Here is a 72089-nt window from a genome sequence, read left to right as displayed (position 1 = left end):
CATAAATACGAACATCATAAAAATGAAATTCTATATTTATAAGCATCCACATTTATGTAACAAAGTAATGTGACCTTTAAACATTTAATGTAGCATATTTAGTTTTGTTTTTGGTCTCTAGGGGTTTACAATGTGTAAATGTGGTCAATTGGGTCACCAAATTAAGTTTGAATAATCTAAGCATACCTCTTAAACTTAAATTACTATCTTAAGAGCCTCTTTATCATATTTGTGAAGAGGTTATGAAACTTTCAGGCAGTTAAACTTTTGAGATGTATATGATAAAGAATTAAGGTAAAACATTATTCAGTATCTATAAAAATAAAAGTATTCAATTAACAGAATTATTTTAATTAAGCCAGATCATAGGATAGTTTATAGGACTATAGATAAAATTTAAAGCACGGTTTAAAATAACTTCAAAACTTAAGTCCAAGCTAACTGTTATTGCCTATTTGAGATCAGTTAACCATTTATATTAATCTATAAAATGAATCTTTCCACCTTGTAGCAATCTTTTCCTTTTCCTAGAGAGGCAGCTGTCTATATGTAGGAGTCATGTAGGAGTTAACTCAACCCTGTATTTTGATAACACAAACTCTCAGAAAAGTATCTTCTTTGTAGGAATGGGAGAATGGGGAGGCGTAATACTCTCTTTATCCCCATCAGAGCTGTAGGTGGTTACTTCACAGAAATATCATTTCTTTACAGATACTTACAAAAATATGATAGCCTTTACTTAATGTGCTGATGTGGAAGCATACGAAATCAACATAATCTCCCATCCAGACTTATGGTTTATGGTTGCTCCTATTGATTCAATGAACGTGTTAAAGCAAAGTGTTATAATTTTGCTTTCTAAAAAGCTTTTTTCTTAGTCAGTAGTATGACATTATATAATTTTCCATGCCTGTTATCTCCTTGAGGAGCTTATATATATATATATATATATATATATATATATATTTTTTTTTTTAGATACATGGGGAAAATCTAACCAAAAAATCATTACCAATTTTATAGGTACTTTAATAAAAAACAATAAGGCACAAAAGAAGTGGTGAAGTCTTCACAGAAGGGGATTACACTTTTCTTTACATAAAGAAGTATTTAGACTGAGTCTTAGGATATAACTATTAAATGTTCAGAAAGGCACTTTCCCTATAAATATTTCACTGCTAAACAGTATAAAGTATTAGCACTTTTAAGTCCTAGCTGAATAAATATCTGTAGTGTTATGCATGAACCGGTAAGGCTTTTGAACAAACAAGTATTGTATTTCCATCTACTCATCAAAGTTCTTTTTGGGAAAAATGTAAGAAAAATATGTGTATTTTATTTATTATATTAGGCAAATATACTCTCTGTAATACAAGTAAAAAAATGACACATTTTTTAACCTGAATGATACAATGGCACATGTATCCAGAAGGTTTATTAAACTTTTCACTTCATTTTGATATTTTTGCTCATGAGACTAGTTGTTTTTATCAAATTGTGAATATGCAAGTGTAATATTGCTATGGTCTGAATATCTATGTCCTCCCAAAATTCATTTGTTGAGATCTTAAACCCCAAGGATGTTGATATTAGGAGGTGGGGCATTTGGGAAGTGCTTGGGTCCTGAGAGTAGAGGCTTCGTGCGTGGGATTAGTGTTCTTACAAGAGAAGCCCCAGAGATCCCTTGTCCCTTCCCCATTGTGAGGATACAGCAAAAAGACGCCATCGGTGAACAAGGAAGCAGGTCCTCACCAGAACACAGCCATAATGGTGCCTTGACCTTGGACTTTCCAGCCTCCAGAGTGTGAGAAATAAATGTTTCTTGTTTATAAGCCATTCAGTCTGTTCAAGTAGGTAGGAGCCTGAAGAGACAAAGATAAATGTATATATTGTTTCAACAATTTATTGAGTCACTTAGCTTTATTCTATTTTACAAACAAAAACTCTATTCCCAGGCTTTGCTGTGTATTCCATAAATATTTGTTACTGACCAAAATGAGACTAGACAGAATATGCGATGCTTACTGCAGTTCTTTCCCATCCTGCACAGACTGCGTTCTTCTTGTTTTAATTATTTCTTTGGCATGTCATTTGGATACCTTCCAATTTTCACTAGTAAAAATGATTTTTGGTTACATTAATGATCCATTCTATCCAAATGTGATATTTAAAATATTGAACAACTAGTATGACCTGGAAACAGTTCATTCAGAGCAAAGACCATCCAATCAGGAAAGACACAGTTTCTGTAACCACTATGGCCTCTCCGTGGGAAGCTGTGGCAAAGCAGGTCTGACTCTAACCTCGTGCTATAAGCTATAAAGAGATGTAAACAGTGACATCTCATTTGGAAGAAGGCTCAAAAAAATGATACACATCTTTTGTTTTTAGATACATTTTATTTTTAGATACAAGTTTTAAGAAGCCACCAGCTCAATTTTTGCCATTAACAGATACTCTATTTTCTGTTGGGATTCCTCTTTTTTGATATATATTAACTTACTTACCTTCTGCAAAATGGATCATTATCATAAGAATATCATCTGTGAGAATGCAATTAAAAGTCCATTTAAAGCTTGACCAAAAGCCTTCTGATGTCAGTTAAGCAGCTAACAATAGGCAACCTGCAGAAACAAGAGCTGTTAATACTGTTGTGAAAACAAACTTCCAACAACTATCTGCTAGAGAGCATGAGCTGGACCGCAGATTGTTTATTGTCAAAGACTTGACTGGCTAATAAATGCTGGCAATGGCTTGAGTGCGCTGGAATGCGGTGCAGCTGCTGCATTAGTCAGACTTTCCCTTTTCTGAATGCTATAATCCCTTCAATATTGCATTAAATATGTTTTCAATATTTAACTGGATAAAAATGTGCTGAATGTTGCAACGGTTTAATTCTGACGTTTGTCACACAGGAAATCTGGAAAACAGCAGAAGGTAACTGCATCTTGATTCTCAAGCCTAATGCAATTCCTGTCTCTCATACTGTATCAGAGCACTCAGCAAGACTGTGATCACTCCTAGGCAGGCAAATACCAGCAGCACTGCAGCCAAACACGAGGACTTAGCGCTTGGCTGAACTGACTTAACCGACCCCTTGCCATCCTCAAAGATCTGAGTTCGAATAGGGCCCCATAACTGAATGCCATATAGCAGAAGATAATAAACGGCTTTGGGGCTTGTTATATCCTATACAGTCCAAATCCCCCGAAATAGAAATCATTTATTACCATGTCACATGTTTTTATTAGGTTTCCTATATGATCCAGACTATTGTTAGCTAATCTATTGGATAGTATATAAGGAAAGTCACTGAACTTGAACTTAAGATGTTTGAACTGTATCCCAGGTTTGGCACTGAAATTGTAGTAAGCCCATGTGTCCCTCACAATCTTTCTTGGACTCAGTTTTATCTACAAAATGACAAGGGTGGATGTGGCAGTTAATATCTCTGATATAATTTTCAGTTCTATGACTATTTTTATTTAAAACACACACATAGCCATAAAAATACTTAAATAAATAATAAATCATATAATTATAATAAATTAATAACGATAACAATGCCACTATTAAAATGTAATATTTACATTTTGAAGCTAAATATTGAATTTATAAGACTAACTTTGGAAAGTATGTGACACTGAATCAGAGAAATTTATATTACGTGTTCTGCTAGGGTTGAATTTTCTTGCTGATATAGCAGGATAATATTACATTAGGTGACATTTCCGCAGTCATTTAAAATTAAAAAAATCCAAGCTTCTTGATTTGAATGTACAGAATTTTTACTTTTCCAAAAGCATGAATCTGATAGTAAGTAAAAATCTAGGAAGTGATCAAAATCTCTGAACTTCCTATAACATCACTTTATTTAATTTACTCTAGATAATTAAGATTTCCGAAAACCAACGGAGAATGCAAATAAATTTTAGTAGGGTATCATCTGCCAGTCTTCTCGCTGACCATGAAAGATGAACAACTTTGTCATATTTCAAAGTAGTATTTCTTGAGAATAAACAAATATAAGCCTTACAAACCAAGTCAGCCTTGAGAAATTGTATATCTCCAACAATCAAAATTCCTTAACAACCATCACTGAAAACTGAGAAATTTCCATTACCAAGAAACTGCAAACAACTGGTATAGTCATTTTTGACTACCCTACTTAAATCTTTGAAAAACTTTCTCAAGCTAGAGTATTGAACAAACTTTTTACCCTGACATCCAAGGCCTGCCATGATTTGAGTTCCTTCTCATGTTAGATGTTGCATTTTTCAAAGCCAATTCTCTGCTGTGCAATTTACCCCATTCCAGAAGATGCTATCTTTTCTATTTCTCATTCTTTTCTCACAGTGTACATTCAGTATCTATGGATATCACTCTGAAGCCCAAGTTCCACCTTTTACATTAATTCTAATCTAGTCCTCTAAAATTAAACAGCTCCACAACGCAGTTAGCAACACAGTGTTAGTTAGTTCATAAATATTTCATGGCCCTTATCAAATTTTTATTGTTCCTATAAATATATTTATTTTCTCAGTAGAGTGTAAACCTCTTGAGGTCTATGATGACACTTTTTAAAAATATAACGTCTTTAATGAGATTATGACGCACATATTTACATACCATATAATTCATACATTTCAAGTGTAAAATTCAATAGTCTTTAGTATGTTCTCAGAGTTGGACAACCATCACTAGAATTGATCTTAGACTCTTGTCAGCATCCAAAAACAAGTCTTGTAGACTTTCATAGTCACTCTTATTCCTTCCCCAATGCTCTCAGTCTTAGGCAACCACTAATCTACTTTGTGTCTCTAGATTTAATATTCTGGTCATTTTTTATAAACAGAACAATACAATATGTAGCCTTTACGACTAGATTCTTTCACCCAACATCATCTTTTTGAGGTTCACTCATGTTACAGCATGAATGAATGCTTCATTCTTTCTATTGTGAAGAAAACATTCCATTGTATGGATGTATGGTATTTTATTTTTCTGTTTATCAGTTGATGGACATTTGGGTTCTTTCCACTTTGGGGTTATTATAAATAATGTTGCTATGAACATCTGTTTACAAGTGTTTCTGTGGATATGTGTTTTCAAATCTCTTACTGTATACCTAAGAATGGAATTTCTGGGTCAGATGATAACTTCAAGTTTAAACTTTTAAGGAACTGTCAGAGTGTTTCCAACGTAATAATACCAGTTTACATTCCCAGTAGCAATGTGTGAAGTTTCCAAATTGTCCACATCCTTGCCAATGCTTATTTATCTTTTTGATTATAACCATCTTAGTGGATGTGAGATAGTTTCACGTTATAATTTTGTTTTGCATTTCCTGATGCTTAAGGATAATTGAACATTTTTCATGCGCTTAGTGACCGTTTGTCTATCTTCATCAGACTTGGCAAGTTTTCAGCCATTATTTCTCCAAATATTTTTTCTGTCTCTTTCTCTTTTTCCTTTTCTTTTGCTACTCCAATTGTGTGTATGTTGGTGTCCCATATTTCTCTGAAGATTTGTTTCTTTTTCTTAATTTTTTTCTCTTTGCTCTTCAGATTGCATAATCTCTATGGCTCTACCTTCAAGTTCACCAGCAATTTCATTTGACATTTTAAATCTACTGTTGTGCCCCTCTAGTGAAAGCTTTATTTCAGTTATGGTGCTTCTCAATTCCAGAGTTTCCATATGATTCTTTTTTTATTATTTCTATTTCTTTATTGATATTCTTTATTTGATGAGACATTGTCATTTTACCTTTATTATTTATTTAAATATCACTTCCTTTATTTCTTTGAATATATTTATAATGGTTCTTTTACATGTTTGTCTGTTAAGTCTAACATCTGAGCCCTCTCCCAGGAAGTTTCTGTTGCCTGCTTTTTTTCTATGTATGGGATCCACTTTCCTGTTTCTTTTCATGTTTTTCAAATTTCTGTTGAAAACTGAATTTTTGATAATATATTGTAGCACTCTGGATACTGGTCTGCCCTCTCCAGGGCTTCTTGTTGTTGTTTGTTTGCTTGTTGTCTGCTTATTTGTTTAGAGACTTGGCTGGGCTATTTTAATAAAGTATCATGTAAGGCCCCTACTGTCACTCCTCAGAGGGTGTAGCCAGCCTTAGACATGTGCACAAACACCCTGGTATGTCAGTGGCTTTAGCAGGGCCCTCTGACTTTCTCATGTTTCTCTCTTTTAGGCTGTCTGCCTCTGTTGGTATCACACACAGCAATTAGGCTCTACTAATTGTCAGTTGACTGCTTTATTGGTTTTGACCATGCTGTGGGGTGTAAATTTCTTCCCAGACTAATCCAACTAAGTCTGAGGCCCTGCAGCGATATTTTTGAGGTCAATCTTCAAAGTTTGTTCTGACTCCAATAAGGCTTTCTTATCTGTTTCTTTCCCTAGTTCTTTCTGATAGAGCAGCTGGCCCATAGATTAATTTGTGGGTCTCATGGTGCAATCAGCCTCCTCTAAATTGCCTACCACCAAAATCTCCACTGTTTCTCAGATTACCTTATGCATTAATTTCCCCACACTCTGTTCTAAATATAGTCAATTCCTTTGGGAAGAGCTTTGGAGCTCTGGGTTCTTATGGCCTTTCTTTGCCCTTTGGGCAAAATCTCTTAGCCACTGATTCTGAGCTGAGAACAGAGAGAGTAGCCCACTTCTCTCAGAGGGACACTCCTGCTTTATGAGCAAGGCTCCGTGTGGACCAGATGCCTCTGGCCTTCTCACCTTGCCTTTACCTAAACAGAACCTCTGCCCTACAAGCAGATTGGGGCAAGAATGCATAGGGCCCCAGTATTCTCAGTCTTCCTCTCCTGAGGAGGACCCGATACTGAACATCTTAATCTTAAATTCGTGTGCCTAAAGCACAACAAGCCAAACACTGAGACATCAGTGCTTGGACGAGGAGAAAGATTTATTCTAATTGGCTGAAATGAGAAGGCGAGAGCCTGGGTTCATTCAAATCTGCCTTCCCAAGAACAGAAATCAAGAGGATTTTATAGAGCTGAGGAGATTTGGAGGAGGAGCTTTGGGGAAACAAAGGGGTCACTCCCAATAAGCCCCTGGGCAATCTTACTTCTGAGCCTCAATGGCTGCTGAGGGCCAGCCATCTGATGATCACATTCTCCCCAAGGGCATTCTCTTTGTCCTGAAAAACAAACTCAGAAATCTTCAAGACTCCTGTTACCCCTCAAGTTAAACAAGAAAACAGCAAGACAAGATTCATCTCTGTCTGTGTTGGGAACAAGGTCAAAAGGCAATCATATTCTTGTTAAATAGCTACAGTAGCCATCAGGTTCCCAGCTCCAGAACTACCACCCTATGAGGGTGGGCTGGGTGGAAGAAGGAAAGTCAGACAGAGGAAAGAAGCCCCAACCTTTTGGCTACACTAGTTTGGAATTTAGACTCTGCAACATGGAGCTTGGGGGAATGATAAATGCTTGTCGTTTGCCTCCCTTAGGGAGATGCTGCAGCGCTTGACTGGTTACTGAAGGCAGAGAAAGCCTACCTTCTTCACAACATCTGCCAAGAGTAGAGGTGCTGTCATGCTCATCTCTGGAGTTGGGGGAGAGGGAGCAGATTAAGGCTCAAGGGCCACTGACTATTGCTCTTCTTACCAAAACGCAGACTTTCTTGAATAAACATTTCTTAATTTGTTGTATTCCCTTAGGAAAGTCTCCATAGACTTTAAATATTTTCTCTTTTAAAAATTTTCACCAGTTATGGTTGTTTTGCTGGAAAGCTAACCTGCAGCTCTCCTCATGCCTCCATTCTAGAAGTGGCTCTTCATGTTTATCTTTTAAATCTAAAGTATTCACTCGTAGATGGTGCTCAGGAAAAATTAATATCTTAAGAAAAACATGTTTCTTTAAAACCAATTTAAATCCAAATAGAAAGCAATTTAAGTTCAGAAAATGTTGCATTATGAAGTACTTAGAGTTAGCATTTTGATAGCTCATGCTTATTCCTCCCCCATGGAAATCTGGGTAATCCTCCCACCAAAGAGTGTGGTTCTCTCCACTCTTATCATGTTATTCAGTACATATAGGATCCAACAAAGTATCTTTTATTAAATCATACTGTAAATACTACCCAATAAAGTAGAATTGTGGTTCAATATCTTCTCACTCACCCATCATCCCAACACACTACACTTTGCAAAATGCTCCCAAATTATGTATCTGTCTAATGTGTTCAGTTTAGTGGTAAGGAAGCTGTTATTGTGTATTGGTCAAGATAACGTTAGCAACTTTAGCACATAAAATCCAAAATCTCAGTGATTTAACACATTTTTCACTCTCATAAACTTCAAAAGTAAATTGATTCAGAGACTCACTTTTTAAAATTTTTTGGTTCTTTTGTCTTCAAAACATGGCTTCAAAGACAACCACTGAAAGAAGAAAGGTCATGAACAATAATAAGTCAAAGGTTTTATGCCCAGGCTCAGGAGTGGTGTTTTTGCCCTTTATATCTACGTTGGAATAGCCAGAACTTGGATGCATGTCCCTACCAGAATACAAGGTAGACTGGAAAATGTAGTTTAAATGTGATCTTAGAAGTAAAAGGACACATATTGGGCATTCAATTAGCAGACTCTGCTCTTCCAATTTCCATACATCCGTTTCACCCTTCTCCTACATGCATTAGTTTGCTAGAGCTGCCATAACAAAGGACCACAAACCAAGTGACTTAGACAATAGAAATTTATTGCCTTGTAATCTGGAGGCTAGAAGTCTGAGATCACGTGTCAGTAAGTTTGTTCCTTCTGAAGGCTATGAGGAAGAATCAGTCCTATGCCTCTCTCCTTGTTTCTGGTAGTTTGCTGGAAATCTTGGGCATTTCTGGGCTTGGAGAAGTGTCACTCTCATACCTCCCTTCATCTTCACATGGCATTCTCTCTGTGTGAATGTTTTTGTGCCCAAATTTCCTCTTTTTATAAAGACATGAGTCACTGGATTAAGGCCCACCTGAATGACTTCATCTCAGGTGATTCCATATAAAACAATCCTATTGCCAAATAAGGTGACAGTATGAAGTACTGGGAGTTAGGACTTTAACATGTGAATTTGGTGGCGATAAACCTCACCTACTAACTCTACACAAACAGAACGTACTCACCTTTTATTTTTTTATTTTTTGGGTGAGGAACCTTGGCCCTAAGCTAACATCTGTGCCAATCTTCCTTTAATTCATATGTAGGATGCCTCCACAGCATGGCTTGATGAGCAGTGTGTAGGTCCACACCCAGAATCTGAACCATGAACCCAGGCGTCAAAGTGGAGTGCACAAACCTAGTCACTATGCCACTGGGCTGGCCCCCATACTCATCTTCTTACCAAAAGTAATAACACAAATTCTTGTCTGGTAACTGCATCTAGCATAAAGTCCAGCTTCGTCACCTGATCTGCAGTTCTTTGTATCCCATCCAATATAGCTTCTGGTGTTAAGGTGGCCCAAACATTGAAAATATAAGTTATTATCAAAAACTCTCTAGGGTCACAGATTTTACCCCACTTGTAAGCTAACAGTTATTCTGCTATAGTGTCTTTGATGATGAGAAAAATCGCAAGACTACTGGGTCAAAGACAAAGAACTGTTATCACTTATGGTACGGCATGTAACATGAACATCGTGTTTGCATCAGTTTCTATTGAAACCCCAAGTCGTATGACTAGAATGTCTCAGATTAATACTGTTCACTCAGTGGATCTGTATCACAGCTGAGGAATCTGAGCTTAGGAAACTCCCAATCTTAGAAAGACACTAATACCAATTCTGCTAACTTTTACCCTAGTGGGAGACATTCTTCTATTATTATAATACAATGACACAGTATATGATTATAATCCTGGATGAGAAAAAAATCTGTTTTCTGCCATGGAGAGAGACATTATCTCTATCTCCCAAGATGAAATTCTGCCTTCTGGGAAGAACTTGCTTTCTCAATATTTTCCGTGGTCCTTGGGTCTCTGGGAGATTTTTTTCTTAACCATTATTCTCAAGGACACATCTGAAGTGAGTTTTGTGAAGTGTACATTCCTTAGTGACTATATAGTTTTCATTGCCACTTTTGTTAGTATATCTTTGGAGGCCTGAAGTTTGTTTTAAGACTTGAACCATAAAAGGCTTTTTAATCCAGGCTTGTGCTTCTTTGGCATTATATGCACTTAAAAGTTTAGTAGGCTATGTTCCCTTTGCTTCATTTTATTTGCAAAATAAACAAGCCAGTCTAGCCCAGAAAATTCTGAAAATAAAAATAAAGTCATGGAGTAGCTCTACTAGGTATTAAAATATATGACAAAATGCAATAATTAAAACATTGTTGTGATGGTACATATATAGATATATCAAGGTAATTAGCTACGAAGTTTATAAATACATAGCAAAAATGATAATTTGAAATATAATAAAAATTTAATTTAAATCAGTAGAAATTCTATATTTTTTTAAAAATGTGATTGTGATGACTTGGTAGTCCTTTGGGAGATATCTCACTCACTTATGATTTTAAAATGTTTGGCAATAAATAAGAAGGGGAAATATCAAAATATAAGGATATTAATATTTCTTCTATTTGGAATATTTCTGTATTAGAGCCAAAACGGTCTTTGAGAGTACGACCAAAATCTTTAGACTTTCACAAAGAAAATACATTTGACTACAAAACCATCAAAAAAGATACAAGGTTAAAGTGCCATAAGTAAAATTAAAATACAAGCCAAGACACAGGAAAATAGTTATATGATTTTCAAGATATATATTTTAGGAAAAACCAAGTTACGGTGTAGCATATAATTTAGCAAAATCTGTATAAAAATTATAGATAGAAGTAGATGCTCATATGTGCATAGGTCACCTCCTGAAGACTACATAAAAGTGAGTGTAGCTAGCTCTCCAAAGGTAGCTCTGTGTGGTAAGGAACATGGAGTTGGACATATGAATATATGTGCCCATATGTTTGCTAATATTTAGTGTTAAAATTAATAATCACTTCTTTATGACATATTTAAATTAAACAAAACAAAAAAAAAATGAAGCCCAAAAGAATCCATCAGTAGGAAATTCATAATTGTATTTTTGTAAAGAGATATTCTAAACAACTTTAAATTTTAGTTCATGTAGCAGAATTTGACTGTCCAAATGGAAGCCAAGCACAGTCATAAAATGATTCATATATAATTTATTAACTATATGTGCAAATCTAAGAGTTCTGATCACTCTTGCTGTGTAACAAATCAACCTCATAATTTAGCATCTTAAAATAACTGTTATGACTCAGGGAATATATTATATCTGTGACAGAATAACCTGATAAAGGATTAATTTTTTTCTTCTGAGTGTGTCCAAGACGAAGGAGAAGTTTTTTTTCTATCTTGCTCTCCTAAAAGAGGGCAGGGAAGTCACTGTGATTGTTCTTGAATGTCTGAGATTCCCTACATTATGGAGAGTAAAAAGTGTTACATTTTTCAAAGAAAAGCTCTACCTTTTTAAATTCCAAGACCTTCTAAGGAGTTAGGAGTTGCCATACCCTAAGAAAACAAAGGACTCTTCTGTTTTGAAGAACTCAAGTGAGACAGGTACAGTGACTAAGTGTGAGCAAAGACTCAACGCCGGGTGCCCGGGTTGTCCCCACCCTGCGAGCACCAAAGAAGGTTGTGGCCCTTGAAGGTGTTCGGCCATGGCTAAGTGACCAGCCCCCAGTGAAAAGGCTGCCCACCAAGACTCAGGTGAGCTAACGTGGTCGGTGATACTTCGTACATTTTGTCACACATCATTGCCGGGAGGTTAAGCACTGTCTTTCAGATTCTACCAGGAGAAGACACATGGAAAAGACACATGGAAGTGGGTGCCTGTCCCTTTCAGGACTCTGCCCCATGTGCCTTTCCTTTGCTGATTTCAATCTGTATCCTTTTACTGTAATCAATTTTAACTGTAAACATAATGGTTTTCTGAATCCTGTGTGCCCTTCCAGCGAATCATTGAATTTGAAGGTGGTCTTGGGAATCTCTGACACATTAAAGTAAAATAATTCAGGGCCTCCTCATGGCCAAGCAGTTAAGTTCACGTGCTCCGCTGCGACAGCCCAGGGTTTTGCTGGTTTGGATCCTGGGCGCAGACATGGCACCGCTGGTCAGTCCACGTTGAGGCAGTGTCCCACATGCCACAACTAGAAGGACCTGCAACTAAGATATACAACTATATACCAGGGGGGATTTGGGAGACAGAGCAGAAAAAAAAAAAAAAAAAAAAAAAAAAGATTGACCACAGTTGTTAGCTAAGGTGCCAATCTTTAAAAAAAAAAAAAAAAAAAAAAAATTCAGCATTGCAGAAGATGGCTCGGCTCCGCTCAGGGAGGAGGGGATATATACACAATAGAAAGGCATAACCTTAGATGTGGTGGCCTCAGAAGCTTAAGTAGAAATATGGGTAGATGAATTTAGCAAATGTGAATGGATCAGGTTGGCGTAGATGACAGACACTGCAGTGGAGACCATAAAAAACTGAAGACCAACAACATTTACTCCAAATCACCACAGTGCATAAAACCACAGAAAGCCAGGAAGGAAGAAGGGCCTCAAAATAAAACGAGACTGAACTTTTCAGTAGCCAGGTAGATATAGGACCTCAAAACTTATGAAAAAACTACGTTGCCTTATTTAAATATATAAGTAAATTAAAATCAATTAGGATTGGTTACTCACTACCATTTGTTTTATGGTATATAAATATTCTAAATTATTGTGGAATTTAATAAGACCTAGTTGACAATATTATCAATATTTTGCTAACTATATAATGCTAAACTTGAGGGTAATTTAGCCATGCCTCTCAACTCATGTTGTTCAATACAGTAATTTTATTTTCAGAAATATCTCCAAAGGTAATAAATTAAAAGACAGGAAATCCAGAAATATAAATATATTCACCACAACATCATAGATAGCATCAAAAACTGAAGTATACCAAATGTTGAGGGGTTGTTTGTGATTAAATATATTATAACGATTTTCTTGATTTGATGCTATTGGGTCATGTTTATAAAGAAACATGGAAAATGATTAGTATTTTAACTCAAAAAGCAGAATATGGAGTAACACGTCTATTTCACAATTTCTGAATATTTTAAATTGTTAATATATTTAAAAATGACAGAGCCATACATGTTATGGAGCTTATAGAATTGTTTGCAGCAATGAAATTATTTTAAAATTTGAGATGCGGCAATATTAGTGAAAGCAAAAAGAACGTATTTCTCAGACACTTATTTAATCTCTGCCATTCCTTGTGAATTAAACACACATACACACACATATACTCATAACGCTAAGAAAATATTCAACAATAGAGTATAACATACTTTGCTGCAAGAGAGAAAGAAAGTTACTTGTCAGTGAGAAAGATGTTTCACTCCACCTCTTGCAATGGGAGCTTGGGTAGCAAGACGAGCCCAGGAGCAGATAGCGTTACCATTTACTTTTTCCCTCCTTGATCCATCTTAATGTCCTCTGGATGCAGTGATTGAATAACAGTAGTCGCTTTTCTCAAACTTTCCTGCCTCAATCATTAGATAGCATTCAGACTTAATGAAAACATTTCCCCAGAAGACAAAGAGTAACACAAACAATTTATCATCATTCCCACTGGTCAGACATAAATGTTTTTCTGAACTGAAGATGGAGTTTTGCCATGGTTTAGCGGAATTTACTATATGGCAAAGGCTTTGCAATTTTAAAGCTGAATAATTTGTTTTGTGGCACAGTAGAAATATTTATTTTGGATGGAGAGTAGTTTTTAGGAAGAGAGAAAAATGCTGACCAAGTGGAATAAGTGCTGGTTTGAGGATTGGATGTTAGCAGAAAAATCTGTAAACTAATTTTACTTCTAAGATTTATAAGTGTAACATAAAAGGGAAGGAGTCAGACCCTCTCAGTGTCCACTTTCCATCCATCCACCTGAGTTTGGTGATATTCTTCCAGGCAACTTTCTTACTGACATGCGTAAATTCATTTAGCTATTATTATCTAGAGGAAAATAGGATCACCTTCTACATACTATTCTTCATTTTATTTTTTCTCTTAATAATTGAGCATAGCATGTGCATTCAATATATATCTCCTCTTTCTTTTGCATGGCGGCTCTGTATCCACTTTTACAGATCTATCATATTTTAATTATTCCCTCATTGATGGAAAAGTAAGTGGTGTCCATTGCTAACGCAATGCCTCGGTGAACATCTGTACTATGATGTAATTTCTGTAAAAGAGCTTCCTGGGCACAGTTAAAATTTAATGTATACTGGCAAATTGTTCCCCAGAAGACTGTTACCAAATTTTACACCCACCATGAATGTGCGAATGCCTACCCTCCCTTGTCTCCTCAAAGAATGGTAGAAAGCTTTAAATTGCTTGCCAGTCTGATGAGTGAAAATCGTATCCGTGTGCTATAGTCATATGAAATTCCATACTGAAGGAACAGAAGTGTGTCAAAGATGCAACAATATCCAGATGATATTTAATTTTATTCACCCCAATACATGACAGAAAGAAAAGCAGATAGATTAAAAAATGATACAGATTATATATATAAGCACTTATATTTTGCCAACAAATGTCCTGTAAAATTAGCTGCATTTTTAAATTGATAATGCAAAATTTTTCTTATAAATTATGTCTCTCTGATGACAAGAGATCATGCATGATGAAATGAAAAAATGATGAAAAATGTTTTTAAATTTAAATTATTTTAATTTGACTATGTGACTGACATATTTGGTCGTATTGGTTACCTATGACTGAAGATTGCTCAAGGGATAGACATAGGGCTAAAATAATGCAGTTCAGCTTACCACTGTCGCTCATACTAAGCTGGAATACACACAAATACAAAATGGTGACGATATGAATTAAGCGGAGTCCGCAAGTAACTTGTTTTTCAACTAAATTCATTATTATTTTCCTAAGTATTGAACTGCTTGGCTTCAAGTTAACCAACACCCCATCTCTTAAGCCAATGTTATTTTATGGCAAACATCAAAATCTATGGATAAAAATGGCAAACAAAGTTTAATTATTTATTTATCGAGCATTTTCTTCTCCTTTTTAAAAATGTTTTTTGCCTTAATCCATGTTTTATTTCAAACCAGGATAATAACATGAGCCTTATTTCAAAATTCACATCTGGAGAAATTTCTCACAAAAATCAAATCTTTTGTTCAAATGTATTTATACTTGGAAAATAGGCCTGCGTTGAAGAGAAATACAGCTAAAATCATTACTGAAATTGTTGAAAATGATTTTGCATAGCTAATAGAGACCAAGAAAGCAACATTTTAATGACTTAAGTGCAAAATAACCAGAAACAGACAACGTCTATTTTCCTTTAAAAGTTTTTGTTGCTGTTGTTTTGTTTTAAATCAAGAAAGCAATGTTAGGCCAAATATATTTGAGCTTCTACTGAAATGTAGACGAGTATAAGACCTTTCCTCTATGTATCTTAAAGCAACTTTCCAGCACAAGAAATCTTGAGCTTTACTTTTCTGAAGTAAAAGGAAAGATACATAGATGTCCCTCCTTCCCAGTTGCAAGAAAGGAATATTTTTCCCTTTTTGCATCTACTATGTGAGGCCTCAAATCACAAGGTCTGCAATCTTGGCAGGATTCTTCATGGAGAATAGGCACACTGGATTATTTGCAATCTTTTGCTAGGATCTATATGGTAACATTACAGACATACATATCCCTTTCTCTCTCTCTGTCTTTCTTTGTTTCTTTTTAAATATTGCTACTTACTCTGTCCTTTGGTGGGTTGAAGTTTTCTCCCACCGAAAACAATAACTGTCAGTGGACACTTTCCTGGAAACTGGCCTCTAAGCAGTTTCATCTGAAGCAACTATCATTAATCATTAGGCTAAAACAGTCTGGATCATCAAAAACAAGTAATATGAAAATAATAGATACTTTTATAAAGATCGTAAAACTACAGTTCCTGGTTTATATTTCTTTTCTTGCTAAAAACAAAATAGGAAGCCACATTGTTCTTATGTTTTATGTTTCCCAAGATTTTCTTTTTTACGGAACTCTGTTTGTATGTTTGTTTTGTTCCTTATTTTTTGCTTTTATGGGTGGGAATTTTATACTAAACCGCTTATTCTTAAATAATATTTTTCATAGTTTTTAGAGTTTACTGAAGCATTAGAGAGAGGATATATTACGGAACAATTATACATAATTGTCTTCATTTGTTCATATCCTCAAAGAGACTCTATTTAAGAGGACAGTAAGCCCAGGATGTTTACCTAATTGTGAATATTACAGATTGCTGATAGGGAATGGAGGAGCCCCAAAACCATTCTTTCAAAAAATGCTTTATTTCATTAGACATTTCCTTTGAAAATAATATAAAAATTACACAAGCATGATTAAGATGAACCAGAGGACTAGAACGTATGTGATCATTCATTTGAATTATCAAAGTGATAATGATCTCAATGTTTAGAGCTTTCATCAATATAGTGCATGGAACAAATAACTGTTCATTTAATATCCCTAGATTTGAAAATATGAGCATCATTTTGAAACTCATAATTTTGTGTGAAACAAAGTATTTTTTCCTGAGATCGAAGAAGTTTTATTTATATGTGGTCAAAAACATTATCTTTTCCACTTATTTTCTTCTGTTTTGTTTTCCACAAAGAAATGGAAAAGCCAAAGAGAAAAAAGTGAGAAAGTATTTTGCCTTCGCATCAACTGATGAGGATACAGCTAGGACCCACATCCCGGGACAGTGCAGTTGCTCCTTTAAGCCTAGGTTCAGATGTTAATTTTAATTGACATTCTCTTTCAGTATTCCGTTTTACAGATGCCCATCTACTCTTAAGATAGCCCATTCTGGTCCATTATTCATTGTACCCTTGGAAATCTCAGCCATGCATTTTAATCTAAGCACAACAATTGACTCTGCACTGTGGGCCTTCCAAAATAAGCACAGCTGCAATCTCTATATCTTTAGCAGCCTCCCTCCCAATACTGCAAAGCAGTCGGGGATGTTCAGCTATTCCATATTTAAAGTCAGAAAGATCAGCTTTCTGAGAAGCCACAGGAATTGCTTCTCCAGTCTAAGAGTTATAACAAGCTATGCATTTCTGTATGGCGGAAGAGCTTCGTGGCTGAACAAGTTCTCGAAAGTATTTCACTAAAGCATACATACCAAGCTGGGCTGATTCCAGTGGTTTCACCTTAGGTTAGTCAACTAAAGTAGATAACATACATCTTCCTCTGAAGTGTTTAGCACTAATGCTTACAGTCGTGGGACACGGGGCTCCTCTGTCAGGATGTAAAATGTGCCATGCTAAATGACCTTATATACAATTGTCAGGACTGTAAAGTAATCCATGAGTGCTCAGAAATTTGTTAGAACATTATGTTCTAACACAGAACTTTATTCTATCAAAATAATTTAAAACATTGATGTAAACCATACATTGTTCTAATAGAAATTATTTTTGGCTAATCAGAGCACCCAGAATAACCCAAAATGATATACAAACCTATGCTTCTATTTTTCTGCGTCAAACTTGGTCAGCACACACTTCAGTATTAAATAGTCTATTGTGGAATTCTGAGAGAATCATGATGTTATATAAATAAGATATTGTTAACAACTTTGCTCTAATCTTTTAGTGCCCATTAAAAGATATTTTTTAACAAACATCATTTTTTCTCCCTTATCTATATTATTTCTCAAATTTCCCTGCCTTTAGCATTAGAACAAACAGTATATATAATCACTTAGAAAAAATAATCTATATCTATGTATTTATAAGGTGTTGATATATCTATGTGTCTATCTACACACATTTTTTAAATGTTACAGCTCTATGTCCCCACTGCCTCCACTGCTTGCCTGCAACTGATGTCAGGCAGATAATTAGGAAACATTATTCTTTGGGGGGCTTGACATCACCAATCAATGAATTAAAAACTCATTCTAAATCCTCTTCCTTTCTTCATTCTACCAGTTTCTGCAGCCTGTCATGACAGTCCAGGAAGCAGTGAGCGGAATATGGGAAGAGAAGTTATTTGCCCCTCTTTTGCTCTCCGCCCATCAAATATCAATGTAATGGTAAAATTGACTCTATGGAAAAAGTCAGCGCCTGTTTCGTTAATTGTGATTTTTATTGCATCCCTTACTATTATTGCATGGTTGCAATTGGCTTTTTTTTTTTCAAATTAATTTTGAGCTTGTGGAAAGATTTTATTTTCTTTCTTTAATGGCAGATGCTCCCTTTCTCAAGCTGGGGGGTGGAAAAAAAAGCTTTAGCTGGTAGCTGAAGCATTTGGGCAAAGTTCTTTATGGCATTTAAAAAACTACATTTACTTGAGAAAATAGCATCATGTGACAGGACCATAGCAATCATAACACCTCAGGTGCCAGAAAACACTCACTCTGGGTGGCTTGGATGACTCCAAATTCTTAAGAGCATTTTTTCTTGTGGTAGAAAGTCCCTACAGTGCATTAATTTCTACAGAGAGCTAATAGCAACCTTGTCTCGAAAGCAACTGGTTTGCACTTTATTAGCCTGCAAGGCAGAAGAATAACAGACACATCTCACTGACATTTAACAAAGCTATCTCTCATGATTTTCTTTTTTTGCCCTTTTACCATAAGTCTCATTTTGTAGAAAAACACTCTCCAAATGATGGCTTAAATTATTTCTGAAAAAGTATTTTCTTCCTCAAATTATTTAAAGTCTTAAAAATGCCACGATGTTATTTTAGCAATTCTTAAGGGCTTTCTTCTCTCTTTTATATGTACATACAAACTGCAAAATGATGTCTAAAATTTTTTTCCCTTCTTGCATCAGATATGTGAGGCTTTATAGCACAATTCTGTAATCTTGGCAGTATTCTTTATGGAGAATAGGCACGGTTGATTATTTGCAATCTTTTGCAAGTTTCTATATAGTAACAGTATCCGTGTATATTGTGATTCTGCCTCTGAAAAATAAGATGTTTAGTCATTTTTCCAGTTTATTTTCACTCTGAATTGTCACGTATGAAGACAAGAGCTGTCGTAGATGGTCATAATTGTCCACGTTCAAGAGTTTTACCAGATTGAAATACCACGGCTTGACCAAGCCTCTTTTCCTCTTGGCAGATGTATTTTATGGCTGGTACTACAGTTAGTCTGTACAGGCACTCTCCTTCTTCAGATATCTTGGCTTAACGTGGACAAACATTCCAAAGTAAGTTTATTAAGAAGGGAGAAATGAAGACAAATAAAACATGGAATCTAGACACAGATAAGTTTACATACAGATTCACTTTTCTGAAGGTAGCTGGAATCTGAACCACAGACTGACATGTCTGGCCAGCTTTTAAGGACTTAAAGGCGTTGGTTCCTTTCCCTTAATCCTGTCTGGCATTGTTTCTGACCAGAAAGGCCAACTTCATGCTGGTACCCTGTGTGGGTAGGTAAAGTTCCCAAGCAATTTCACAGAATTCTTCCGTCCTATCTTCTCTGTTGTATGGTGCCTCAGGGCAGACCAAGTCTTGATGTCTAATCCATAAAGGAAAGACACCCTCCACCCCTTACTTGGCCCAAAGTAACTCCTCTCTCTTGGGACTGACCTGCAATAACTTCCCAGAATTAACTCTCCTCTTTTGCACTCTCCCTCCTAGAATGACTACTTTCAACCCAAAGTAATTTTTCTCTATCCTGTTTCCATTACTTAAGTAAGCAGACAACAATTCAAATGCCGTCAGGAACCAAAAAAGTAACATGGATATAGGAAGTGGTGCTGGAGACAGAGACATAATAGCTGTTCTATCTCAGTGGCTTTCAGAGTGGATCCCCAGACCAGCAGCATCATCACCATTGCCTGGAGACTTGTTAGAAAAGCAAATCCTCAGCGCCGACCCAGGACTAATTAGAAACTCTGGGAGTTTGTTGCCCAACAATCGTGTTTTTAACAAGCTCTCCAGTAATGCTGATACACGCTAATTTCAGAAGCTCTGCTCAACCCTAGGGCGTTCAACTTCCATTTTGTTACATAGCTGTAGTTTTTTTTTTAAAATCTAAGTTTAGAGCATCTTCTCCAACAGAATGTTTAAGTTAGTTTTATGTTTTAGAACAAAATCTAGGTCTGGCCTTAGCACTAGTCATGTGACATCGATGGAGGGTATCGTATTTCTTCCATCCTCCTAATCTGTTAGCTTTACCCAGTCCAAGTCAAAACATTGGTTTTTCCTGTTTCAAAGCTTGTGCTCCCTGGTGGAACTTCCAGATTGATATTTCAAATCCGAAAGATGCTTCAAGTTCTCAGTTCATTTGGAGAGCTCAGATAATTAATATAATCACTAAAATGATAAAAGTAAAAGTATGCTTTATTTCAGATTACCAGTATCTGCCTTCTGTGCAATTTAAGTAAGGAGACAATACCTTTGAACTTCCTGTATGGTGTCCAGCTCAGAAATGATTGATCTTCGTGTTCATACTGTCTTTAACTATAATTGTCTTCCTTACTTGCTTTTTAAATATTAAAAACAAAAGCTCAAAGAATGTGGAGATTTTTTGTGGCCACCATATTTTTCTGCTTTATTTTCTCAATGCATAGTTTCATATTTAAAGTTAATTTAGTACAAGAGACTTTTAAACATGTAATTAAGTAGAAAGATTTTGAAAAGACCCTAACATATTTTTCCTAGATTGGGATGCTGTTTATATAATGTCAAATATTTCGGCTCAATTACTTTTAATAATGCCAATTGATATCCTGGTGAGGTGAATATACAGACTGAATGTGTGTTTAGGCTATAACTTTTTTTTAAATTACTATATTTCCAATGGAAATCCAAACTCCCTACAACATATGGTTTATTCATGTCTTATATAAGCTACACACATTCTTTAGTTCATGCGCATTACTTCTTTAATCATCTTATATCATTTAATATAACTGAAAAATGTTTCTTGGACTAATACTGCAAACTAATCTTTCAGTATAAATGACACGACCTTCAATTATCCAATTAGTAAACTGAGTTGACAAAATTTAAAACCAAACTAGTATAGAAATAAGCAAAATCAACCAAGATTTTAACCAGGAAAACATTACTCAAATAAAGCAGAAGCAAAATTTAAATATAGAATAAAATATCAGGGAAAACTGAACCATAAAAGATACCTGGAAATCTTATTACACTGTAAAAACTGACAAGAGGAAGTAGGAAGATGGGCACCAGAATAACATTGTCTGTATATTCCTCGACTTCCTTCTAAAGGAGAGTTCATAGTCTGGTTGCATAAAAGAAGACCATCTGGAAGGAAAGTGTGTCAAAGCAAATAACTTGGTCCTTTAATCACAGATCTCAGCTGATAGATGGATATTTTAGGACTATTTATGTATTAGCTAATTCCAACACAAAAGTCTTAAATATTTAGTTATTCATTCAAAAAATATTTATTGAAGCCCTACAAAATACATCCTTTCTTCCAGATAATACATTGAGAATGGTACAAAATTAAACTAACCTTGAATATTTTCATTAAAAAATGCTACAGTTTAATTAGCATGTGTGTGTACGCAGGTGTGCATCTCTGGTTACGTTTACTTGTATACTTATAAATATATAGGTTGGATTCTAGTCTAGGCAGAAAAGTAGAATTTAAGTAGCCCAAGAATCTGTCAGAAGGCCAAGAATTAGGCCTAGAAGCTATACTGCCAATAATAATATCTCAACTTCACTACAAGGGGTGTACTATCAGAAATACCAATTTTGCTATCACTATGGCACAACACATATCAATATATTAGTGTTATGGGTTGAATTGTGTCCCAAAATTCATATGCTGAAATGCTAAGCCCCAGGACTTCTGAAAGTGACGTGCAGATGTAATTAACTAAATTAAGGTGAGGCCATACTGGATTAGGGTTGCCCTTAATCCGATATGACTGGTGTCCTTAGAAAGAAGTGAAATTCGGACACAGAAAAGCACATAGGGAGAGTGATGTCATGTGAAGATGAAGGCAGAGATTGGAATAATGCATCAATAAGCCTAAGAAGGCCAGAGATTGCCAGAAGCTAGAAGGGCATAGAACAGAGTCTCCCTCACAGTCCTCAGAAGGAACCAACACTCCCGATCCCTTGATCTCGGACTGCTAGACTCTAGAATTGTGAGACAATAAATTTCTGTTGCTTAAGCCACTTCATTTGTGGTACTTTGTTATGGAAGCCTTAGCAACGAAACTAGCACTGAACACAGAATTCCTTAGAGTGTTACCATTCAAAAGCTGTATGCTTCTGCCTTCACCCTATCAAAAATATCTGTTTCACATAGCTGCCCCTTCCCGACAGTGCTCACTTCCACATTAGAGCCTCCTGCAGGGACATGTGAGAGGCAGATCCTGGGTCACGTCCTTGTGAATGTACAACAGAGACTGTAAGAGAAATTTTTCTTCTTCTTGGGGTGACTTATCCAAATTACCCAAATATGGGAAGAGTGTTTAAAAGATATCAAGCATCCATGAACAAAAAAAGTCAAAATAATAAATATACATGTATGTTTCAATATAACTGTTTTTCCATGACTCAATTTTTCCTCTACTCTTTTTTTTTGTGAGCCAGAATTGTTATCTTAGTAGTCTAGGATTTATTTCCTTCTTTTTAGGATTGCTATGAATTCTCGGGATTTTTGTATTATATTGGCCTCTTTGGGAGGAACAGAAGGCTGTTGAACCTTAATCTGCGGCCTGATCTGGTCTCCCTGATGCTGTCCCCACTCCATTTTTCCAAACTAATGGTCAAATAGTTCCTTGGGTCTCTGTAACTTATCCTTCCAGCTCAGAAAATAAAAAAAGTTGTACCCTTTTGCATCCTATACTAGGCCTATTTCATTCATGCCACATCTAGTACTTTTACTCTATTTAACTACTGGCCACAGGGATTCACGAAGCTCCTATTCAAGAAGCAAGACTCTTAACTGCCCTCAATGTGCATAAACCTCTCTTGGGCTTCTTCTCCTGCGCCACCCTTCCACCTTTACCCCAAGGTCATGCTCTATAGAGCAGGAAGCCCCAGCTTTTCTTATGGTCACATACAACATCTAACCATCTTGTTCCCATCAGTCTATGTCTCTTTCCTCTCCATGGCCAGAGGCTATGAAAACAGTCTAACTGGTCATCTGTTCTCTTAAAATTATTTTTAGAATAAACTTTATATTGTTTCTTTTGGGATTAGTCTTTGGAAACACAAGAGCTAAGAACTTACCCTAATTCTTTGTTTTTCTGCTAAAACACACCTTATCTGAAACACTGAAGGCACTTGTCCCAAATGTACAAGGACTGGTGCTTACAAATAGCATAAGATTTTGGGGGATAGGAGAGCAGCGCTTCTGACCTACTCCTGATGTTGTCTTCCATATGGAGAGAGATCTACTGGTGTGAAACCCCTGACCTCTCGTTGTCCCTCCTTGTTAATGCCCTCCACCATTAGAGGCTTGACACAATCAATTGGAAAGAGTAAACTGACAATGCTTCGCTCAATTCTTTCCTTCTTGTGAGAAAACCTGCCTGCTAAGAATATATGCTATTTTCTGCCTTCCCCTATGAAGCCAAATGATTTGTTTCCACAGGAGAGGCCTGGGATCAGTCAGCACAGTCTGGTAGAGGATGGGTGCATCTGCTGAAGTCTGTGGTTCATTACAAATAGTGTAAACATATGTCTCGGTTTGTCAGGATGGTCCCAATTTATGCTTAATATAATTATTAACATAGCTCCTTTTTCCTTTCAAAAGTGTCCTGGTTAGGAAACTGAATAATGTAGTTATCTTACTTATGAAGAAACTCGCTCTCCCACAGATAAAGACACATCTTTTAACGTCACATTTATCTTTTATTTAGGAATGAAGATGGTTTTTTGATCTCCTGTCTGTCTCATGCTTGTGTATCAAGCCACACAGGACACAGAACTCAAGGAAAGGGAGTGGGTTTGTAGTCCTTTTGATCCCAAAGTGAATTTGAAAACAATAACCACTATGAGAAAGTTATAATTATTGTTATTTGGCCAACAAGGAAAAGAACCAATTATTTTAGGATTAAGAAAGTCTTAATTAATTATGTGGATTGTAGTTGTTTTCTTTACTTGAGGTATAATCACTATTCCACCGATTTTTTGTGAAACCTAACAGATTATGTATAAACTTTCTGCAAGAGGAGCTTCATTTGTAGAACTTTATTAAGCTTCTTTAATTAAGTTTATATTCTTTAGAAAACAAGAGTTAAAGGTCTTATTGTGTAAACATCACAGTATTGTTCCTCATGGTAATTCTAGAACGTCTGAAGTAAAAAAAGGAATCAATATATTCTTAAAAGCAATTTTTCCAGCAGAATTCTGACTTCTCAAAATGGCAACCATTCCACTTTGTCAACATTTACTTTACCTTGGATAGGAATTAATTACAATGGGGAAAAGCAATTAGAATTTTAATGCTTTGGAAACTCCAAAGTATAGGTGCTTCTATACCTGTCTGCTTACTATGTTTCATGCAGTGTTCTAGGCGATTTGGATAGTCAGTCATATAAACAGAGAAAGCCCAATGCATCCCATGTTCAAGTTTGAAGGGATTCTAGAGACAGAACCCAAGTGGTCAAGCTTTTTGACAGTGATGTGTTTTTTTTTTTTAAAGATTGGCACCTGAGCTAACAACTGCTGCCAATCTTCTTTTTTTCTTCTTCTCCTTCTCCCCAAAGTCCCCCAGTACACAGTTAGTTGTATATTCTAGTTGTAGGTCCTTCTGGATGTGCTATGTGGGACGCTGCCTCAGCACGGCTTGATGAGTGGTGCCATGTCTGTAACCACATCCAAACCAGTGAAACCCTGGGCCACCGAAGCGGAGTGTGCGACCTTAACCACTTGGCCATGGGGCAACCCTCATGTAGTCATGTGTTTTTAATCTTTCGTATTCTTAAAGAAACACAGCATATCAGTCGTATTAAAACTACACATCTACAAGTGATAAACTGAAGGTGTCATACCCATTTTGGTTAAGTGTAGGTGTTGTAAGTCATGAATTTGGTATAATTATATGAACTTGGTATAATAACTAGGAAGTTTTCAAAGCTTCCTGAAAATGTGACCTCTGTGTCAGTCAAGTAAGAATTCTAGACTCCCTAATTTGTGAAAAAAAATGTCTAATAAGTAAATGAGAAAATAATAGATGAAAAGAGAGAGTTTTTGATATTTTACTTGGCATATTATATATAGACTGACAACAAAATAGTGGAGTAAAGCCTTCAGAGAACTCTGTGTTGAGCTATGTTTTGCTACTCTCTCGTACAAAAGTGAAACAGAGTTTTAGTATAACATTGTTGTCTTTTTTTTTTCTAAAAGGAATTTCCTTGTGTCGCCCAGCCTCACAGGGTGGTTGCTAAATAACAAGGCACCAAACAGTGGCAAACCCCTTTCCAATTAGCAATGCTAGAATCACTATATGTGTGAAAATAACTTTCCATGTAACCAACTCCTGGGAGAGAAAAAAGGCCAAAATGTAAAATGACTTCCAAGCATTTAAAGAAAAAGTCAAAAGATATTTTCTTTTCATAACACTCTGTTGGGCGAAACTTTCCATCAAATGCTTGACTGACATTGAATCTTAGAACAGATGATCGTGCAGGGCGATTCATAGCCTCTTCCAGGGAGAAACAGTATTCATGTCTGTAAAACATTTATTTCCTTATCCATGATTGTATTTACTGATAAAGAAGCTGCACCAAATGTCAAGGGAATGTTTACCTTCCCACTCTTAAGGATGGGGGTGATTTTTCAGTTGGTACTGTATATGTAGGAAACAATCCAAAAGAGCTAACTTTGAAATTTTCATCTGTTTTCTGTGGCAATGAAAACCAACCCACAGTTGTCATTTGTTCCGGCGGAATGTAATGCAGTAGCTCCATGGCAGTAGATCCAATAAATATATTTTCCCATGGAAAAAGAAACACAATTTTGGGAAAAACTCTTTGTTATTAATAATAATTTAAATCATAGATTTTCAAATTCTACTACCCATTCTTGGAATTCAGTATTCTACTTTCACTAATTTACTTACAACGTTTCATAGAGACTTAAAATTTTTTGGAAAAAATGATTTAGTGCATAATAAAACTACTAAATTTATAATTGCTAGAAATAAGTAACATATTGAAAGGTAGAAAAACAGCACTAACAAGGTGCTATCTATATGATAATAACACAACTTTTAACTTGTTACTACTTGTTGCTGACATGAATACTGAATGATTGAAATATTTTTATTCTTAAATAGTAGTTATCTTAAAGATTTAGTATCTATTCATGCAAGAATTTTACTTGGAAAAATATTTAAGCTAGCACTTCAATTTGCATTGTCTCTACAAAGCATATCTTGGAAACTACTCTTCTGAATAATCCAAATTTCTCATTTTTATGTATACTCAAATGAAATGAAATTTTATAAATAGATTTTATTAACAGAAACACCAAGACAAGTGTGCATGCACATGCATATATACACATCCCACAATCCAAATATTACATATGAAAAATATTACATCTGCCAAATCATAGATTATAAAATGCTTATCTGTAAGTGTCAAGAATTGTGAAGGGTCTGAGATTCTATACAACTTACAAGTGAACATGTTAGCCTGCTAAATTTCCATGCATGCTGGTAAAAGACACAAGACTCCTAGGTCAGAAACAAGAAAACCATGAAGTCTTTCATACTGTAGCCAGATATAACACTGAATACGTTGCATATCTGCCATAGGTATGGGTTCAGGCAGAAATGGTGACAATTTGAGTGGTGTAGCCTTGAGCAGCAGCTTACTTCCAGTTTGACTTATCCCAGAATGGGCCCTTAGTCTGAGCATGTGCATAAGTGACCTAGATGGTTTGATAAGCAGCCAACATTTGTTTCCCAATTTCATGGTTCCAAAAAGGGATATTTTAAATCTGCCAGTCTGTAGTTTTCAAAGTGGGAGATGAAACACTCAGTCCATTGGCAATGAGCCAAGAGTCAGTAAAATATAACAAATTTCATCAAAGGATTGGCCAGAGTTATAAGAACGGCCTTGAGTTCTGCCCACTAAGCAGAGTGACCTCGTCTACTTTTAGACAAACATAGCTGATTCTAAAGCTGAACAACATCACTGGCCCAGTGATAATAGGGGGTTTCAGCCTAGCTGAATCATCGGTGAATCTTGTCCCAGCATTTAAGGGAGCCTCAGTGAACTGAAGGCCCTAATGAGGCTGCAGTTTTGCTCCAGGTGGCACAGGAGAGGATTACTGCCACTTTTTCATGTAAAGCCAAGATGTCACTGGGGCTAGGCAGGTTGTATCTTTGAAAATACCACTTCTAATGGACAAGTAAGGCTTTAGGGTTCTTTCTACCTTGTTAGTTACTGAGTACAAGTTGATCTGCTCCATCACGGGAATATCAGGCAAGAGATTCACAAAGCCCACTTGGTAAGGCATTCCGTTTTGACAAGGTCCTAGCAACAATCTAATAGCTGCTTTCAAGTGGAGTATACTTGAGAGCCATGTCAGGGAGGCAATGCATTCAAAACCCTAGGGAGTGCCTCTGAGAGTAGGCTGCCTCATTTTGTTCAAGACTTCCATCAGCATGACCATGGGTCAGAGAATTATGGTTCAAAAAAGTCATTTATGTTGGGGCACCACAAAGAGAGCATGTCACAGCTAAACGGACAGATTCCAAACAGCATAGTTTGGGTCCTACTAAAAGGATGCTTCTTTGTGGATCAGCCAATATTTAAAAATCAAGAGAAAAGCACTAATGAGGCATTTATTATCTGCAATACCCCCAAATTTCAATAAGGTGCTAAGCCTTCTTTTTGCTAGCCAGGAGGTTGTCCAAAGAAATAACTGATTTTCCTTGACTGCCAGCAGAGTTAAGCATTATGAATCTGCTTACATAGTCCGCAGAAACTTTACTTGGTGAAGAGCCATCTGAATTACGTGTGTGTCTATCTGTCAATCCTGCTGACAGGTGTGATAGCACCATGGTCAGTACCATTGAGGCCCTGACTTGCCAAGACAATTCAGAAGATAACTGAGAGAACACCAACTAAAGAGTGAATGCTTTAGGCAGCAGAGGGTAGGAGCAGTCACACTAAATCCTGATCCAACAACTGGAGCAAATGGCAGGAGAGTTTGTCCCATTAGTACTTCTCTATTGCCAGACTTTCTCAGTCAGCAGAATCTTGTCTGGTGCTTTGTGATGGAGAAGTACCAACATATAACACATCATTTCCCACAACACATTCAGATGTAAGAGCAATAACAATAGGATCTTATACGGCCCCACCCATAAGATCATGTTTACCTCATTTCCCCACTAGTAGTCTTGCTCAAACTTCGTCAGCTAAAATCATGCATCTATTTCCCCAACAGAACCATGTTCAACAGAGCCATAAAAGCAGGAATTCTTCCTTCCCCAAAGTTCCTCAGCATACTCCATGGGTGTGCACAGGCTTCAGTCCACCTTGAAGAGAGGGGGACCTCGCTGCTACACAGAATTCTCTTTTACCTTAAAGTAATTGAGGTCATGGTGAAGGAGGAGTGAGAGATTCGGGGTGTGGAGGAAGTAACTGGCTCTCACTATAAGCCAAATGAGTAATATGCCAGATAAATTTATTTTCCTTTTTTTGAGCAGCAAGGTCACTGTTGAGAGCTAATCAAACTAATGACAAGAGATTCTCACATATTGAGGTATATGGGGTAACTATTCAGGTTCAAAACGGATTCAGCTTGAACTAAAGAAGCCTGACTTATGGCCTGTCACACAGACATTGTACATCTGCCTTAACCGTTAAAGAATGCGCCCTCTTAAGATAAGAATGTAGACTTCCCTAGCCATGCTGTGGCCAGAATCCCACATATAAAGTGGAGGTGGATGGGCATAGATGTTAGCTCAGGGCCAATCTTCCTCAAAGAAAAAAAAAAAAAAAGAATGCCCTATCAGTAATGCCTTTCCTGACATCAGGGTCTCGTTGACCTGCTAATTTGCAACTAAATACCTCTTTGAAACTTTGAAAACGTATCCTGGGTGTGTTTAATGTATGTTCTTTGTTCTAAAAAGATGTAAGACTGTACTGAAAACCATGCCTCTCTGAAACACTTTCTAAGACCTTCCCAGGTTATAATCCTAGCTCTGGCTCAAGCAAAACTCACCTTATTTCTCTTATCTATAGAATGGCTATTGGTTATTTTGCATTGACATTTCTCAGTCTGGTACAGAAGGATTTCAGGGAAACTCACTGGAGACAACCTGGAATCTACTTTGACCCACTGCTTGGTACAACACATGCCCATTGAGCCCTTAGCTTCATGGCACTCTTCAGGTGCCCCTAGTGAGTTCTCCTGAAACTTGGACATCCTGATTTAAGTCATAGGTCCTGACTTCTACTTGAGCTGTTTCAAGTTTTAAGACTAGGTGTTTCAAGAGGGTACAGGTATATTTCCTAGGTAAGAGGAATCTAGGGGGCATTTCCTAGGCCAGAGGAGCACCAGGGGAACTTTGGAGTGAATAGAGTGGGCTGACATATTTAACATAGCTTTAAATTGGAAAGAATTTTGTCTTTAAATTCTGAACAAATAGTTTCCTTAGAATTGCTTAGACTTTACAGTAAAATGAAACTAAAAGAAAATGGGAAATTGTGCTTCTGAAAGCTGACTAGTTCCCGAATTGGCAGCCTCCCCCTGGAACTCTGGTTGGCTTCATGTACAATACGTATGGTGGAGTGAATACTTGCAAGTGCTTAACAGAATGAGGATAAATGTAAATGGTTGGATCTTTGGATCATGATAACCTGGGACAATTTAAAATTATAGTGGCCACTTTGGTGTTCCTTTGAGCCTCCAAAACTTGTACATTGGCCATTAGAAGGGAGTGCCACTTAGGTAAGATCATTTAAGAAGTGCACCTCTAAGTCATGGCTTTTACAGATACACTTGTAATCTACATTTGAAGGAGGACCCAATATGAGCCCCTCTCAGGGTTAATGAGACCCTGAGAGATTTTCTGGGAAACTGCTATCCTTAAACAGTCAAGGGGAAACTGAAATTAAAAATTAATGGAATTGTTTAATGCTACTAGGAATAGTTACTATTTGTCCTGGCTGAAAACTGACAAGATATTTGAGAGGATTTAGTAACTTTTGACCAGAAATTAGGCCAAATGGGAAGCTGATATTCAAGGCCTGTTAGGAATTATTTTAGGCCTTCTTTCCTAAATTAAGATAAAACTAAGTACTCAATGGGAAAGAAGAAAATTAAAGAAAATAATTGGATGAGCTTGTCAGTCCTTTGATAAGTAACTAACTTCCTCTGTTTATCTCAAAAATATTGTGGCCTCTCTGGGAGCTATTATTTAGACCATCCCAGATTCCAAAGTCTCAAAAAAATATGGTGTGTAGCGGCAGAGCTTATGGAGATGTAGACTGCTACGAAAGTACCCTTGCCCAAAAATCTAAGGAAAAATTTTAAAACAGAGGCTATAAAATCAGTGTTGTATCTGTCTATGTGTTGTGTATGTCTATATATGTTATATATGTGATATTTTTCTACCTCCAGGTGGTATAATTTCTAAAGGAGCTCTTTCATTGGCTTAAAGTAAGCACTTACATAAATTATTTCTATATGTAGTAAAAACCAACCCAAATATCTTTCAAATTAACATGATATGAAATAATCTTTGGTAAACAAAAGCTGTTTAAGTTTGTTGGTTTGATTGAAATAGGCATGTCCTTAAAGTTATCAGCAATGGATATGGTACAGACATGCAGCTTGGGTTTCTTAGTCACATAAGCTCATGTATCTCTGTTACAAAGTTTGTCAGCAAAATAGCATAGAATTATAGCTGATTTTGTCTAATGTCTCATGAAGTTTTCATAAACCATCTAAACATAATTATTGAAAAGAAGTAAATTAAATAGATGTTAAAAGATAAATCTTTGGGTGAACTTTTTAACAATAATTATGTTATGGTGTATGTATTTAACTTCAAAACTTTTTGGTGACTTGAAATCTTAGAATTTTGTTAAGTGATAGAAATTTATTGAGCATCTAGGTCATTTTCACATAAGATAAAATATTAGACATTAATCACTAAATATATGTTTATCTACTTTTGGCTTCTTATTACAGAGAAACTAAAAGATGTTTGGATTTATTAGTAAGGACATCTTGTATTTTATTAAAAGATTTTACTATAAATTAGTATGCTTCTAGAAATTATAAAAAGTGTTTATGAATTTGCCAAGCCACAGAATGTTAATGTAAAAGTTTACAATGTCTTACTTCTTACTTTTCACTAAAAATTAAGCTCTGTAAGGGTTAAGAATTCTAATTAATATATGTGATTAAAGCTACTAAAAATTAGTAAGGAAAACATGTTTGTATTCAAGGAAAGTAAGATGTATGTTTCAGTAAAGAAGGTATAAGGAAAGGAAATATTTTTGTTTGTTTTGTTAAGAAAGATAAATTTGTCATAAAAACTAGAAAAAAAAGAAGATGGCATGGGACAAATTATGAATGTAAAAAGAAAGTTATAAAAGTTTAGTAAAAGGAAATTTAGGAAAAGAGTTTTATGTGTGGTCAAGCTGTCTAAGATTGGAATAAATTTAAGTGAATGAGTTTTAATGTCAAAAGTAAGCTAGTGCAGGGTTGGCCCCAGAGCTGAGTGGTTGAGTCTGTGTGCTCCGCTGCGGTGGCCCAGGGTTTCTCTGGTTTGGATCCTGGGCGTGGACATGGCACCACTCATCAGGCCACATTGAGGCAGCATCCCACATGCCACAACTAGAAGGACCTGCAACTAAGATACGCAACTATGTACCAGGGGGGATTTGGGGAGATAAAGCAGAAAAAAAAAAAATGATTGGCCACAGTTGCTAGCTCCGGTACCAATCTTTAAAAAAAAAAAAAAAGTAAGCTAGTGCAAAATTAGAATTTAGTTTTCTCTTTCTTAAAAGGGTAATTTTCCTGGACTTTCATTCTGCTCTTGATAATGAGATTATAACAGGTTTTTCTTGATTTTTGAGTAAATCTACCCAAAAGACAGAAATTCTATGTTTTGTCAAAATTATTTCCTGTGTTCTAAAAGGCTAAAATCTCTCTATTAAAAGAACAGAGTATCTTTTTAACTATTGTCTTCTACAACTGTTGCCACTTTGGTTAAATGGAAAACTAAGCATTATTTCCCTTTCAGAGTGACACAAGATCAGGTGTTTACTATGTTTCACCAAGTGTTTTAAAACCTTTTGGTATTTTTGACAAGTTTGCCCAAAAATTCGGTTCCTAAATGAAATCTTTCTTTTGACTTGAAAAAAAAATTTTTCTTTCAGAATTTTCAGAGGACCTCTAGGACTCCTCAAAGAAATTTGTTCTCCTTATAAAGAGGGAGATACTGAACTAATTAGGCTTCTTTGTTATGCTAAATTTCATGGGAAGCATTGTCAAATAAATGATGATAAACTTTCTTAGGTGATATTGCATAGGTAAATATTATTCACTCTCTTAACCCTGCTACCTTGCTTCCAGCACCAGAGGAGGAAAACAACCATGACTACATCGTATTATCTAATTTGGTTTGCAGATAGGTCTTACTTAAATGACAATCAAGGACATTATCAAGCTGGATATGCTGTCCTACCTTGAGAATGCTCACTACTTTCTATTAACTCTGCTAACCCGATGAAAGATTTCCTGCTACAGGATCAAGAAATTGCCAGGCAAGAGGAGAAAAAAAGGTGGCAACAAAAAGGGGAAATTTTTGACACCACCATGCAGATGTGGTTATGGCCTGATAATCAACCATGGTACTTATTGGAGCACAATTGACACTGCTCCAGAATATGCATCAATTGCCCACTGGGCACCTGAAAATATGATTTTGTGGGGAAAACAGTATTTTTGAAAACTTTCTCTCACAGTGGCTCATAAAGCATATGCTCATTGTATTATATGTCTTAAATATAATCCTGGGAAAATATTTCATGGGTCACAAGGTCACTTTTCCCTTCCTAAGGGACTTTCTGAGGTATAGCAATTGAGCTATGTTCAAATGCCATCATCTCAATGATATCAATATCTTAGTAATGATCTGTGTCTTCTCACATTGGGTTAAGACCTTTCCTTGCAGAAGAGCAATGGCTTTAGTAGTAGGTAAATTATCGGAAATTATAGTTCTTCTTCAGGTAATACTGAATAACCTACCAAGTTATTCAGTAACTGGGGATCTCATCCCACCAGACAAATGATTAAATCTATTTGTGGCATTTGGACAATAATGCAACATTTTAAGTAATGCTACAATCAAAATTATCAATTCACAAAGCTTTCAGAAGCACTTAATCTCTCATGACCAAAAACTCTTCTGCTAGTACTTCTTAATTTTAGCTCTACACCTTTTGATTTACATCAGCAGTGTCCTTTTCAAATAATAACAGGACAGCCTATGCAATTAGATGAGGAAATGTATCAACCAACTTTGCTTAAGGGATATATATTACATTGTTGACAGGGTCTCATTGAGGTGCCTAAAAGAAATGAAAGGTTGGTAGCTGATCCCTTTCACAGAGCTCCCAGGAGGTGAAGACTTTAAGGATCACAGACTAAATAACCTGGAGAATTTATTTATTGGAAGAGGCATCAAATAAAAGACTCTCTGCAGCCCTGTTGGAAAGAACCATGACAGGTACTTTTAACCAATCCACGCACTGAAAAATTAAAGGGCATAAACTCATGGATACACATTTCACATTAAAAGTCTCTTCCACCTGAGTAGATTTCAACTCCTGTTTCTGACACCTGACTTTGATTGACCAAGAAAAATACCTGCAAACCAGGATGAGAAGAAGACAGCATCTGTTGTAGATGGCTGTCCCAAGACTCTGGATCAGGCCTGTATTCCTAACCATGTATCTCCTCACTTAAACCCTTGCAACGCTGAAACCATATACCCATTTTATAATTGTTCTATTTAAGGTTTTCATAATACTATCATACCTAAAGGAAGTGGTTGGAACAGGCTGGTCTTGAAGGCCAGGCATTTATTGAGTGACTCCTGATGGAACCCAGTAGTTCTGAGGAACAAACCTCTGGCCTTGACTACCACCTGGGTGGCTAGGACACTGCACCCTGGGTTTCCCTTGGATGCACAGGGAAGGATTTTCCCTGAACTAACAGCTATTGCCAATCTTCCTCTCCTTAAGGACAGATGGGCTCCTTCGGTGTTCCACTGGTATGGCCACCTGGTGGCTATATTATCACGTATAGAAGCCCTGACTAAATTTACTCAACAAGTCCTTAATGATAGTCAGGTAGGAATATCCTTATTGAATATTGAGATGTCTTTAATGAGAAAGGCTGGCCTTTAAAATAGAATAGTTTCAGATTTTTTTTAACCACATTCCAAGGTGGTATGTGTGCAATCATTCAAAGTAAATGCTGTGTTTTTATACCTGATGAATCTTCCAATGTGGCATCTCTTCTAGAGAACATGAAAAAGTAAGTGAATGTCCTGGGCCACCCTAAATCTAGTCTTGATTCTTTTAGTAAGCTCTCTTCTGGCATTGGCTCCTTTTTGTGATCTAGATTGCAATTTCTATTTCTATTACTCCTTAGAATTCTTGTATGACTTATAATATTCTAACTAATTACTGTTTTATTTGCTCAGTGTCATAAGACTGGCATTCAGGCTAGAGTAATGACTGCTCAGTGACTTGAGATGGTCGATCTATCTTAGAACCCTGAATGAATTTCCTTTTCTGATTAAGATTATGCCTAAGAATTCATTTTATGCTAATCATTTCAAGTATTGGTTTATCTGTTCTATACTTGTTATAAATAATGTAACTATAGGAAGTCACGTAAAAGCACATGTACAATGCTTAGGTGATAATCTAAAAATAATTCACAGGTTAAATAGCCTATGAAATGATTCCACTGTTAATATATGCCTCTATGCTTGTGCACTATATCTGACTATTTGCCCCTCAATGTGGATAATTGGGCAAATTGATCAAAAAAGGCCTAGAAGCAAGGGACATGTGAGGGTGGCAGCAACCACCCTGACACTGAGGGTGACTATCAGATTGGCAAGGAAGCTGCCTGCCTAAAGAGTAGTAAGCAGTAAGTACTTTTCAGGAAACTATGACTGAAACTATTTTCTAGTGCTCGGCCTACAACAACTGCCCAAATTCTTCTTTATTAACAAGCAATAAAGTAGAAGACTATTTACTGCCCAAACGGTCTTATGGTATGGTCTACACGTTTGCTACTTATTCTGATGGTATTCCTTCAAATCCTGTTAATTGGCCTATAACAATCTTATCCTTCCTCTTCTAGACAGCCATGTCTCTGTCTGTATCCCATCTTCATTGCCAAAACTGCTGTTATGGACTGAATGTTTGTATCCTTCCAAAATTCATATGTTGAAATCCTAATCCCCACTGTGATGGTTTTAGGAGGTGGGGCCTTTGGGAGATGGTTAGGTCATAAGGGTGGAGCCCTCATTAATGGGATTAGTGCCTTTTAAAAAGAAGACCCCAGGAAGCTCCCTCATTCTTTTCACCATGTGAGGACACAGTAAGAAGAGAGTCATCCCTGAACCACGAACCAGACTGACACCAGACACCGGACTTGCTGGCATCTTGATCTTGGACTTCCCAGGTGTCAGAACTGTGAGAAATAAATGTTTGTTATTTAAGCCACCCAGTTTTTATTATTTTTGTTATAGCAGTTCAAACTGACTAAAAGAGCTGTCAAAAATTGTAAATGGTCTGAAATGTTACCCTACTTGTAAGCTAACAAGTTTTATTAATGCTATTAGAGGGCTCAAGATTCCTGATTCAGAGCACAACAAGCAACTTAAGGATCCACAAATTTACATCAGTTCCTTTTGCTTTCATGTCCCATGAAATAGAGCAGAAGAACCCAGATGGATGTGTGCATGTATGGTGCGTTGCCTTAAAGGAGAGGAATCTTGAGTAAGGGAACCCCAATTTTTATAATGAGCAACGAGCATGACTGCCCTTTGATCTGGAGGGAGACATTATCAAAGACTTTTCCTTTTACAAATATCCTTGCAAGGATAATCCAAAACAGAGTGCTATTGGTGCTTCTTACAAGATGTGCAGAAATGAGAAAACTTCATGAAGAAATGTTTCCCAGTTTTGGCACTTGGGTTTCAAATGGGCCTGGCTCCATAATTATGATTCTCATACTTACTGTTCATCATGTCCATGCACTCTTAGGGCATCCTCATTTGTGTACTCTGCTTCTTTAATTATTTGAATTAAGTCCTCACAAGCAGCACATCCCTATAAACAGCGCCGTATGACTTCAGAATGAATTTTTTCTTAGGCGACTGCATTCAAACAAGTTGACCTAGAAAGAAAATGCTTAAAATGAGTGTAACCAAATGTGTTATAGTATCTTCTTAGGCTCTCCTTTTACAAAGTCTATTGTGTTTTGCCTTCTCTTTCTAATGTTCCCTGGATATCCAAATCTTTCATCAATGCGTCTACTTCATTGGCATGTCAGTCATGCTCACATCTGTATGCATTATGCTTGTTTTACCATTTGGCCTTATATAAATGTATTTCATTCAGCTTCTTGTTTATCTATCTCCTTCACTTTAGAACCAGTTAGGAAAGGTTCTTAACCTTCTTCATACTGTTTTTGTACCTACAGTACTAAGTTCAGCGCTGGGCCTTGGTAGATGCTTAATAAATGCTATTTAATTTCAATTCACTAAAGTTTAGTCTATGGCATTCTGTTGAAAGTGAGAAACAAATGGCTTATTTGGCTTACATTTAAAATTATTTAATATTTTATTGTTTTCTCTCATCTACCTTGAATGTGTGTGTGTGTAGGCTTGGATACTCTCAGTCAATAATTTCCCCCATGACATAAAACTAAACTACATTTAAGAAAAAAATATGAAAAAACATGTGCTTTTAAAATATCGGTCTCATATTCACTTTTCTTAGCATCTCTAATTATAATGAATAAAGCATTTTCTTATTGTCTACAGATGCTGAACTTGGATTTCCATTTTTACATTTGGCTTCACAACATCGTCTGAGAAAATACAGTGAAATGAAGAGAGAAAAATTTTCCTCTTCTGAATAGATTTTTCTTACATAATAACTTGTTTTTCAATAATCCTAATTAACCATGAATCACTTTGGTTAACATCTTTCATACTGATAAGTCCCAATTCAGCAATTTGGGATTAAAAAAATGGTCATACTCTTTAAACATTTAAATTGTGTGATGCTGAATCCCCACCTTGCTTGTTGGAAAAACTGCTTCTTCACTCCACAGAATCTTCTCTCCACTGATGAGTTCAAGATTGCTGGTGATAATTACATGGCCTAAGGGTTTAGTTCTGGATATTATTATTATAGTTTAAAGGTTATCTTATAGAGGGAAAATTAGTTTACAACATTATGTAAATTTCAGATGTACATTATCATATTCAGCCCCTATATAGACTGCATCAAGTTAGCCACCAAAAGTGTAGTTTCCGTCGGTCACAATACACATACGACCCTTTACCCCTTTTGCCCTCCCCTGACCTCTTCTCCTCTAGAAACCACCAATCTCTTCTCCTTATCTATATGTCTTTCTTCTACATATGAGTGAAATCATACACTATTTGTCTTTTTATGTCTGACTTATTTCACTTAGCATAATACCCTCAAGCCCATCCATATTGTTGAAAATGGCATTATTTTTAACTTTTTTTGTGGCTGAACAGTATTCTGTTGTGTATATATACCACATCTTCTTTATCCATTCACCCATCAATAGGCACTTGGGTTGCTTCCACATCTTGGCTATTTTGAATAATGCTGCAATGAACATAGGGATGTGTACACCTCTTTTGAATTAGTGTTTTCATGTTCTTTGGATGAATACTCAGAAGTGGAATAGCTGTATTGTGTGGTATTTCGGTTTTTAATTTTTTGAGAAATCTCCATACTGTTTTCCATAGTGGCTGTGCCACCATGTCTGCATTCCCACCAGCAGTGGACAAGTTTTCCCTTTTCTGCACATCCTCTCCAACACTTGTTATTTCTTGTCTTTTTAATAATAGCCATTCTGACAAGTGTGAGGTGAGATCTCATCACAGTTTTGATTTGCATTTCTCTAATAATTTCTGACGTTGAACATCTTTTCATGTTCCTATTGGCCATCTGTATGTCTTCTTTGGAAAAATATTTGTTCATATCTTCTGCTCATTTTTTGATCAGGTTGTTCATCTATTTGCTGTTGAGTTGTATGAGTTCCTTATATATTTTGGAAATTAACCCCTCATTGGATATATGATTTGGAAATACTTTCCCCCAGTTGGTGAGTTGTCTTTTCATTTTGAACAGTTTCCTTTGTCATGCAGAAGCTTTTTAGTTTGATGTAGTCCAATTTGTTTATTCTTTGATATTACTTTTTGTAGAAGGCCAAATCAGAGGCATTGTTTAGGTAGAGGAATGTTTTCTATTCATCCATTCATCCAAATATTTGAGTAACTAATATGTAACTGATAATGTTACAGATATTGAGAGTCTAAGAATGAGCCAAAGCAACATGAAACCTACCTCTTAAAGCTTAGTCTAGTGGAAGAGTTATTCTTTAATAAAATAATCTTGCAAACAAAATTATAACTATACATGCTACAAATGAGAAATTAATGGAACTATGAGAGCACAAAATAGACTGATTTAGCAAAGTCAGAGGTGTCAGGAAAGACTTCTCCAAGGATGTGATTACCAAGCTATGAAGAAGAAAAAGAGTTTAAGATGTGAAAAGGAGAAGGAGGAAAGGTCCATGCAGGAGGAAATGCATATGCAAAAGCACTGTTGAAAGAGGGACCAAGGTATCTACATGGCCATGATTATATTCAAGGGACTATGGCTGGAGAAGACGGAGAGAAATTAGTATAAACTCAAGCTGAAGAATGGGAACTGAGACCTTACCCCTCCACAAAGTTTAACTATCAAGGACTGAGAACTGAGGTCACCTGAGTCAACGAGACTTTCCTATTGGTTTCAAGAAATTCTTGTCCTGGAAAATAGGCTGCAAACCAATAAATATCTTCTCTGATTTCTTTGGGAAATTCCTACAAACCAATCTATCTGAACAAATAGTTGCTAATCTGGGAAAATAGTTCATCGATCTGAAGAATACGTTGCTCTCCCAGACAGCCAACTCACTTATCAAACAACAGTTCACTTAAAGAAAACTCACTTCTAAGCTGGATCACCAAATCCTAAGCTATTATTGTGACACAAAATGTGCCCAATCCTAATAAGTTTCCTGCTTTGAAAGACTCTCCATATACCACTAGAGTCCAGGTTTCAAAACTCAATAAATATTCTCCCCTGGGCTTTTTCTTCTAAGATACTATAAAGACTTTGTCAAGGTGACCTTTCATCTATTGCAGTGTAGCTAAGAAATTCAGTTTTGTTTGACCAATAGACAATTCTACCAGTCTTTTTTAGGAGGAGTAAGAATACGCAGGGACTTGTAGGCCACATAAAGTCCCCCTTGCCTTGAGTCTAATCTATACACAATACAAAACCCTCAAAATATTTTAAGTGAAGGATGGAAGGCAGCACTGTGGTATATGTGTATAATTAGAATTGTAATTTTAAATGGTCACTCTGGCTTGAGTGTAGTAAACTGATTGGAAAGACATAGCAAGAATTCTGTAAGTCCAGAGACAATTAGAATATGGAGGTTTAGAGATATTGCTAGCTTAGTGTAGGATGATGGCAGTTGACAAGGCAAGAAGTCAACAAGTTCAAAGCATTAAATGGTCCATAAAATATATAGAGAATGGTGATAGACCAAATAGGGGTAAGAGAAAGCAGGGTACCAAAGAAGGATCAGATTTCTTAGAATCATGTTTTTGAAGTGTTTCTTTTTTTAATATGAATATATAGAGATAAATTGCTAAAGAATACCATTTTTGAAACACTGATGATAAGTTTATCCCAGTGTAGCCCTCCTGGCCTATAGTCTGTTTTAAATTGTGGTGCGCCCCTTTTTAGAAACTTGATGACCAGACAACTTGATGTTATCCTTATTCTCTTTTGGATGAAATTATCACAATGAAGGCTCTTCTAACAAAAGAAGAATCAGGCAGATGTTCTAGACACCTTTATCCACATGACTGCATTGCAGATTTTTGGACTTTGTATATCCAAATGTGTGGCTCAGTCCTGATTTTTATTTATACAGCATGATGAGTTCTGAAATGCATAGAGTTATTTCTCCAAGCAACCTGGCAGATCCAGAATGACTGGACAGAAAGGCGTCTCTGGGCCTGGACTCCCCTCTGTCTCTGTCTGGAAACTAATCTTCAGAGTAAAAGAATCCTGTAGATCCTATGGTGTAGATATCTCAGCTCTCCCAAGCTTTACAAGTGATTCCTTGGGATTTTCATTATTCACTTGGCTTATGTGGTGGAAATGTCTCATCACAGGTGGGAAATCAGGAAAGTCACTACAGTCCCCTTGGGCTCCCCTCTATCAGTCTTTTTGGATATTTTAGGAGCTGTGAATTGAGGGATAAGTGGTTGCTGGGGTGATGGTTGGAGGTGGTCCAGCTGGGTCAGCCACCTCTCAACGTGTGATAAGTCCTGAGGGAAGGGTCTGGCCTCAGCTATTGGTAGGTCTTTTTAGAATATCAGGTAATTAAGACCTCTTTGTTTTTGGTTTTAGACTCTGGTCACTATTTCTGGAACAGGAGTGAGAGAGCTATGCAATGGGCCTACTATGATCAATAAAATATTCAAGTTTTCAATAATATTATTCTTATTATTTATTCCTTTTAACACCGTTCTTAATTCTCTTCTTACATATTGTCAAATCCTTTAATTTGTTAGATATGTACGCTTGTAATTGCATGTACTCTTGTAAATTTACAGTTCTGATTTTGTGTGTTTATATATATGAGACAAAATTTTTATTAAGTAAATGGCAACATTCTATTTCTATAATATTAAGATTTGTCCACCTTACTGTGTCTACATCTAATTTGATACTTCTAATAGCTGCTCAGTATTTTTTACTGTGTGTTCACCACATTTTGCTTATCTATTCTTCCTTAATGGATGTCTAAATTTTCTTAAACTTCTACCTACAATAAAACACACTGAGAAGAACATCTTTGTTTATGTCCTCTAATGGAATGGTATTTGAATGTAGTGGGCAATGTACAAAGAAGGATTGCTATGTTGCTAGGTCCCCACACCCCTTTAAACACTTGATAATGTTTAAATTTTAAATTTTTGCAGACATAGTGTGTAGGTGGTAATATCCTTTGTATATGATTTTCAGTGAATTTTCATATCTCTCCCTATACTTATTATCCATTTGAGTATCGTCCTATAGGTATTATATGTTCATATTTTGCCTATATTTCTATAGATTGCCATTTACTCTAATAATTTCTTGAAAGTCTGTGTTAGTGCTTCTCTAATTTAGAGAGTGTAAGCATCTTCTTCCAATCTGTCTGCTCAATCTTAACATCATCTATACTATCCACATTAAAGAAATATGCTTATTTTTCAATTTAACTTTTTATTTTGAGAAAATTGTGGATTCACATGTAGTAGCAAGAGGTAATAAAGGGTAATTCATTTTCCCCAGTGGTAACATCTTGTGAAACTATACTACACAATCACAAGGAAGTTATTGACATTTAAACTGTCAAATACATAACAGTTCCATCATCAAAAGGTCCTCTCCTATAGTCCTTTTAGAGATACCCCCATCCCCTCATTCCTAACCCCTAAAACTACTAATCTGCTTCCATTTCTACAAAATTATCCTTTCAAGAATGTTCTATATAGAATAAAATAGCATGTAACCTTGTAGGATTGGTTTTTCACTCAGCATAATCGTCAGGAGAGTCATCAATTTGTTGCGTGTGTCAATAGTTCATTCCTGTCTATTGCTGAGTAGTAATCCATGGTATGAATGAAGTACAATTTGTTTAACCATTTACCCATTGAAGGACGTCTGGATTATTTCCAGTTTAAGTTGCCATAAGTAAATCTACTATGAACAGCTTTTTATCTAAACATAAATTTTCCCTTTATTTAAGGCAAATGTTCAAGAGTGTAATTACTGGGTCGTATGGTAGTTACAAGTTTAGTTTTATAAGAAAATGACAATCAATATTTGGAGAAGCTGTACCACTTTACATTCCTACCTTCAATGTAAAATTGATGTATTTTCTCCACATCGTTACCAGCATGTGGTCTTGTCACTGCTTTTTAATTTTAGCTATTCTGGTAGGTATATGGTGATACCTTATTGTGGCTTAATATTTGCATTTCCTTAATGGCTAATGATGTTGAACGCCTTTTCATGTACTTATTTTCCATCTGTATATCCTCTTCTGTGAAATGTGCGTTCATAACTTTTTTCATTTTCTAATCACATGGTTATTATTGTTGTTGTTTTAACTATTGAGTTTTGAGAGTCCTTCATATATTCTAGACACTGGTCCTCCGTCCAATATGAGGTTTGCAAATATCTTCTCCCAGGAAGCTTGTGTCTTCATGCTTTTAACAGGATCTTTGATAGAGAATAGAACTTTAATTTATCTATTTTTCTTATTATGGATCATGGTCTTTGCCTAGCCCCAGACCCAAAATGTTTTTTCCTACGTTTTTTCTAAAAGTTTTATATCTCTACTTTTTACATTTAAATCTGGGTCTACTTTGAGCTTTTGTTGTTTTTTGTTAATGTAAATGCCATGGTTTGAAGCAAGGTGTTTTTGTTTTTGGTTTTGGTTTTTTTGGATTTTTTTTTTGCCTATGAACATCTAATTGTTCCAGCACAATTTGTTGAAAAGGCTATCTTTCCTCCATTGCTGTGTTTTGCGCTTTTGACAAAAATCAGTTGGATTTATTTGCACGCTTCTATTTCAGGATTCTCCATTCTGTTGCAATGAGCTATGTGTGTCTTTCTGTCTACCAGTACCATAGTCTTGTTTTCTGTGTCTGCATAGCAGGCTTCATATCCAGGTGGAGTGATTTCTCTCACTTTGTTCTTCATGACTTTAAAGCTCTTCTAGGGTCTGTGTCTTCCCATATAAATTTTAGAATAAACTTGGTATGTTAATAAAAAAGCCTTACTGGAGTTTCGATAGGAATTGTGGTAAGCCCTTAAATCAGTTTAGGGAGAAGTGACATCTGTACCGTGTTAAGTCTTCCAACATTTCTCTCCATTTATTTTGGCCTTCTTTGACTTATTTCATCATCATTTTTTAATTATAAATTGTGTTATGTTTTTAATTTTGATTTCCACATGTTCATTGTTTGTATGCAGAAATGGGGTTGATTCTTGTGCGTTATTGCATCCTGCAAGACTGCTGAGCTGACTTATTAGTTCTAGGAGGTTTTTTGGTAGATTTCTTGGAATTTCCTGTAGAGACAATTATGGACAGTTTTCTATCTTTCTTTAAGATCTGTATTTCTTTTATTTTCTTATCTTATTGCAGTGGTTAGAACTTCTGAACCTTAGTTGGATAAGAGTGGTGAGAGCAAATATCTTTGACTTGTTCCAGATTTTAGAGGGAATGCATTTGGTCTTTTACCAATATGATGTTAGGTATAAGATATTATAGATGCTCTTTATCAAGTTTAGCTGGTTCCCCGCATTCTTAACTTGGTGAGAGTTTTTAAAATTAATGGATATTGGATAATAGATATTAATATTTAGGTCAAATATTTATTCTGCATCCATTAATACAATCATATGATTTTTCTTCATTAGCCTGTTAATTACACTGATTAATTTTCAAATGTTGAACCAGCTTTGCATACTTGGAATAAATCTCACTTTCTCATGGTCTATTATTTTTAATAATGCTAGATTTGATTTGTTAATATTTTGTTGAGGACTTTTGTATCTAAGTTCATTAGAGATATGTCTGTTGTTTGTTTTTTGTACTGTTTTTATATGCTTTTGTATCAGGGTACTACCGACCTCAGAAGATGAGTTGGGAAGTATTCCCTTCTACTTTTCTCAAAGATATTTTATAAAATTGGTTTTAATTCTCTTTAAATGTTTGTGCCTATTTTAAAAAATTTTAATCAACTCCATGTTTTCTTTTCTTTCTTTTTCTGCTTAGTGTGTGCTTTTACAGATCTTTATAAAAAAAATCTTTCCAATGTCTGGTGTAAAAGGATATACTGCAAAACTTTACTTTTCTTACTTAGGCTTTTAGTCCACCATGATTCTTAGTTTATATATTGTGTTAGAGAATAGATTATCAATTTTTTTTTCTATGTAGTGAGACAGTTTACCTAACTCCATTTATTACCCTTTCATCATTAATTTGTGATTCCGTATTAATGTTGTCAAGTTTTCATAGAAATATGGGTCTGCTTCATTGATCTGTTTACATGTTTCTATTGTAGTGTTCTGTGTCTTATTATAATGGCATTTACATCATCAGAAATAGTAGGTCATGCCCACTTCTCTGATCTTCTTTATCTAAGTTTTAGGTATCTGTCAACTGTTAGTCTTTCATTCACATTTTTAGACACAGAGTTCTTCAAAATATCTGAGTGAAAATTTTGTTGCCTCTCTATTTAACATATAGTTTAATTTTGAATTGAAATATTGATAATATTGTTCCATTTATGAACATATTATGTATTTCTATTTATAAAATCTGCTATGTCTTTTAAGAAAAGTTTAAAATTATATCTATAAAGTTTGTCTGCAGTGAAGATTTGTCCTTTTTCCTTTATTTATTTATTTATTCAATAATTAATTTACATAGCATCTTTTTCAAAAGTATAAGTGGGAAAATATTAGCTGTTTTCTTATATAAGTTATACATTCAAACTTCAAAACTGCTATTGCTGATTCTTTTCCTTTTACTAAAAAATGACATGGGTAAAACTTGCTTAATACCTTTACAAAATAAATAACTTTTCTAGAAGGGAAAGTGGTGGGATGGGAAATTATCAAAAGAAAAAAGTATGGGAATGAATTTGGTACAAAGATTATTGTTAACTGATAATCTATGATTTACTCCTTGATACCATTGGCTCAACCTATATGTGCCGTGGGGATTTCAACTCTGTTTAACCTAAAAAGCCACTTAACCTGAGCTATTCCTCTTTATTACAAGTTAAACTGGAAATAACTTTGCTTGGCTCTTTGATTTGTCCTCCTTTCCATAATCGCTATAGAAAGCAGTAATCATGTTTTACAAAATCAGTTAAGGGAATTAATTGTGAGGAAGAAATATGAAGAAGTTTGACTTTAAGGTGACATTGTGCAGCCAGTGCAAATACTGTTGTTGTTCTGACCCACTTGAACTACAGTTGCCAGGCCAATCTCTACAGGTTTCATTGTATGACCTCTTGTTTTCCTTCTCTGACCCTTGCTAACTTTGTTACATCAGTCTCCTTGCAGTTACTTGAACACCCTAGGCTTGCCCCTTTCTTAGGGTATTTTGCATTTAACTTTCACTCTTTGGAATGCTGTTCCCAGATAACATTGATGTTCACTATCTCTTTCCCTCTTCTTTTTTTTTTTTTTAAGATTGGCACCTGAGCTAACAACTGTTGCCAATCTTTTTTTTTTCCTTCTTCTTCTTCTCCCCAAAGCCCCCCAGTACACAGTTGTATATTCTAGTTGAGTGCCTCTGCTTGTGCTATGTGGGATGCCACCTCAACATGGCCTGATGAGCAGTGCCATGTCCATGCCCAGGATCCCAACTAGCGAAACCCTGGGCCGCCAACGCGGAGCGCCTAAACTTAACCGCTCGGCCACGAGGTCAGCCCTTCTTTCCCTTTTCTTGTCTGTATTTAAGACATTCTATCAGTGAGGCCTTCCTTCCTTTATCTCCCTAGGTTATAACAACACTCCCCTCCATTGACAGTCTTTATACTTCTTCCTGCGTTATATCTTACCATATAATTTATTACCACATAACATACTCTATATGTTGACTGCTGCTCCTCACTAGAAAGTAAGCTGCATGAGGCATGGGTTTGTATCTATTTCTTCACCTACGTATCTGCAACACCTAAAATAGTCCAGGATATTTAGAAGGTACTCAGTAATATTAACCACTTTTTAAAAGATTGTAAGCAAATAATTATTTATGTGGCCTTTCCAGATTTTTGCTACTGTAAAATAAAATTGGCATAAGTGTTTATGTACTTATACATATCAGTAGGAGATAAATTGAAGTGCGTGTATATAGAGATCCTTTATTTTTCCTACGTATATATTTCAGAATAGTTATAATATATCAAACTAGTAATAGTTACTTATTTTTAAACTGATACTTCCCATTAGAGAACATAGTACAAGCTATGCCACTTTTAGCATAAAGATAAGCTCTGAAAAAATTCCTTTGCAGCAATTCTCTTCTTCTCTGTCATTCAATTTCCTTCCACCCGAAACTAAGGACCATACTGTTTAGTGGAAAATTCTGAGATAGTTCACCCAAAAATATAAGCAAACGTGACTGCTTTTCTAGAATGTGATTTTAAAATGAAAGCCAACTATTTTTTTTGATGAAGGTAGATATAACATTTCAGGGAATTGTGGGGGAAATAAATAGTTGGTTTATGTTCTATCTAACAGAAGTTTTCTCTTTGCAAACACGTAAGCACAGGATACTCTCTCAGGGACCATAAACAAACATTGCGGATAGCTGTTAAGAAATCTGACTCCTGTCTTTCTGATGGTCAGATTACAAAGCCTTCCTTTTCTTTAACTCATGTGGCTACCTTTTATCATAGATGTAACCTTTATACTTTGTATGTGTGGGCATCGGGGGAGTACATAGATGTGTATTCTCTTGTTTACATTTTACTTATTTTATTTTTCCTCTCTAAGGTTCAGATTTGTTGTATTTTTCAAAAGAACTGACATAAGAGTAACAATCAAGAACTTTAAAAATATTCTCCAAATTCCACTTTATTATGTCAACTTTAGGGTTTAGACCAGGTCAGCAAAACTTGTGGTTTCAATTTGATTTCACAATTTTAAAATTCACCTCCAAAACAACGCCGTCTTTACTGTTCAGTTGTGCTAGTTATTAAGCTAGTTTTCTTCACTCTTAATCCATCCTTCTATACAATGATGACTGGGGAGCCAGAGCTCTGCAAACCGCAATCCTGCTTTGTCAGCTGACTTTCTGTTAGACTCGGCCAATAGAGGGAGTTAAAGGGAGATTGGGAGGCTGGAAGAGAAAGAAAACCGTTCCTTTCTCTCTGCTTCTTTCAGCTCGATTTCCTCTTCTTCTCTATGGCACACAGCTTTGCTTCTTCACGTCAGAAGTGGTGGGTTCACTTCAGTGGCAGCAGTGTGGGGTTTTTCCAATACTTGCACTTGGGACCTTGGGACCTGGGCGTTAGCGTGAGCCAGGAGACATCCCCTCCTCAGAAGTCAGAGTCCCGGCCCCTTAGAGAGCCTCTTTTAAGCTCTGAGATATTAGGGCCAGACACACAACACCCCTAGGAGGTTGCAGTTCCGCTTAGGGGGACCCCGTTCGAAATTTCGAAGGTTTAGTAAGCCCAACCTCTTCCTTTTGTTTTCCTGGATCTACGGGTGACGCCTGCTTCCTATAGTTGTTTCAACATAATACCGCAGTTTCTCTTTTATTATGTTTCGTTTCTCAATAGCTGGTCGACCATTCTTTATGTTAAGTTCTCTTTGTTAAAAGAACTGGTGTAATTTATGTTTCTTGACTAGACGCAGGCTGATACTCGTGCCCTTTAGTATCCTTCTCTCCATTTTTGGATTTTACTGAATGTTTCTAAGACATTATAGTAAATTTGAACAATTTTTTAAAAGAACAGACAAATTAAAAAACAGAAGGGCATTCTTTTCTGATTCCCTGCTCAATAGGATTTTATGTAATATTTATTACATTCTAGTCTATGTGAGTTATGTCTATTTTAAGATTATGGGCTATTGTAAACACCTCCTTTGCAATTTATTGCATTTGTTCTAAATTGACAAAATTATAAACAATGAAACAGTATATCTTCTCACAGTAGATATCTGAATTAAGTGGTATTTTATTATATTATTCTATTTCACAGTATAAACATTTCACATGCCAATCCCATTATAAAACTGCATACTGAAATATAGCTAGTAGCTCATTTCCGAATGTCTACTCTCAAGGAACAAAGATATAGGTTAATAGAAAGAAAATGGCATATGTATATATATTGCTATTAGTATCTCAGATGCATTACCTTTGGAACAAACTGGTTTTAACGAAGAAATATACTTTGACATTAGATTATGCCTTTTCCTAGATCAAACTATGTGAGAATGAGTTTTCCAGTGTTGACTAGTTCTGACTTAAAGTCAGAAGCACACAAACAAAACTGTTTTTGACAAAAGAATTTGTAATCAAATAATTAACATCTTTAAAGGAATCTGAAAGCTTATTCTTGGCCAGCCAAAATAATAAAAGACAACAGCACAAAATAACAAAGTTCAAAATGTTCCCAATTTGTCTCTATCAGAGAAAGTCTTCAGCTGTTTTAAAATCAACTATATTTTAAAAACATTGCTCTGGGTTAATGTATCAGTAATTTTCAACAAGTAAGCATCTAGACTCAGAGAATGTTCTCCACTGATGCTGGAGGTAGACCGATACTTCCCGTTAGAGATGAGTATACATGCATTCTTATAAAGAATACCTCCAATACACCATATAATTAAATAGTTCTAAAAGTTTCTTTATGATTTGTTCTTCACCAATTCTGCTTGAAAGATACTCCTGTTTAGGAAAACGTATATCAATATCAAGTTGTAAATTGAATCAATATATGAATTGACTTTATTTCTCCTTGTGATACTTCATTAATCACCCATGAGGAAAAATGAAACTATGTATAATTTTTAAGGTTTTTGTAAATAATAAAATTGCCAGAGAATAAATGTACTTAGCTTATACCAGTCATATATTTCAAATATACAATAAAGAACACAACAGAAAAAATTATTCCGTATGGGCAATGACTACTGAAGGAATTGTTTTCACAATTCAGTTATTGACTGATGGTTAGAATAGCTGGCACATGGCTGACTTTGAGTCAAGTATGTGCAAAGTGCATTCTCTTTGGAACAAGATTTTTCTCCTTCCACTCACAATTTTATCTCTTAAGAATATGTTTCAATTAATACAGAGTGGAAATAAGACATAAGCAAGAGAATTTGCAGATCAGATTAGAAAATGAAGGAGGTCTTTTTCAAATTCATGTAATAAGATATAATACTGGAGCATCCAATTAAGGTATACAGCATATGAAGATTCTAGGGGAGAAAGCTTGGTGAAGATTGCAGATTTGATAGCTTGACATACTTGAAATATATTGAAAATATATAAGCAGACAAAATGGTTCAGGAAGAAAGCATAGAGGTGAGTAGAGGGCCAAGGACAAAACTTCAGAGAACACTAATGTTTACAAAGTGGGAAGAGAAGGAAAATCAGTAAAAGTCAATGAAAATGGCCGTCAAGGTAGGAGAAGCACCTGGAGAGGGTGATTAATTATGCATAAATTGGGAAGAGAGTGGTAAGAAGGAATTAGAAAGTAAAAGTAGTAATGTATTAAGGGGCAAATTTCCAAGAAAACCAACAACTGTTCATTTGATAATTCAGAAGCTTTATCAGTGGCCTTTATCAAAATCATATTAGGACACGTGTGGCGTACAGTACAATTCAGTAATTCAAGTGGAATGAATTAAGATAGAATAAAAATAAATACTTTTAGAAAAAGAATGTAGATCTGAAACAGGAACAAATGTAGATAATGCAGGAGCACCGTGTTCAAAATGACTTAAAAGGAGTGCATATTGAATGTTTTTCGTAGGATTTTTTCCTTGAACAAATACACCCCAAATTTGAACTTTGGGACTCAGGGAAATCCTGAATAGAGTGGAATTATCTATAGTCTCGGTACTTTGTTTTTATTCACTTCCGTTTGCTGTCTTAAGTGCTCAAAGCTGGTAGAATTAGAACAACAAAAGATGGAGCCACTCGGAGGCTGCTTTAGAGTTCATATTGTCTGATATCCCACAGCACAGCAATGCTATTCATTGTAAAGTCTCTCTGGCATTTTCCCCTTGGAATTGGTCGTAGAGACAATGGAATAGGGCATTAAAAGAACTCTGGTAATCTCTATTTTTATCTCCCCAAAGAAATGTTTAAAGGATTTGGTAGAAAAACACACCAAAACTAATGCTTGCTAATATGGCTCTAAAGCTACGCCTGGGATCCAAACCCATCCTGAAATTAAACTCGTATTTGCTGGCTAACCTCATTTTAAATCATACTTTTTCTTCCCTAAGGGAGGCATATATGAAATGTAATCATCTTTTCATTATGAGATTGCAGCTTATGTGTCTTATGAATCCTAGTATAAGTATTCCAGAGCCCCGTGTGTGAAAGAGCAGAAACTGAAATATTTTTGCTCGTGATAACTGCCCCTCTCCTCTTTCATCTTCTTTAAGGGTAGTAAGGGTTCCCTTTTCCCCAGTCTTTGAAAAGAATTGCTGCTCTATTATGAATGGTAACTTTAAAAAGAACATCAAATTCTTAATCTATTTTATTACTTTCCGGGTTTTAATTTTGAAATCTTTTTCAAACGTTTCATTTAGGCATGTTCTACTTTCAAATCTGCTTGCTCCTTGGTGGCACTACTGAGTCCTGTGAGTATTCTTTTATTGCCTTATCACACTTATTACAATTTCTCTTTATATGGTTTTCACTGCCACAAGACTAGGAGTAGCTGGGGCACAAAGGCTGTGAATTATTCATATTCGTATTGTCATGAGCTACCACAAGCCCCAGTATATGGTGAAGACAAAGTAAAAAGTAAATGTAAGAAACAAATTGTGGGTTGAAGTAGAGCACTAATGTTTTAAAGAAAATACTGCAAACAATGTTTACTTTTTAACAAAACACTGTTTTAATAAAACATACAGTTTTATAAACCTTACAAATGATTTCAAACAAACAGATGCAATGTGTTTAGAGTTTTCCTTAGAGAAGTACAACTACTCCATTTACATTCTTGTTGGCAAAACTATTCTTTAGTTTGAAAGACCACTCTTGTCAATGAAACAAACACTCTGGAAAGTAAGGAGGAAAGAGATATTGCCATCAACCAGCCTGTCAGATCAACTAAATAAACCTTGGCAATAAGCAAGATGATAAATGCACCAACAAATAATTGTTGGTACAAACTGTTGAGTAGATGCTATTTCAAATTACATAAAAATCCTCATCGTATCAAAATACAGATTGTATGGTATTGGTGAATAATGCCAATGCTCTGGCCAACCCAGATTCTCAAAAAGGGGCAGGGTAGGTGAAAGCTAATTTGTTCTTGGTGGTGATGGGGTGAAAGCAGGAAGTGTTAAGAAATAACTGTCTCGTGATCATTTCAGTCTTTCTCAGTTCAGTATAGGGTATAGACTTTCTATGTAATGATTAGTCTCTTTCCCAGCTGGCTTAATAAATAAAAACAAATAAATCACAACATTTTCTCCTTTTCTTTTGCCACATAGTAACTGGAAGACCAACTAAAACAAAACACACCCTTTTGGTCTTCGTTAACCTTGCAATACTGCTAGCCCATATTATGTGCAGTTGAATTTTTGGACCTTACTTATTGAGTTATGGCAGGATTTCACCATTTACATAATTTAAACTAAATTCCAATCATGCTGAGATTATTTCATGGGTAAACTATATTTTAACTTGCAATATGTCTTTGCAAATTACAAAAATGTCATATTATCCTCAGTGTCTTAAAAGTAAACAATACAATGATTGAAACAACCTTTAACAAATTGAAACTTAAACAAGTATTTCCACGAGAAACAAACGTTAGTCTGATTGAATGTACCCAAATATAATTTTGGTTTACTTAAATAAACATTTTAATTTGAAAAATTTTTCCAGGACACGTGCGGTCACATGGTAATTAACATGTAATGCAGTTCCTCATAACAAAGACTACTTTTCAATAAATATTGTGTTATTGAAAGAGTAAGAACTAGAAAATCTAATTTTATATGGGAATTTAAAAAAATAAATTTCAAAAGTATTAAATCTGCATATCAGCTTGGAAAGAGTAAAATATATTAACTTTAATTTTATCCTTGAAGATACTCATTAAAGGAAAACTAGTGGTCAATAAGCATTATATCCTTGAGATTTTTTTCTTAAATAAACAAAATAGTTTTTCATTATTTTTTATCACACATTAGAGCCACATTTAAAACTATTTTTTCCACGTGTAGCCTACTACCGTACTTTCAGTGTATCTAAGACAACACTAATTGATGACACTAATGGTTTGGTGTGATAAAACTGCATTATAACGTTTGCCCAAGTGCTGAATGGGCAATATATTTAATATGTCTGCAACAAAGCTTAACTTCCTTTAGCATGTCTCCGATGGGTTTCATGTTCATTCTCATTTTTTATGTAAAAGACTTTAACGTAATTTTTTATTTTAAAAATAATTTAAATATATGTACAACTTTGTTTCGAGAATAAGTTTTACACATACAGTTAACACAACAAAAGGAAAGTGCCAGAGAAAAACTTAAGCTAACACTATTTTTAGTGTTATGCCAATACAAAAAACTTCTTTCATAAGCAAGACACCCATGTAAGATTAGCCACTGACCAAGTAGAAAGGACTCAGCTTTTGTGTGTTTAGGAGAATACATTTTGACCGGATTTGCAATGTTTTTCTGGGCAATCATTACAGTTAAGCATATTAAAGTCTTTGTATTTTTTGTCAAAGTTAATTCATGTTTCATTTCCAAAAGCATCTTTATACTTAAATGCAACTTTGTGAAAGCCAATGGCTATTGCTTAGTCATTTGTTTTTATAGAGAAAATGTCGTACTTCAACAATGCTGCACTATTCAAAAGTCAGCTGTATTCCTTTTTAATCAAGGGAGAGTTTTGCCACCCGAACTTGAAAACATTAAGATTCAATGATTTAGAAACATCTTAATCTCTGTTTTCTAAACCTGAAACATCTTCTTCAGTTTACTTCTCTTTTTCTCCATCATCTCACTGGAAATTTTTTTGTCTCCCTTCTGGATCCTTCTCATCATTCTAATATCTAAATGTTGAATTAACTCTTAAGTGTTGGCTCTATCCTTGGCTTTCTTGTCTCATCTCAACCCTCACTCCTGTCTAATCCTATGACTGGAAACTCATACTTCCACCCCCACCACCCCACTAACCTCATATGTCTCAGTATATTCTTGACATCTACCTGAGCTGTTTAATGCATAGCTCAAACTTGATATGCCCTAAAGAAAACTTTTCATTTCTACACCCTCCAAATCCACCCCTTTATTATTTAAGAAAAGTAGTTCACCTTTCATGCATTTACGCTGGTAAAAAACAAAAAACAAACAAACAAAAAAGCACCTAATCTAGGGATCTTCCTGACGACTACTTTTCTCACAGCACACATCTAATCCATTCAGGAAATTCTCTCAGCCCTACCTTCAAAATACATCCAAAATCTGACCACTTCCCACATTCTGTGATGTTGACACCCTTGTGATAGACAGGTAAATCCACTGCCCAGATCCAAATTTAAGGAAGGACTTTTTGCCTCAAGGCAAAAGGAGAGTCAGCAGACAGCCCCTACCTGTCAGCCACTTCAGGGTCTGCCTCAGCTGCAGTGAGCTGCCCCTGCAGACACTCCCTTCCCAGAGCAGCTCACATCTTCATCAGGTAGCTGAGCAAGTGGCAGGTATAAAAGCCTAATGGTTTGACCTTGTCATCTCAATGCACGATGCTCTGATATATACACTCCAGAGCATTATTAGTTAAAGTGCTCACTGATAGGTTCTTTTCTTTTTTTTCCTCTCCAAAGCCCCAGTGCGCGGTTGTACATCCTAATTATAAGTCCTCTCAGTTCCTGTATGTGAGCCATGCCGCAGCCTGGCAACTGACAGATGAGTGGTTTTGTTCTGGGACCAGAAAACGAACCTGGGCTGCCGAAGCAGTGAGAGTGCCAAACTTTAACCACTAGGCCATCAGGGCTGGCTTTGTTATGTTCTTTGAATTGCCCAAATTTTAATGATAGTTATGACTTTTTGTAGTTCATAGACTCCTAAGAGTTTTGTTCAGCAGTAAGTCAGCTACAGCAAGATGCTAATGTTATCTCAGTGATATTTTAACTTCTATTACTTGAAAAATCATGTTAGCTATCACCACTAATAGAAATTTCACTGCCACTACCATCCCTATAAGTCTTATTTTGTGGCAACTTTGAAGCATGCCTTAGTACAAAGAAATAGAAAGATGTGGTATGATTGTTTTGTAAAATGATTATTAGTTTGAAAAATAATTATTCCAAGTACCTTTACTTACATTACTTCTTTGAGGTTGTTCCAAAGATTATAAAACATTTGGATTGCCTCTTATTTGTTCAGTAAATTTTCTTTCCTTGCAAAATATTATATAAAAGCCTGATGGGATTAGACTTCTGGGAAATAACTGTCAAATTGAGTATTTAACCATTTTCTCTTATTTGAAAGTCTGGAACTTTTATTCCCTGTAGCTATTTCCTTTAATAGCTGACAGGCTTCTGTAGCTACAGTGTCACGCCAGAGGGGAAAATGGACTACATCTAAAACAGGAGAACATGAATAAAAAAACATTTCAGGTAGAAGAATTTTCTAAATTTGGATTCAAACAACTAAAATGAACAGATAAAAACAAGGACAGAATTATAATCACTTGTATGAGCTTTTAAAAAATACCTTTTAGCTAACTCCTTAACTTAATTTTATTTTATTCATTTATTTATATTATTTTATTGAAATCTCATTGGTTCATAACATTATGTAAATTTCTGGTGTACATCATTCTATTCCAGCTTCTGTATAGGCTGCGTCATGTTCCTCACCAAAAGCGCAGCTGCCGTCCACCACCATACATATGTGCCCCCACACCCCTTTCGCCCTCCCCCCACCCCCTTCCCATCTGGGTATTATTAACATTTCCCATTTATAATTGTGGGAAAGTATAAATTATTTAGAGAAAGCATGTTATCAAGTAAATGAGGTATTTATCCAATTGCTTCAGTTGGTTGACAAGATGAGCAATATACAGTTGCAATTATAGTTTCTCAGATAATCAAAATATTTTAAAAATCAATATTCTTACAATTATCTGCTCTGTGACACATTGTTTTATAGACTATACATTCCAGCTTAATTTTTTATGCAAACAATTCTTAAGCCTATGCAATAACATTTTTACCCCTTGAGTTCAATATGATTGTTGGAGGCTGGCAGGAAGTAAGCTGAAGAGGAGATGACTTCCCTGAGTTTATTTTTACAGATTTTTTTTTTACTCCTGAGATTTTTATTGGCTCCTTCACACTTACATTAAACCACCTATGTGAACTCATCTCTTACACTTCAAGGTGATTCCTTTCTGGGGAAAAAATCCTGCAAGTGTACCCTGAAAAGAAGACAGAAGAACGAATTCAGAGAACATAGATTGAAGAATGTCAGAATTTTTATTTAAAGACACGATCTTTCTGTAATGGCTGTGGGAGCTGCTCCCAACTCCCAACCCTAAACAAGAGAGAACATTCTTTTTGTCGTCCCTCCTTCCCAGTGTAACCCCAGACTGATGGATTCCCTTGGCAGGCGATTCTTACTCCCAGGAGAAAAATTAAGTTCAACGTATGTACCTCCAGTGGTGTCATAGTAACATATTTGTCTTATCACAAAATTTTAAATTGCTTATTTCTATTCAGAGCTTAGCTGTTCAGATGTTTAGGTTTCTAGAAAAGCAGTTTTCCTTATTAATGACCTCAGTTTCTTTTGTTAACTAGATACTTTGTCATTTATAAAATGGTATTTTGGAAACTACTACAGTGAGAGAATAGTTTACTTTCTATATATACAAGACATAAATCAGAACTAATGATTGTTTTAAACCACTTAAGGATATGTATCACAAAAAGAAGAAAAAATGCCCAGCTCCAAATGTTATACAGTTAAAAAATGTGCTCTTTGCTTCCACTGGGGTGGTACAAAAGGAAAGTTTTAAGACAATACTGATTAAACCCAATCAATATATGACATCCTCGATGAAGTCATTTAAAGCTGGGAAATACATACAAAATATGCAATTTACATAGGCAGTACTGTGTGTGAAGCTGGTGATATTCATAGTGAAGGTCCTCTTTTTCTCTCCATTTTACTGACATTGAGTTTAGAAATTGAATATGCCTTACTATTTACCTTTTTATGTAATATTTTCTAATGATGATAGCTTAGCTCAGTGATTTAAAGTAATTTTTCTGCAATTGCTAGATAATTCAAAAATCTTGATTAAAATTCAGATTTCCCAACTCTGTTTTCAGTGCTCTCCTTTAGCATGACCATGCTGCCTCTGCCCTGCACAAATGCTGAGTCTCCGTGTTTGCTCCCAGCTGTGTAGGGTTCAGGGCACCCTTGTGCTGGGCACCAGGAGTTTTTCTTCTATACCAAACCAATCTTTCATCTCCACTTGTAGTCTTGTTTCTCTCCATCTCCCCATAATTAGTCAATATCTCAGTCCTGTGTCGCCATTGACAATCAATCCAATTGCTTATTTGAGAATTCTCTCTTTGAACCCTTAAGTAGCACTCCACAAAATCTCCAGTTCCCTGTGAATCTTTTCTCAGGAAAGTATTCTAGATGCCACCTTCTTGTCCTCTTGCTTATGATGCCTCAGCAGACAATGCATTTTCCCACATACATTGGCCGTTTCAGTTCTTTGCTTCCTGAAGTCACATGACCTAGAATTCCTTTTTCCTTTCTCCTTTGTTTGTCTATAACTGAAGGCAAGTTCCAAGGTTGTATCCTAAGAATCCAGAATCTCGGCCACACTTGGGAGGGAAGTGGAGCATCTTATAAGTGTTTAGAAGGGAATTTGATAAAAAGAATTCATGCTAACATGCTAATTGTAATCAAAATGTGCTAACGGAAGACAGGTTTGCTCCATCCTCTCTTTTACCCTCCTTCAACCCTCACAACTGAAGACGTCTGCAGAAAAAAACATTATGATCGAGTGAATCTTTGAAAACTTTTAAGTTTCACTGGACTCTTATGGCTATCTATAAAACCTCAAACTAGAATAAAAGGGTCAATAATAATTTACTCTTGTAGTAGAATCAGGCCAATTCTAAAATAATATTTTCTCTAATTACCTTTTATCTTGGTGATCACATGCCTTCAATAGAAATCACAGTTTCCAGCTTATTTGAAAAAACTTGCAGATAGTTTACAAAGTAAGCCAGAAGAAATGGCATGCAGAGATATGTGCAAAATGCCTCACAAATGAAAAATAAACAGAAGCTTCAGAAAAAGAACAATAGGCTAAATGGAGCTTAAAGTTGTAGAGCACCAGAGTTCTTCATATAAAAAACAAGAACAAAATTTTAATCATCTCTTACCTGAGAAATTATCTAACAACTGTATTCAAGGAAAGTGTACTGTCTCTATGGGAGTATTTGACCCACCCCGATCTAATCCAAAGCAAGTTTTCTTTCAATTTGTGTTTATTATTTTGGTTAAAATAATTTTTAAAAATTTAGTTGTCTTATTTTTCAAAGAATAAAAACAACTGCTAATGCATCTATTAATCAATTTAGAAAACATAATAAACTTCTTTTGTTTTCAACAAGTAAAACTGTTCACTAGAGAGGTCTTGGCTATTTAAATCATCCTAGCTACCCGGCTAGTTTTCATTTATCAGAATGTCAGGTTTTTGTGTTAGGTTCTGAAATTGGAGCATGACATAAGTGTTCTATGTCAGCCCACTTAATATATAGCCTGTTCTACTTCACGGAGTGCTTGGTTTTTGGAATGCCAAGAAAGGTACTGCATATATGCTACAGTGCATTACATGTTAATGTTATAGCTAAAACTGGTAGTTAAATCTAGTTCTGATCTGTAGTTTCTTGGCTGAAACTTGAAAGTAGCAGACTGTATTGTCTCAGATAGCATTTTAAGAGACATTTTTTTTTCCTGGTCTGTTCATTGCTTTGGAAAGCCTTTATTCCTCCAGCATATTTAAGATTCTCATTTCTGTCTCTCTTTTTTATTATCAATCCTTTAATCTAATGAGTTAATTGTTTATAGTTGGCAATTTTATAAAACTACTGTTGTGTTCTTTATTTACTGGTTGAAAACACACTGTGTGGGTGGGCAAAACAATATTACAGAGCCGCCACCATGCCAGCTGGCCACCTCGGTGTCTCACGGTGGGTGTTCAGCTTCGTTCAGTTGCCGTATGACATGAAACAGGGCTTTGACCCTTACAGCACTTCTGCTTGTAAAAGTGAGCTAGGCTATAAAAATCACGATGATTTCATCAACAGTAGGTCCTTCGATGATACGTTCCATGCTTTTGGTTATTTACTGTACACGGTCAGCAGAGTAATGCCTTGTCAAATTTAGCAGTTTGAGAAATGTTTAAAAAGACTGGAAGTCAATCATGGGTGCTAAAGATTTTCTTTAGACACTACAGCCAGAAAGTTAGTATTAATTATCACATCTTATAACACATACTATACTGCTTTGATATCAGCCCCCTTTAGACTGAATATATTGCCTTTCCTCATTGTGTGGAATTTTACATCCATGCTTATTTCAGTGTCCATAGTTATTACAATATACAGTGCCAGGACAAAATTTTATAATGTAGATTTTTGTTTTATTCTTCTTTGACTATCTGAACCAAATTTCTAAGCAATGTCAATTCAAAATATGCATCTTAAGTGTTGACTTCCTTTGAAGACAAATGCATCAGTGGAATTGGGCTAGTAGAATCCCAAAGTGCTAGAGATGGATTCTGCTCTTTCATTTTCATGGATTTACATGTGCAGACTCATAAAGAGCAGACACACAAGAATGCGGTGATACCAGCCTGTTCCACAAGCGATAGTAAACTTTTGGTTTGTTCTACCAGGACAAAGGAGATATCCTAATGACCTTCTGGTGAACTGAAAATAGATACAAAATGTTCCTTTATACTGGCACAGAGAAAAATCATTGTGTCACAAAAATTTGTTTAGATACTTTAAAACATTTTCTGATTTAGATGTTGGAAGAGTGTGGCTAAGAAAAGGATATGCAAATGCACTGAAAGAATAGTACCTATCCTCCCGTTGCACTGAATAAACCACTACTGGAGAGGTAGAATAAGATGGTTTTCAATGTCCCCTTAGTGTGTTAAGCATCTGTGATTCTAAGATCTGATGACTGTAGATAAAATTTTCCACATTCTGATATCAAGGCGAAGAGTTTTCTAGTCTTTTAATATTATTATTTAATTTTCTAAGATGGTGAAGGTTGGCAAGGAACAGTTAAACCAGAGAAATAGAAATCTGCTTGATTCTGCTGTGATAGACAGGTACTGGTATATTTCCATCACTTTTTCCAAGATGCATATTTTCTCGTTATACCCTGAAAGTCTAAGACAATGAAATCTCCACATTTAGTTCACAAATAGTCAGTTTTCAGTAAGTTCTTTTACTTGAGCACTTCTGTCACTTATACCAATCATTTTAGGCATTAATAGACCAGTTAGATTTCAAAAATACATTGAGTGCAAAAATAAAGCATAACAGATTTTTGTTGTGCAAGATAAGAACAGTAATAAGTCTACCATACACTCAGCTAGATATTTTTTTTAGTGTTTTTGTTTCAGTTCACCATGGACTAATACAAAGAACACCAAGGAAGTCGGTAATCTTTGCTTATGCTTTATTTCCTTTATAAATCATAGTTTGTTCACTTAGGGTAAAGATAAACCACTCCTATTTTTATTTCTCATGTGAAACTTAGGAATGAGTATACTTAAAATACTCATTACACTAATCTTTAAGTCCTTACTTGCTTACTCCCACTGTGGCTATTCTGTGTATATTCCAGCCTAGGCCCCCTTAACCTCCAGCAAGATTAAGAGATCCCCCACTGGCCACCCTATATCAAGCTTAGATGAACCAGGAATATGCTTACCTGAGCCGATTGGCAAACATTTTTAACATCCTGCAGCTGACCTTTATAAACAGGGGTTGGTACCCTAGAGATAGGGGATGTGAAACTGTAGTATAAAATAGCGCATATTTCCTATCATTACTGTTATTCTCAGAGAAGTCAGTATTTTGTCTTTAATAAATTTTTCTATATCTTGTTTTTAAAACATTATTTACATCGATCTTTGCAGATTATGACATGTTACTGATAAAAGAAACACAAAGACTCAAAGATCTAATAAGGTTAAGAGGAGTTTACTACTATTGAATCAGGAAAATTTGATTCAACACAGATGAGTGATGTTGTAGGGGACGAGAACTTCAGGTTAATGTCACAGCATAGCTGAGGGAGAATGTCTAAAGTATTTGCTTATATATAGATCTAGATGAAAGAAAGAGTCCCATGTGAAGATGATCTCAGACCAAAAACAAGTATAGGCTCACAAAGGCAAAAGCCATAATGTTTTACTTCAAAAACTGATTAGTCAAATTAAACAAGTCTGTTGTATTCAGAATTGGTGTTTGCAGCATTGCTTGGTGTGCTATTGACGAATAAGTGGATGAAATCTAACACATGAATTGCCACTTGGAGAAAAAGAATTGTAAGAGGAAACATAAATAAATAAGCAGAAACCCCCGCAATTAAACAACAAAAAATAATGGAATGAAGTTTAAAGAAAATGACAAATGCATTGATCTTTCAGTGTACTGAATAAGCTAGGAAGGGATGCAAACGCACTGTAAATGCAAATTTCATTACCTCTATTCATTTTAACCCTTCCTCTTAAAACTCATTTGCAATTACTAGTGCAGTATGCATCACTAAGAAAGCAGAATGGCAAGTTGCTTAGAAACGAAATTCTGAATTGATTACTTTAAATTTGGAAATATTCATTCTTCTCTGGTTTTCGGACGAGTCCAGAACATTTAAATCACTTGGACTAATAAAATCAGCGTTGTCACTGTTGCTGACCATCAAAGCAATAACTGGTTCACATCAGTGGATGCTCAATACCAGGAGATGGAAGTGTGATGAGAAATCAGATTCAGTCTCAAAATATCTCCCCACGACATACTTACTGACTACAAAGGAAATACAGTAACGTTACAGTAGAGAAATCTTACAGATTCCGCCATCACCAAGGGATCAACTTATGATCGTTAGTAATGGGACAAATCAACATTATGTGTTTCTTGATATGATACACTGAGAATACAAGATCGCTTCTGTGATATTCCATCAAAATACAAAACACAAAATATAACCATGAGGAAATATCAGACAAACCAAAACTGAGAGACAGTCTGTATTCCTCATAAGTGTGAAGGTTGTAAGAGACAAAGACAGACTAAAGACCTGCTCCAAAGTAAAGGGGATTAAAGAGCATCACAGCTAAATGCAACATGTGATTGGATTGGATTCCTGACCACGTAAAGGACATTAGTGGAGAAGTTGTCAAAATTTGAACAAAGTCGACAGAGCACGTAATTTTATTACGTCAATGATGGCTTCTTGATTTTTATAATTGTGCTGTGGTTATAGAAGAAAGTCCTTGTCTTTAGGAAATGACTTTAGGGTCAGGAGGAGTTATGTCTGCCATTTATTTTCAAATAGTTGAGAAAATTTCATAGACTGTCTATATTTTGTATGGTGAGCTCTTCACATTTGGGGAATCTGAGTGTGAAGTATATGCAGGAATTCTTTGTGCTATTTTGCAACCTTTCTATAAGTCTGTTATTTTTTCTAAATGAAATGTTAAGAAAATAAAAAGAAAGTCAGTCTGAAAATCCACTATACTCAGAAGCTGATAGTTCTGAATGATCTGTACTTTTAAATCTGCGCTCATCACAGTAGTGTTGCCCAGACTTTGGTGATTTGCTCCCAAGAAACCCTGACAATTGTTTTCTTGTCACACTCACATAGTTTTGTCAGTCATGGTTCACGTGTTTTTGCTTCTATGAAGTTTTATTCTGGCTATTGATTTTATTAGAAATTCCTCAGGTGCAAAATAGTTTGACCTTATCCAGAAGAACACATTTACCAAACATTTTCTGAGCTCCTTCATCTGGAAGCCTTGAAATACTGCCTGTATCTACTGAGGTAAAAGTAAAGAGAAGAGGGGCCAGCCTGGTGGTGTAGTGGTTAAGTTTGCACGCTCTGCTTCAGCAACCCAGGGTTTGCTGTTTCATATCCTGGGCATGGAGCTACACGCTGCTCATCAAGCCATGCTGTGGCAGCATCCCACATATAAAATAGTGGAAGATTGGCACAGATGTTAGCTCAGGGCCAATCTCCCCCACCAAAAAAAGTGAAGAGAAGAGTTAAAGTAGGAATGTAGATAATGTACCCTCTTAGGGAAAATAAAGGTTTAAAGTAAGTTTTTCTTAACTCTAGCAAAATGTCATAACCCTTCATATAACTCTCTCTGAGCAAATTCTTAGTAATAGATATGTAGGACACCCATGTTTGTGTTATTGGACTCATCCTTCTGGCCATATCTGATTGGATCAGAGTATACATTTGACCTAAACAGAGTCAATGAATTGACTGGCTAAGGAGTGGACTGATCTTTAAAAAAAAAAGTACAAAGCCTGGCCCAGTGGCACAGAGGTTGAGTAAGCATGCTCCACTTCGGCAGCTGGGGGTTCACTGGTTCAGATCCTGAGTGCAGACCTGTGCACCACCTGTCAAGCCATGCTGTGGCAGGCATCCCATATATAAAGTAGAGGAAGATGGGCACGGATGTTAGCTCAGGGCCAATCTTCCTCAGCAAAAAGAGGAGGATTGGCAGCAGATGTTAGCTCAGGGCTAATCTTTCTCAAAAAACAAAAAGAAAAAGAGAAAAAAATTAGACTCAGAGACTCATACTCTAGGCTGAGGAGCTGAAGTTTCATTTAGAGTCGAAGGCTGAAACAGCACCACAGTAAACTTGAGTAAAGCTAAGGACAAATGCAGATTATGAATCAATAGAGAAATCAAATTCCCAGATTGGAGACTCAAGGAGGAAACAGACAGCTTCTTCTGGGAGTAAGTGAGAAAGATGATGCAGAGTGAGTCACCACCTCGATCTTGACAGCACATTAAACCCCAGTTCCATGCCTCCAATGTCACACATGTCCTCTCTGGGGAACTTCCCACTGTCTTTTCAGTAAATTCTATATTTGTGTAGGTCTTAGTTTCTGGTCCTTGAAACAACAGACAATTAACTGATCTTTTCTACTCCTATTGCTCAAAGCTAATTCCTGAAGAAGTAAGCAGCTGATAGCAGATTTAAAAAAAATAAAAGCAAAAAACGACAACCAATTCACCTGACTCTTAATTATAATACATGTGCATACCTTTAGGTAGAGAGAATATGAAACTAAGGCTTAGAATGTTTGGATTATGTTTCTGGTTCTGTCCCTTGTCGGCTAAATTGCTTTGAGTAATCATTTTTTAAACATCCGAACACTCATTTGTTTGTTTTCTGTAAATTGAAGAAAACTCCTGTCCATATTACTGAGCTAGGAGAATACAATCGTATGATAAAGTCGACAATACTTTTAATTACCTGTTACATTCTGAAGCTTTGTATAATTGTCAATGTTGGAGTCAAATTTTATACGGAGCTGAAAGTTAACTTTGGGAATAAATTCTCTGTCACATTTGTATTAAGATTAAAACATAGAAGTCTGGGGACCAGCCCAGTGGTGACCAGTTAAGTTCACACGTTCTACATCGGAGGCCTGGGGTTTGCCAGTTTGGATCCCTGGTGTGGACCTATACACCACACATCCAGTCATGCTGTCCAGGCGTCCCACATATAAAATAGAGGGAGATGGGTGTAGATGTTAGCTCAGGGCCAGTCTTCCTCAGCAAAAAAGAGGAGGATTGGCTGCAGCTGTTAGCTGAGCGCTAATCTTCCTCAAAAAAAAAAAAAAGAAAATAGGAGCCTGATTGGAGGGAAGGGGAAGAGTCACGCAGAATATAATAAAGGCACAATAACAAGTAAACTATATTCCCCATTTCCTTTCTCTCTACAATATTTATGGAGCGGCTCAACTTCTACTTTCCCTGAACTGTCACAGCATTTATCTTCACTATTACTACTTTTTCACTTCTGACTGCTCCATAACTATTTGTTTTATTTATTTATTTATTTATTGAGGAAGATTTGCCCTGAGCTAACATCTGCTGCCAATCCTCCTCTTTTTGCTGAGGAAGACTGGCCCTGAACTAACATTCGTGCCCATCTTCCTCTATTTTATATATGGGATGCCTGCCACAGCATGGCTTGCCAAGCAGTGCCATGTCAGCACCTGGGATCTGAACCCGCGAACCCCAGGCACCCCAGAAGCGGAACATGTGCGCTTAACCACTGAGCCACCGGGCCGGCCCCTCCATAAATATTTTTAAAATTAAAAAAAAAAAAAAACATAGCTTCTCTTCCAAATTCTAGCATCCTAGATATCACTAATATTATAACTTTGATAATTTAGCTTTGGAGTCTTGGTTTTAATCACACCTCTGCAACTTAATTGTGTGGATTTAGAAAGCCACTGAGTCAAAGTAAGCCACATAGAGTTTCACGAGGATTAAATGAGATGGTTTGTGCGATAGTGAGTGCTCTCTGCTTTACATTTATAAAATCAGGTTTCTCTAGGATAATTTTGAGATGTCCTAACAGTGTTTACTTTGTGGATCCTACCACAGTGTCTGGTACATAATCTGATTTTGATTACTTTTTACAAGTTACATAAACTCAACTTCAAGCAGGCACACCAAAAGAGGAAGAAGCCTTTATGCAGATAGCTGGCAGAGTTGTTCTGCTTGACATGTCACCATTTTGCTGATAGAAGGACACTGAGAACCTTTCCTCAGATCTAGGATTACAAACCCTGGCAAGGTCTGTGATTGGCCAGCCTCTGGCTGAACTTTAATTCTGGGACCATCACCTTAGGACTCAGAAAGCTGGATTTAAGATTCAGAGAGAAAGGTTGCTGATTTCAGGGAAAAAAAAGGAAGGAGGTTGCTGGGAAACGAATTGACGTCTACTTAGGAATGATATCCAAAATATTCGACAGCGGTAGCTCACCGCCTGCAGCCAGTCAGAAGAGAGGCATGCTGAAACTGCTGGAGCAAATGTGCGAGACGCGCTATTGGACAGACAAGTGAGATGCAGCTGGGTGCCCTTCCCTCCTTAAAACGTTATCAAAATTTCAACTTCCCACTGAGTCCTTCCTTGGCCACTTTTATCTTCATAGTAACACACATGTAATATGCTTAACTTAATCTTTTAAAAATTTATTATTACATGTCTATCCCAACTAGAGTGTAAACTCCAGGAGGGCTAAGATTTAGTCTATAATGTTGCATTTCTAAAGCCTAGAAGAGTCCCAGTTATAAATACTTATTAAATAAATGAACTATACTCTTTGTTGAGAAAATTGTTGACACTCTTTTCCATTGTTACTATTGGGATCCCAGAAGAAAGTGGCATTAGACAGATGGCTTCATTCATGAAGCTTATTCATGGATAATGCCTAAATTCCATGAAATTCCAAGCTGAAAATACACTAAGTAATTCACTTCCATGTGAGGAAATTTGTTAAATTTGCAAATAAAAAACACATTCTCAAACGGGCTCTTACTTTGGAATTTAGATACATAGATATGTTTATTTCTCAAATTGCTCTTTTGGTCTGGATGCCAGAATTGTAACCTATTAAATAGAAATCTCCATGGTAATGTAAGCAAAAATACATTCAGGCTTTTTTGCATCTGTAATGAAAGTCGTCACAGTGTAGACTTCTGGAGCAGAGCTGAGTATGTTTTCAAAGCAGGTATTTGTAGGTCCTTAGGAGACAATGGCCACTGGGGAGGCCCCAGTGCATAAGGCACAGAGACTGAGCTCTAGTTCCATGTGCATATTTCCCCTACCTCTGCCTCTCTGCTTTCTCACAGCTTGATTCAGGGACCAATGGATGCTAGCCTGTTCCAGTTTCCAAGCCAACATAACATATGTAAGGGGAAAGAATTATGCTAGTAGTCTTCAGTTCCTTTTAACTCCAATTTCTCTTATTTGGGGGGGCGGTTTAAGATAGTATTTGCGGTTTAAGATAGTATTTGCAGGGAGGGGTTTAAAATAATCTTTTTGTCTCTTAGATCAGTGATTTGTGTGTGTGTTGGGGAGTGGGGTAGGTGGATAACAACTACAATTGTGAAATCTTTCAGGCTTCTGTTTCCTACCGGACTATGCAACCAGATCCATAACTGAAACAGGCAAGCAGCCATTGATGATTAAGTATTTAGGTACCAAAGTTTTTTCCTTTTTGCAATTACTGATTATAGCTTTTAGCTGTTTAACCCGCCCATTGTTGACTGTGCTGCTTAGGCAATATGCTGACTCCTACTGGGCTCCTATAGATAACATCTCCCTGGAGCCTGGATCACCATGGTGATGGGTATGGGAGCTGTTTTTCAGGAATTAGAAGTCCTCATCTACTTCAGGCCAGTTGAGACCACCAACTCATCAAGTGGGCCTGCTCAGATGCCCAATAGGTGACCTTTTGACATCAAGAGGCTAAAAACTCCATGCTCAGATCATGCCAACGTCACCATTTTTTGAACATGGGTCCCATGAGGACACATGAAGTCTAACTATGCTTGTGCAGATCATCAATTACCTCACCTCTCCTCACCTCCAATCACCTCTCTCCACATTTCAGACCACTTTGTCCCCATCCCATAAATATCCCGGAGTCCCTATTTTCGGGGAAGCAAATTTGAGGCTCATGCTCTCACTTCCTTGCATGCTCTCACTTCCTTGTGAGTAAACTCTCTGCTGCAATCTTGCCGTCTCAGTGTTTGGCTTTCTGGGCGGCGGGCAAACACGAACCTGGTTCGGTAACATAACCAATGTCTAGCATACAGTGATGAACTCTTGGCATCTGTGTAAATGTCAAGACACAGGACTCCTTGTTATATCTCTTTTCACAGTAACTTATGAAGTCAGCCTATCAGACAAGTTTTCTTAAGTTCTACCTGTTTCAACTAATGTCCATTGCCGACTGAATATTCTGAGATTCTAGAACCAAATTTCTGATCTCAAACTTGGGCCTTTTGTCTGAGTCCCTAATATACTGCTAATTTTTTCTTAGACATAGGAGTCAGCTGCATTAAAAAGAAAGAAAGAAAGAGAGAGAAAGATAGGGAGGGAGGAAGGAAGAAAAAGAAAGCAGTCTCCTAGAGTGCATCACTATTGTCTTCAAGTTGAACCTGTTTTCTTATTCTTAATCTGCCTGGTATGGTTATTGAAGAATTTAGAACTTCCCCAAATGCCACACCCAAGGACAACAGTATAAATTGAAGTTTAAAGAACCTATTGAATTTAATCCAAGAGGCAGTTACCAAGCCTGCTGCTATTTAAAACAGCAGAAATGAAGGCAAAACTGTCCAGGTATAAACTTAATAAGAAAACTATAAAATGCTACTGATGGTTAAAAGAGATCTGAATAAATTGAGAGATAAATATTGTTCTTAGAATGGAGGACTTCGAATCTCACAGATGACAATTCTTCCCATTATTTATAGCTTAATGAGCTATCATTAAAATTATTCATCTAATTTCTTTTGGAATAGAGATATTTGTAGCATTCATTTGGAAAATATGTATAATATCCAGGAACATTCTTAAAAAAATAGTTATAAGGGAAAGAATAAAAGGAAAAGAAGAGATGAGATGATATATTCTATCAAATATATATATTATAAAACTAAATTAAAATTGTTTGCTCCTGGTGTAGAAGTAGAAAGCATGATAGAACAGAAACTGGAAATAGATCTAAATACTTGGGTAACAATGAAATATTATCAAAGGAGTACTTCAAAATAGCATAGAAACGCTGTCGGAACAACTGCATAATCATAGTGAATAAATACACTCGGCTAGCCAACTAACTCCTTAAACAAAAGAAATTTTGCAAAAATAAAAATTTAAGTGTAAAAAAAGAAAGAATAAAAGAGAATATTGAAGACTTACATTTTATATAATGACAGCAAAGAAGTCCTTGCTAGGGATGGTTCCCAGAAATTTAAAACAGAAAAGATTGATAAATGTGATTCTATAAATGTGTGTAATTGTCCATGGAAGATAGTATGTATATATTCAAAATCAAAAGATCAACTTAAAAAATATTTATGACACGAGATTGAGGAGATAATATCAGTAAAATATATGTAAAATATAAAAAATTTAAAAGTAGGAAAATATGTATTGACAAGAGAATATAAAAAGAGCAAAAGGCATAAATAAAGCCTCCTCCAAAAAGAAGTAAAAATATTGCCTTTTAAAATCATCAAATGAAAACCAGCCTGCCTTACGACATTCAAAAGAATAGCAAATTAATACAATGAGAAAAATTTTTATATCCATTTGTCAAAATAAGCTTTATAATGTTGTGTTTTCAGGAGTGGGGAAACTGACATTCTTAAATGTACTTTTTGGACATAAATAGTATATTGTCTCTAGCAGGCATTTTGAGAATATCAAACTACAAAGGCACGTAATTTTTGAACAAGAAATTCCAATTGTAGAATTCTCTTATAGAAGTACTCATATGTGTGACATATATGTGACGATGAGGATATTCACTGCAGCATTGTTTGATTTCAAAAATGTGGGGGCACCAAAATGGATATCAACTGGAGATCTGGTATTTTAAATATGGGATGTAATATGTATTCATTAGTTTATAGAATATACTACTGAAATACATGTTAAGATATATTGTTCAGTAAAATAAGTGAGATCAAGAACCTTGACTTATCTTTTTATGTAAATAAGTAGAAGTGTTACATATATGCTTATATGTGGTTAGGCTATCACTGGGAGTATGAATTGGTAAGAAATATGAGCCAAAGTGTGAACAGGATGTACTTTTCATTTTAGACACTTTTATATCTTTTGACTTTGTAAAAGAAAAAGGAGCATAAAATGTATTTTCAAAAAAATAAATGTTTGTAAAATGTTTAAATAAATATATCTATCAGTTTTAAAATTCCTTGTTTGGGGTATTGTGAGTAGAGCATGGATTTCGGAGTCAGAAGCTTTTAGGAAATCTTTAAAGTTCTTTACGTTCTTAACATATTTTACATTTTCTTCGATGCAGTATAAAGTTATCCACACCAATAACTACAGCATATTTTTGATAGTTCCAAATTTTTAAAAATAAAAAATTAGTGTAATTTTTGTTCATACATCTTAATTTTAATGTATCTTCAAATTTACAGAAAAGTTATAATAGGACTACAAAGAACTCCCATATATACCTTATTTAGATTTACCAAATGTTTCCATTTTACCTCATATGTCATTTTTTCTTCCTATCTATGTATCCATCTACTTACAATGTCTTTACCTATATCTACCTATCTAAACATGGATTTTTTCTAAATACCTTGAGGGTAAGTTGAAGACATTCTGTTTATTTACCCCCCAAATCCTCTATGTGTGTTTCCTTAGAACCAAGACATTCTCTTATACATTTTAATTATGGAATTACCAAAATCAGAAAGTTGAACATTTATACAATATTATTATCTAATCTACAATCCAAATACAAATTTCATTAACTGTGCAAATGATGGCTATTTTTACAATAGCTTTTCCCCCCAGTTTCATGATCCAATTCGAGATCACACACTACATTACTTGTCCAGCCTGCAATAGTTCTTCAGCCTTTCTTGGCTTTTTTTTTTTTTTACTTTGACATATTTGCAAAATCCCTGCCGATTATTTTATTGAATATCCCTCAACTTGAATTTGAGTGAAGTTACCTCACAAAAATATTCAGGTTATGCATTTTTGGCAGAAATACTACAGAATTGATATATGTTCGTCTTAGTCAATCGTTATCAGAAAACTCCTGATGACAGTTTATCTCAATAGAGCAGATGTCCACTTTTATTATTTTGTTATGGTCTTGTCTGACAGCTGTAAATTTAAATTTTTTCATTTTAATTAAGCATTGATTTGTAGGGAGATACCTTGAGATAATGTAAATGTCCTGTTTCTGATAAATCTTCTGTCAACTAGATTTGGAATCCATTGACAATTTTGTAGCTTCATCATCCTTCACCATCTGCTCAGCACACTTGCAAGACAAAGTTTTCCATTTTCTGTCATTCATTTGTTCATTCATTCCTTCATTTACATTAGTATAGACTTGTAGTGATTTTATTCAATGAGTTTTTAAAAACATTTTACTTTTTTTTCTCCTTTTAGTGGTTCCCTTGAATTTACAGTATTAATTTACATCTAATCCAAGTTCTCTTTCAAATAACACTATACCACATCCTGTGCGGTATAATCAACTTATAAGAGTATTCCCAATTCCTCCCACCCATTTCATATAACTTTGCTGTCATTCATTTCACTTATCCATAAGCTATAATCACCGAATACATTGCTGCTATAAATATTATGAACAAAGCATTATCTGTTAGATCTGTTAAGAATTAAAAAATAAAAATTTTATTTTATCTTCATTCATCCTTCTCTCTTGCTCTTCCTTTCTTTATGTAGATCTGAGTTTCTGACCTGTATCGTTTTTCTTCTTTCTGAAGGATTTCTTTTAACAATTCATACAAAGGAAATCTACTAGAGACACATTCCCTCAATTCCTGTATGTCTGAGACTGTTTTTTATTTCCCCTTCACTCCAAATGGTCGTCTCATGTTATACTCTATCAGCAAGCTGCTACAGCATTCTCACCACCTTGGTCTTGTGAATCATTTTAATGTTATCGCTCTGGTGGATGGGATGTGTAGTGGTACACTCCTATAATTTTAATATGCATTTCCGTGATGACTAATGATATCAAACAACTTTTCAGATGCTAATGATCATTTAAAAATATTCCTAGTCAAGTGGCTGTTTCAGTCTTTCACTCATTTTTTTATTGAGATGTTTGTCTTTTAATTATTAATTGCACGTGTGTGTATGTATGTATTTAATCAACATTTGAATCTTTTCTCGGCTATTTTTTCCTAGTCTATGATTTACTTCATAATATTTTTAACGTTGCCTTTTGGTGAAATCTAACTAATTATACATTTTTCTCTAATGGTTATTGATTTCTGTGTCCTCTCTAAAATATTTTTTGACCGTTGTCTGGGTATGAAAATAGACCACTGTTTTCTTCTAGAATCTTCATCATTTAGCTTTGAGGTATAGTTTCATTGTCCATCTGAAATTATTGGTTAATTTTTGATGTGAGATAGGGAGTAAAATTTCTTTCTTTCTTTTTTTTTACAATTAGATATGCAAATGTCTCAATGCAATATCTTGAAAAGGTTTTTTCTTTCTTTTTTTTTCAGGAAGATTAGCCTTGAGCTAACATCCACTGCCAATCCTCCTCTTTTTGCTGAGGAAGATTGGCCCTGAGCTAACATTGGTGCCCATCTTCCTTTATTTTATATGTGGGACACCTGCCACATCATGGCTTGATAAGCAGTGCTCAGGTCCATGCCTGGGATTCGAACTTGCAAACCCTGGGCCACAGAAGTGGAGCACAAGAACTTAACTGCTATGCCACCAGGCCAGCCCCTTGAAAAAGCTTTTTTATCCTAATTAATTTGGAGCCTATGTCAAAAGTCAATATACCCTGTAAATGTGGATCTGTTTCTAGATTCTTTACCCTTTCCATTGATTCAATTTAACATATCCTTATGCCAAAACCAAGCTGACTATCTTAGGTGTGTGGCATTATAGTAAGCCCTGAAGTGAGATATTTTAAGTTTTCCAAATTTGTTTTCATTCTCAAGATTGTTTGGCTATATATGTTCTTTGCATTTCCATATATGTTTTAGGAAAAAGCTTGTCATTTTCAGTGAAAATCTTTGTGGGAAAAATAGAGATTTTAACAATATTGAT

This window comes from Equus asinus, chromosome 3 (assembly GCF_041296235.1).
Source record: "Equus asinus isolate D_3611 breed Donkey chromosome 3, EquAss-T2T_v2, whole genome shotgun sequence".
In the NCBI taxonomy this organism is placed as follows: Eukaryota; Metazoa; Chordata; class Mammalia; order Perissodactyla; family Equidae; genus Equus; species Equus asinus.
This window is presented reverse-complemented; position numbering follows the sequence as displayed.